This window comes from Erpetoichthys calabaricus, chromosome 13 (assembly GCF_900747795.2).
Source record: "Erpetoichthys calabaricus chromosome 13, fErpCal1.3, whole genome shotgun sequence".
Lineage (NCBI taxonomy): Eukaryota > Metazoa > Chordata > Cladistia > Polypteriformes > Polypteridae > Erpetoichthys > Erpetoichthys calabaricus.
The window spans coordinates 56011589-56083677 of NC_041406.2; the positions used below are offsets into that span (position 1 = coordinate 56011589).

The 72089-nt window shown below is 36.3% G+C and overlaps 1 protein-coding gene across 2 annotated transcripts; it reads right to left on the reverse strand.

Annotated features, from left to right (window-relative positions):
- Positions 1–1614: 1614 nt before the first annotated feature.
- abcb5 (ATP-binding cassette, sub-family B (MDR/TAP), member 5) lies at positions 1615–57868 on the reverse strand. Of its 2 annotated transcripts, none has more exons than XM_028818312.2 (29): positions 57711–57868; positions 54958–55015; positions 54668–54758; positions 52278–52329; positions 51520–51670; positions 49915–49990; positions 49316–49507; positions 45791–45962; positions 43801–43925; positions 42630–42807; positions 42303–42416; positions 38595–38705; positions 34137–34262; positions 33176–33379; positions 32562–32732; positions 28064–28225; positions 25843–26037; positions 25428–25577; positions 23742–23846; positions 20477–20554; positions 19430–19513; positions 19100–19303; positions 12826–12926; positions 12243–12383; positions 10380–10536; positions 9797–9994; positions 8749–8955; positions 7263–7409; positions 1615–3513 (listed from the first exon to the last, which is right to left on the reverse strand). In XM_028818312.2, exons 2-29 carry the CDS (start codon positions 54992–54994, stop codon positions 3316–3318), a joined length of 3927 nt encoding a protein of 1308 aa, XP_028674145.1. In that variant the 5' UTR covers positions 54995–55015; positions 57711–57868; the 3' UTR covers positions 1615–3315. The 2 variants fall into 2 exon arrangements, with proteins under 2 accessions (XP_028674145.1, XP_028674144.1); XM_028818311.2 differs by having other exon boundaries at positions 57781–57805.
- Between the last annotated feature and the right edge of the window lie 14221 nt (positions 57869–72089).

Here is a 72089-nt window from a genome sequence, read left to right on the forward strand (position 1 = left end):
CAATTAATTTAATTCGCTCCGAAGGTCATCCTTTTGAAGCGTTCCTTTATTTGTGCTCGCATTTATTCGGCGCTCAATTGAGGTCGTCCTTTTGAAGCTCGCCTTTATTTACGCGCGCCTTTATTCGGCGCTCAATTGAGGTTGCCCTTTTGAAGATTGCTTTTATTTATGTGCGCTTTTATTCTCCGCGCCCAATTGAGGTCGCCCTTCTGAAGGTCGCCTTTTTGTGCGCGCCCTTATTGAATAGAACCCTTTTGTAACATGATCATACTGTTCCCTTAATATTTCTCATCAGCTTCATCACATAAAATCTGTTTTAACCAAATGTTTTTATTTTTTACAGTGTTAATATTTAGTTGTAATATCTGACCACATGCAAAAGTCCACATACATACAATTTTTTACACTGTATTTATTTAAAGTAAGTCCTATTTCAGTTCATTTTTAAGAGAATATTTGGTGAATGATAAATCATTATTTAATAAAAAAGACAATTTCAGAACTTCAATTTGAAAAATGAAGCTTAACTTAAGATAACAGTATGCAGAAACTATGCATTACAATTACAACACAGTATCATACATATACATTTTTTATTAAATATATCTTAACATACAACTTAAATACAGTAAAGAATAAAAATATCACATACTGTGCAACACAGACATTTTTGTGCATTTTATGTAACGACCGAGGAATGGCTCATGCACATTTTTCAGGATCTTTGGCAAGAATATAGAACTGCTGAAAGTGAGCTGCTTTGGTTTCAGAGACCCAGGATACGCTGGAGGGATTTCTCGTATGTCTTTGCTGGCTTGGGAACATCTATGAATTCCCTATTAAGAGCTGGGAAGCTGGGAAAAGAAAGTCTAGGCTGCCTGCCTGACCTGTTATGTCACTGCAACCCTCGCAAGGAAAAATGTATGGGAAGATGTGATGAGTTTAGAGTTGGTGAATACATGGAGTGTAATGATAACTGGAGTGTATTATTTTTTTGTTAGGCTCAAGAATTTTCAGTTTCAATCCATTGAAGTAAGGAATAAATGGCTTGTAAACCATGGGGGTCATTTGATTAGTATGGTAAAAAAAAAAGCAACTTAAACACTGTTTTTTGGAAAATAATTGCTTCAAACATCCATAGAATATAAAAAATGTGTCTCTTTTGGCTGAAATTTAGCATGACTTTGTTTGTAGAGTGAAACTTGCTAGCCGCGATGTAACCAAATGAATTGTAGTGCCATCTCATAGAAATTTACCAAACTTATCAAACGACCTTCGTACACGAAACATTTGGACAGTACAACATGATTGATGGACCAGGTCTAAATATTTTAATGGTGAGCACAATCACATCTGAAAAAAAGGTTTCAGTATTTTGATTTAGAGGGGATATACATTCTAAATAGATATATCTTTCAGTTCGAACCAAAGTCAGCATAAGAAAGATATAAGGCAGTAAATCCGACTATCATATACTTGCATGCATAACTTCTTTATCACTAACAAAAGTCCCAAAAAAGGCTGGGGCTTTAGCATTAATTATCATTTGTTGATCATGTTCCCTACTGTATGTTGTGTACTACCATTTTTGTTACCTCCTTTCATTTATCAGTATGATTAAAATACTGTGGAATGCAGACTTCTGTGACACAGAATGTGACACACCCATGTGAATGTGCCCTTGGAAAGATCTGCATAGCCAGTCTTTTTCACTGGAATGTGCCAAATTTATTGGTGGTGCATTTTGTACCTGTTTGTTAAGATTTTTACCTTTGCACAGATTCTCGTTTGTATTGTTTCCTTAATCTTTCTCATCAGCTTCATCACATAAAATCTGTTTGAACAATTTTTGTATTTTTTTACCAAGTTAATATTTAATTGGCATATCTGACCATATGCAAAAGTCCACATACTTGCAACAATTTTTACATTGTATTTATTTAAAGTAAGTCCCATTTCAATTAATTTTTATGGAGGATATTTGGTGAATGATAAATTATTTAATAAAAAGACAATTTCAGAACTTCAATTTGAAAAAGAAAGCTTAACTTAAGATAACAGTATACAAACAACTATACATTTCAATTACAACACAGTATCATACATGTAACATTTATTAAATGTATCTTAACAAAAAACTTAAATACAGTAAAGAATAAAAACATCACATGTAACATAGGCTTATTAGTGCATTTGCATAAAGACCAAGGAATGGCTTATGCATATTTTTCAGGATCTTTGGCAAGAATATAGAACTGCTGCAAGTGAGCTGCTGTCGTTTCAGTTCTGTAAAGCAGAAGGTGACTGACATTTGAACATTTTCTGAATATCATATGGTGGTTCTTCACAAGTTCAATGCAGCAACTTTCAACAGGTTCATTATAGTAATACCATGGTGTTTCTTGAACTAATGGCTTGATTTAGGTAATTATGTATGATTCTGCTAACTTCTAGTCAATACTATTTGAGTGCAATTTACCGTGTATCTGACATTTCAATTCAAATAACAAGCATACTCGCTGCTTTTTTGAATCTTTGCAGTGATTTTGAAGAAACATTGTTTAAAAGGACTTGACCACTTCAAACAACATAGTAACACTGAGCTTTACTGTATCAGACTTTGAACTTTTTAGTGCTCTTGTGACTACTAGTTACACTGCCACCAGTAGAATGTTCTTTCAAATAACAGGTTTAGTTTGACCACTTACAGATCCATTTTTATCTTTAATAGAAATAAAAGAAAAATCAGTTATAGTTTCTTGTTTAAGAGGTTGCAGATGCATTTGATGCACAATTATATATAATCTTCCCCCAGCTTTCAAGATACAAAGTAGAAGTTATTACAGCAGTATGTTTGTTGAATTATAGTTCATTTAGAGCGAAATCTCCGAATGCTAAACCTTTTAGGCAAAAATAAATTGCATAGCATGCCAAAGTAAAATCACATTTTTTCTTGTGTAAAGAAATCTTAATGTGAGAATACAGCAGTGTAAAGAAACAGTGACTATGAAATATTAATTACAATCAGCAAAATCTATATTGAACTCTTATTTTTTACCTGAGATGGCTGACAGTAATCTATCTTGGCAACACATTGAGTGGTATGTTGCTTTTATAATACACATTTTTATACTGAAGATCTTTATCAAATTGACAAAGCAAACTGCTAATTTAACTTATGCAACAGTGTTTTCTTGATTCTGGGGAAAATTAAAAGTGCAGCCAGCAGAGCAAGAATGATATTTCATCTTGACTTGATCAAAAACATAATCTTTGCCAGAGTCTTTTAATAGCAGTCCACACTGTAGGCTGATACTAATGTCCACTTTGAGCATTAGCAAGTGCATAGTAAGCACCACCCTTAGCAATCAGTTCACTATGAGTTCCCTGCTCAACTACTTCTCCATTACTGATTACTGCAATGATGTCAGCATTTTGAATTGTAGATAAGCGATGTGCAATAATTATGCAAGTACGTCCTTGTCTGGCTTCGTCCAAGGCCTCCTGGACTATCTGTATTAAAAGGAAAGGAAAAAGCTCCAAGTTAAGCAGCTATTGAGTATTTTATTGATATGCTATTATTATTTCTCTCTTTAACTTTTGTTGCTTTGATCAGAGAATTTTTGCTTATCTTTAATGGTTACACCAATAAGCACATATACTGTGATGTGAAAAAGCACACCGTCTTTCTCTTCTGTAGTTTTATGTGTAACACATAATCACATATCCTCATAAAGTCCTACAATAAGATCTATCTAATCACATTAGACAAACAACACACAAAAACATTTAAATTGCCCTTTGTGTATTCAACAAAAATAATTAAAAAATGTAGGAGCTATGTCTTAAAAATGAGTTACATACCATGGCTTAATCGCTGATTAACGACCTCATCTCCCAGAAGGAAGTGGACATGTTTCTACTTACAGAAACTTGGCAACAACCTTGTGACTATTTACATTTAAACATGCTGACGACTCCTCCTGATTACAGCCACATATCTAAACCCAGGTTAACAAGAAAAGGAGGTGGTCTGGCTGTGATTTATAGATCTACCTTAACAATGAAGGAACCCTCCTTTTTTGAAGTCCCATCTTTTGAATATATTTCTGTGAAGCTGGTTTCCTCCCCTCCTGTGCTTCTGTTCTTAGATTATCGCCCTCCCAAATCTGTGGTGAATTTTCTGTCTGAATTTAATGAACTTCTCACTGTAATCTCATCACTTTGCCCTGCTGTAATTGTTCTTGGTAACTTTAATATTCATGTTGATATCAACTGCTCTCTCACAGCTGAGTTTCTCTCAACTTTGGAATGTTTTAACTTGATACAGCATGTTGATTTCTCCACTCATACTCATGGTTATATTCTTGATTTGTTTTATTCAAATGGCTTGAAAAATGTCTGTCTCAGGTTCACTCTGGTATTTCTGATCATAAGCTTATCGAATGTAACATTAACATTATTACCACTACTTCTGTTGAGTAAAAGTTGGTCTCCTATCGCAACATTAGGTCTGATAATTCAGATTTGTTTGCTGCTTCCCTTCTGTCTTCGTCTCTTTCTGGCCTGCGTAGTCTTTCCTCTCCTGACAGCATGGTTTCCCTTTATAACAACTGTGTTTCCCATCTGCTAGATAACTTTGCTCCTTTAAGAACTAGGCAGGTTCCAGTCACCCGCTCCTGTCTCTGGCACACTCATGAGCTCAGAGCTATGAAAGCCATTAGCTGGCATCTTGAGTGGTTTTATAAGATAACAGGCCTCATAATTCTTTCACAGCTTTACACTGAGCACATTCTTAAATATAGGGATGCCCTTAAGACTTCTCGCACCAACTATTATTCCTATCTCATAACTGATGCTAAATCTAGGCCTTGAACTCTTTTTAGGACTGTTAATAAATTCCTTCAACCTCCTCCTCTAGCATATCTCAATACAGCTGAACAGTGTCAGGCTTTCTTACATTTCTTTGATACCAAAATTGATCAAATCTATCACAGTTTCCCTCCACACCTCAATCACTCACTCATTCTAATCTGCCATCTCCATCATCAAGACTCACTTGTTTCTTGCTTGTTGACTCTCTTTCTCACCATCTCTGAACTTATTAATAAGTCTAATTCCCCCTCCTGTCTACTTGATCCTGCCCCTACTTCTTTGCTTAAGACATGCTCATCCATGATTAGTATTCCTGTTGCCTCATTGATAAATGCATGTTTTGTTTCAGGTTCTGTCCCTACTTCCCCCAAAATTGCTGCAGTTACCCCAATCCTTAAAAAAAACTGACTTGGATCCTTCTTCTCTCTCCAGTTACAGGCCTATCTCTTTTTTTGCTAAGGTGATGGAACACAATGCTACACAACTCCATGCCTTTCTTCTAGACAATAAAATCTATGAGCCTTTTCAGTCTGGTTTTTGTACACAGCACAGTACTGAGACAGCTCTTCTCCATGTAGTTAATGATCTTCTCTGGTCTGCAGACTGCAGTTCACTTAATATTCTCCTCCTTCTTGACTTAAGTGCAGCATTTGACACTGTTAATCATGAAATCCTCCTCTCACATCTCTCCACTGTAGGAGTCTCTGGTTTAGACAATCAATGATTCACATCATATCTTTCTAATAGGCAATAGTTTGTCACACTCGGCCGATATAAATCCTTCACCTCACTTGTGTGTGTGGGGTCCCTCAGGGTTCACTCCTTGGGCCATTACTCTTTCTACTTTATATCCTTCCATTGGGTCAGATTATTCGCAGACATGGGCTTAATTTCCACTGCTATGCAGGCGATATACAGTTATATCTTAGTATACACTCCCCTACAGACTCGCCTCCCAGCACTCACTGACTGCATCGCTGGTCTTAAGCTATGGATAGAAAATAACTTTCTCAAACTTAATGCTAATAAAACTGAAGTGTTACTGGTAGGCCCAGACTCCCTACTTTCTAAAGCATCTAACTTCTCGGTTTCTCTGGTACACTTGTCATACCTGCTCCTGTTGTCAGAAACCTTGGTGTTTTGTTTGAATCAACGCTTAATTTTGAGCTACACATTAGGTCTCTGTCCAAAATGTCATTCTATCATCTCCATAACATTGCTTGCCTCTGTCCATTTTTGTCCTTTAATGATGGTCAAACTCTGGTTCATCGATTCATAATGTCTCGCATTGATTAATGTAATTCCCTCTTCATTGGCTTCTCTGCAAAATCTATACAGAGGCTACAGTACACTCAGAACTCTGCAGCCAGAGTCCTTATCCGCAGAAAGCGTTCTGCTCACATCTCCCCTGTTCTTTATCGGTTCCATTAAGGATTAAATTCAAGATTCTGCTTCTCACCTTCAAATCCCTACATAACCTTGCCCCTGTCTACCTCACTCAACTCCTAGCTCCATACACCCCTTGTCGCTCTCTCAGGTCCTCATGCAGTCATCTCCTTACTGCTCCACGCACCAGAATCTCCAGCCTGGGAGGCAGGTCCTTTAGTGTTATGCCCCCTCAACTCTGGAACTCTCTTTCCCAGTCTCTGAGATTGTTCCTCTTTCTCCACCTTTAAATCTCAACTTAAAACTTTCGTTTTTGACAAACTTTTGTCTTCGGTGTGATCTTTTTTTTCCCTCCCCATCTATATGTAAAGCGACTTTGGGTTTGTGAAAGGCACTCTATAAATGCATATTATTATTATATGACAAACTTACTTCAGGTCATTGCTATTTGAGGAAATTTGTATACACACGGCTCTTTTAAAGTCCTTCCACAGCATCTGAAAGAAGTGGAGATCTAGACCTTGACCTGACCACTTTTAGAACCTCTACACTTTTCTGAGTTTTAATCCTTGTAAAGTTGCTGGTGTGCTTAAGATCAAGAAAAATATTGTTTTGCTCTACTTTTAATGCACTTGTACCACCTGCTGGGGGGCAGTAGTGTGAACAGTGAGTGGCCAGGATGGGAAGGATCTTTAATGATTTTCCTGGCTCGGCGGAGGCATTGGGCACTGGAGATATCTCCCAGGGAGGGCAGAAAGCAATCAATGATTTTCTCTGCCATGGATATTACCCTCTGCAGAGCTTTCCTGTTGCTATACAGCCAGCATACCATGTTGAAATACAGTGTGCTAAAACACTCTCAATGGTTCAGCGGTAGAAGGTCAACAGTATCTTGATTCATTCTTGATTCATGGGATGTCTTAACTCATCTCAACCATCTTATAGATATGGTAATGGACAACTCTTCATACATTCTCCAGTTTTTAATCACTTTTACTAACCTTCTCGCTTTCTGTGTCAAGTGCTGATGTGGCCTCATCCAAAAGCAGCACCTTTGGATTTCGAACCAAGGCACGTGCAATCGCAATTCTCTGCTTCTGTCCTCCTGAAAGTTGTGCTCCTTTGTCTCCCACTTTGGTACTGTATTTCTTTACAAATAATAATTTGAAAATCATTACCACATTGGTTTTCAGTTCATATTTATTTGTTATTCATAGTAGTGCTTCTTACATTTAAAATTTAATGCTTTAGAAAATTATTCATAGTATTGCAGTCAGTCTGTTCTTGCTAGGTACTTAATCAAACATTCAAGGCCCAAAAAGAATTTTAGCACATCTCCAAATATGAGTAAATTAAGTCTATTTTTAGCATATCTTATATAGCAAAAACTTGTTAGTCATGAATTAGATGTATTTTTATACATAATAATAATTTACAAATAAAACTGTCTGTCCTATATGATCATATCTAGAGAGGTAAGTCATCTTTGTTCAATAAATTAATGTACTATTAATAAAAAGGCAATGCAATCTCGTATTTCAGACCTTTTGGACAGCTTGTCAATGCCTCCTGAAAACATGTACATTTCAAATACTAGAACTAGAGTTTATTTATTCACAATGAATGTGCCATGCAAACATGGTGATTAACTGCCACAGACTGCAAAATATGGTGTTACTTTTGGTACAATTTCAAGTGTTCCTTTGTTTATTTAGTTGTCCTTAGATGGACTCAGTTTTTAATCATTGATAGTGCCAAATCAATAAAAAAAAAAACATGTAGTAATTTATTCTCTGGTGTAAAGTTTAACATACTGTAGCTTGTGTTTGAAATCATGCCGATACCTAAATTGCCTCTACACTCTAAAGTCAAATCCCTAGATAGAATCCCAAGATAGAAAGGGGCACTTAAACCACATTTTTGGGTTTATGGACAGCCAAGCATTCAAATCACATTTTGGGTCAGGGTTGTCTTTTAATACTTCAGAGACACTATCTTACCATGATATTTAGTGGATTTAATGGATCTACACCACTGAACTATGAACTACCTTTAAGTGGCAAGCCATACAAGGCAGCATCCATGTTGTCCGTTTAACATTCTTATCAGCATGATCCTGACTGTTCCAAGTAAAAATCTCTCTGCTTTCATCTTTAAAAACCTAAGGTGTTGAACTGGACTCTGGAGAGTCATTCAGAGTATCCGCCTTAAATTGGTGACCTTAGAAAATTCACATCCAAGGCAGTGATGGTTAATACTGAAGATATATTAGCCCACAATCTTATGTAGTTTTATGAAGAAGTTAATAGCTTTATTTATGAAACACAAAGTCCCATTTGACAATTTAAGTGTATTTGCTGAGTGACTGTGGTCAGTGAAGGTACCATCTATTCATTCCCTTAATTGAGCATTAGGTGTTGCTTAATGTTAGAATAATATTAACTGTTGTATAATTAAAACTCATCCTTAATGGAATTGTGGACTCACCTCTGGTAAATCTTCAATAAAACTGTGGATATTAGCTTTCTTTGCAGCTTCTTCAATTTCTTCTTGTGTCACGCTTCTACTGTTATCTCCATATCTAATATTTTCAGCAATAGATGTATCAAACAGAATGGGTTCTTGGGAAACTATGCCTATTTGTGATCGTAACCAGGCAAGGTTCAAAGATGTAATGTCATTTCCATCTACAAGCTAAAAAGATGAACATACAGTGTAAAATCAGTGCACTAAAGAAACCTAAAATTTAAAAATGTCATAATTTTAATAAAACAAAAAATGCCAACAACAGCACATGTAATATATCAAGAAAAAAAAGTTAGCAAAAGGGAAGATCACATGAAATAGGATTCTGTCACAAAAGTAATTTTAAATACTATACTTACATTGCATACATAATGAATTTACATACACCGTCTTATATTATTTTTTATTATAGATATGTGCCACGTTTGGTCTCTTGCATTCTTTTTGATATACAGATGCTACAATTACTAGTTCATATATTTTTCTTTAAGCAAAATTGAACATAGTATGCGGTTCACTGTACACACAAATCAAATAAATAAATAACTAAAAACTAAATTGGAAAAATTTACTCTCTTCCAATTGTCTGGCCACACCTCCTAATTACTGTCGTAGTGTCTTTGCTTTATTTCTACACCTTTATTAAAGGAACTCATTAATGAGGGAAGTGGCAATCATATGCTAAAATAATGAGTGGCCTTCCTATTGCTTCAGTCAATTCTACTGTTTTCGTTGGTCAACTTCAGCCATTGACTTGGCTTGAGGAGTGGGTCCAGGTACCCCTTTTCTTGGTGATGTTCTCTTATTTTTTGAGACAATAATAGGGATCTTAAACGGACTGTTCTTTTTTGACCTCCTGCATGTAGAAAAAATTTCCCTATCAGAAGTACAAATACCCAGATAACATATATCTAAAGATCATTTGGCCACATAAGCCTTCTAATCACTCCAAGGTTACAATCTTAGAAGAGGTAATCATTTTACCACTATTTCCAAATGATTGTCTTACCACATGTCCATTAATTGGATCATAAAATCTTTCAAGAAGCTGAACAGAAGTGCTTTTCCCACATCCACTACTTCCCACCAGTGCAAGTGTTTGTCCTTTGGAAACCTTCACATTAAGTCCTTGCAACACCTGCACATTCTTCCTAGTAGGGTAAGCAAAGTGGACATCTTGGAATTCAATGTTACCATCAAAATGATCCTACAGAAGGGAAAAGTAATAACATATATAATTCTCATGCATAAAACATTTTCAGAATATGTGACATGCCAGAATCTATTCTAGTAGCACTAGCCACAAAACAGGAATCAACAATGGATGGTATGCAAGTAATTTGTAGGGTATGCTAACTGTTAAATTACAGCTGACCAACATCTTAATATCCTGAAAAGGGTCACGGGGAAAATGGAGTGTCTCAAAAAGCAGTGGGCATAAGGCAGGAACAATCCCTGGACAGACACACATTAGAGACAATTTACCAATTCAAAGTGTTTGGACTGTGGAAAGAAACATCCTAATATACAGAATATAATTATACACATTATACATAGATGAAATGCTCATATTGTTTATTATAATCACCTACCAGTTTTTGACCTTCAGTACTAAATATGTCAATCTTTGGCTTCTTCTCTAGTAGAGCAAATATTCTCTGGGCTGATACTTTAGCTTTAGCCAAATCTGGTGCAAAAGATGATGTCTGTCCAACATGCATTGCCGCAAATACAATTACAGAGAAAACTCTAAGAGGAAAAAAAGAGCACATTATCACTGTACATACACCCTTGACAAAATTAATCAATTGGGATTGGCTCCAGCAGACCCCCGTGACCCTGTGTTCGGATTCAGCAGGTTGGAAAATGGATGGATGGATGGATGGCTATTTTAACACTGTTATCATAAATAAAATATTTTAAATGAATAAATTAAATAAGAGTGATATAAGAAAGGATGGGGTTTGCACACTAAAACAAATAACAATGGAAGATGTTTCTTATTTGGCATTTAACATTTGTATTAGCATTGTTTCATTGTTCTTATCTTTTGCAATACAACATTTTTAATAAGGAATAAAGGTCACAATTATATTCATTTTTGATTGTGATGGCCGCGGTCATTGTAAATGGATTCCCCCTGTTAATAAATTTTACTTCTGAATAAATAAATCTGACATAACATTGCATTCTCAAACATACTAAATAAAGTTCAGAAGTGCAGAGGGCCAGGGTCAATCTCAGTGGCCTTGGGCACAAGACAGGAAAAGGTTCTGGACATGACACCACTCATGCACATAGCTGCACTCAAGCCATTCTAGAGCTAAAAATAAACCTGAAGCACGTGTTCAGACTAGCATGGTGTAAAAAAAAAAAAAAAAAAAAAATTATGTATATATATATATATATATATATATATATATATATATATATATATATATATATATATATATATATATATATATATATAACAGATTCTTATTCTTCACACAGCTAGTTTTGTTCTTTATTATATTTATAAAAAACTAAATTTTAATAAAAATAACTTTTAGAGGTCACTGCATTTGTCAGTTTTTAGGCCATTTGATCTAAATAGCAGACAGCTATTCCAAACTTCTAGGTCTACAATATTAGCAGTCTTTGACGAATGCATGACAAACGTTTTTACAAAATTCATTGAAGATTAGTTCACCTGCTCACTGTTCTGGTGGTTTCTTAAGAAACAATTAAAATCTTTTTTTTGCCTTTTTCCATAAAGATATCAAAGAAGGACTTTGTTCTTTCTGTTACCAGATCCTCCAACTTTAGCTGTTCAATCATTATTCAGCTTAAGATATCGAGGAATGTCTGGTAACAGTGGCTGCTGCACACTTTCCATCATCATTTCTTTTGATTTTGCTGAGACCCTGTCATCAAAAAGGGCTAAAATTGAAAGTCCTACTTACTGCTAGAATGTTCTTAAAACTCTTACTTAATACTTGAATGTTCTAGAAATTCCACATTAGCATTAGAATATTCTTGGTTTAATTTTTAGATTTTTTTGTTTACTAATCACTTCGTCAGTTAAGATCCACACACAAGACTACATAGGTAGTAACAATGCAATAAAATGTTCAGAATAGAGCGACCTCTAAATGATTCACAATCAGGCCAAAATTTCACAAGTAAGTAAGGTATTCCTAATGGACAAAGATAAACCCTGTGAAGAAATGACTTTACAAACACCAACTCTTTGCTTTGGTTTGTGGACCACCCTAGTGCACATATGTTGGGTGATATGTGAGGAGAATTTGAGTTTGTGGAGAAAAAACCATGAGGACATGTGGAGAATATGGATGGGATTCAGACCCAGGATGCTGGAACTTTGAGGGAGCAGTAATAACCATGGTACTGTTATAATAATAATAATTCATTGATGTTAACGATTTATACAAGCTCTAAAAACAAATACTTACATATACACATTTTCAAATTGTGTTTGGCAATGTGCAATAAGCCATGATCCTAATCGGAAAACTGCAGCATTTACAAAAAAGTTAATTGACTGGCCAATAGCATAAGTTAGACCATATAGTGGCGATTTATACAGTTCTGCCCTGCAAAGAAAACAGACATAAACGTTTGTTTTTTTTATATGTAATAATCATCATCATCATCATTTTCACTATCTTTCATTTTCAAGCCTGTTCCTCCAGTTCAAGCTTTTGTGCTCGGTCTATCTCACCACACTTAGCACAAGGTAGGACCTAAACATTGAAAGGGTGCCAGTTCATCATTGGGCACACTTGTATATATCCCCACTCACAACAGATAAATTTAGATTTTCTAAAATTAACCTTACAAGCACATATCTAGGATTTGAGAGGTAAAACCAGAGTACTCAGAGAAAAAAACAGGCAGAAATGGGAAGAGTCTGCAAGGGCTATAGGACCACAATTCAATTTTTGGAAGCCCCTGCATCTATATTGTTTTTACATTTTAGTATAATTTGAATGTTATAGTAAATTATCAAGCAAAACAATTTAAAAAGTTACCTACCTGTATGGACCTCTTAGACTTTTGCAGTACATATTGAAAAATATTTCTTCACGTGTTAATGACACAACAGTTCTAATATTTTCAACAGTTTCTGTGGAAATCTAAATGTAGAAATAAAATTTTCTGAACAATTAAACAGACAAAAACTTTCCCATATATGCCATTATTTATTAAACTCATAATGAACCAGAATTTGAGAAGCATAATTTTTACAAATATTTCAAAATACAAAAAAATTACTGCTATTTGTATCACCTGGACATTTAATAAAAAACAGTGTTCTCCATTTCAAAGTAATGGGAACCAGAGCCTGTCCCAGAAACGTTGGGTGCTTAGCAAGGATCAGCCCTGGGCAGGACATTAGACCATTGCAAGTCTCACTCATACACACATCCACACTCACATGGGGCCAACTTGGAACCACCAGTTAGCATGACACATGTGTCATTTAGTGATGTTTTAGGAAAACCTTCACAGATACAGTATAAGGGAGAAATGTGCACATTGTACAAAGATAATGACTGGTAGTGTATTTTAATCTCAGAATGGTGGATCCACATAGCATCAGTGCTAACCACTGTGCCAAATATTTTAAATACAACAGGCTTGTGATATTATCTTTATTAGCCTGTTTTTTTAACAATGAAGTTATGTTAGAAGTTCTTCATTTAACAGAATAACAGTTCCTCTCATTCTTCATTACCATTGAGTTTCAGTGAAGCTTTTATACATTGAGAAAAATACTGATTTTAAGTATTACAGTATTGCATATTTTTCAAGGTGAATATTATCAGATCAATCAAACTATCAAACCGTAATGTTAACTGAAAAAAATAAATAAATAAGTGCCTCTTGTGATAGATTCATTGCCAATAATTACAATTAGATATTTCCCATATTTAATGTCAAAGTGACATTTGTGGGTTTCTGCAGTGGTTTAGCTTTGCATTTTAACTATGTCTTTCAAAAACTCTCCGTTTATTATTCTTCAACCTGCCTCAGGTAATAGACAACCAGAATTTTCTGGAATACTCTTGATACTGAGCAGAATTCAACATTTCTTCAGTGTTCACAGGTTATCCTGGTCTTGAAGTAACAAAAAAAAAAAAGCAAAGTCAGTGGGTAACTGATGTTTTATATTATTTGAAATTGGAAAAAATCAAATTCTCACTTAGAGAATCTGTGCAGAACTTTTTCAAAACCTGGCAGTATCTAATCAATAATATTTTAGAATAAGCTCTTAAAGCACTGAGGAAGTAGATTCTCTTCCCATTTCTTTTTCTTCTCCATTTATCTTTATCCGCCTATTAAACTCAATTTATTTTTACTAGCTTTAAGTTTTACTCTGTTGGCCATGCTCATTTTCTCAGGGGTGGGGACTGATTTGTTTTCAATCCTATTTTTTGTAAAAATTGACTATTTGTATGGAATGATAACAATAAAATCAACAAATTAAAAAAAAAAAAAAAAAAAGCAAAACTGTTAGTAGATGTTTTTATCATGGAATGCAGTCTTAGCTTTTCTCCAGATATAATCGGGGACCATGTTAGTTTAATAATTTAATTTTTGACCAGTCTGTTCATAGAGTATTCTTCTAGAGTGTGTGAGCTTCATACAAGTACATTTTATAAAAGTGAAGATGATAATTCACTAGCATCAAGTAGTTGTTTATAGTTTGCTAACCTGCTATGGATCATGTTTAAGCTTGGCAAGATAGAGTCATAAACACAGATCTTTGCTCAAGATCAACTTCATTTTGAGATAACAGACTTACAAATGCTGTTGTGTTTTTTTATAACTTCATTGAAAATTATATACATTGTTATTAGAAATATTTTAACAGAACATCAGCTTCTGTTAATACTGATATCTGTTCCAGACTCTATATATACTACCTGTGTTACCCGGCATCACATGGGAAAGTTTGTAAGATAATGTACCTCAGTTATATTGCCATCAGCTAACTTGATGTGTGAGAAGTACTATGTAATTAAGTACTTTTCTATAAATAATATGCTTATTATTTTTTACCAGGGGCTAATATTATTAGTTGACTGAAACTCTTTACTCTTGAACATGGTATACAGTATAAAATTGCACATGAGTAAAATGTTTCTGCTGTATATCAATTACTGGATGGCCTGCTGACTGACTTTAACTTTTCTTTTTAAACGAAACATGTAATTACTAGACATAATGTGAATTTTGAGTATATATTCTTCTTGTTAGATGTTTCTTGTTTTCTTTTTTATGTTATTTCTTCACTGAAGCATTTATTTTAGTGTTTTTCAGCAGTTATATGTTCAGACTTTAATCTTTTCCATGCCAACAGCCAGACAATAAAGTTCTAACACAGAATCATGTTTTATTTTAAATCATTACAAACAGCAATGTTGTTTACTGGCTGCATATTTAGGCAACCCATACAATGAATGGATTTATTTTAACTTTAGGGTGGTTTTATGTACTAGTTGAAGTGGAATATAATAATTGCTGGTAATATGCTTTGAGGGCAAAAATATGTAATTGTCAGTACTATGTTTGATAGTCTTCCTGTATATGTGTGGTAGTGACCTTTTTGTGGGTACAGAAAAGAAGAGGCATCAGTCTCAAATGTAGACAACCAAGGGAAGTTTGACTGAGTTTGACTAGTGTTTAAACTTTTGTTTCTAGTGAAGTAACACCTACAGTCACTGACAGCTGCAGCAGCTGGAACAAAGTTAAGAGTTATGCTTAACTTCTCTTTATCCATTTCATAGCTCATTTTCCACACTGTACATCACTCAGTCTCTTTTTACTGTGCACGCCACCTCGTCTTCTTCATTCATCGCCAGCCACTTTATCTCCCTGATTATAGCTGCAGGTTGTTCAGTGGTGCTCTTATGCTGACAGCGTTCATTTGCGTGAACTGTAAGCCTTATTTCTTCATCGAATCACTTTTCTGGCCTCAGCCAAAAAAAGGACATGTTGCTTTATTACAGATAAATACAGTGACAAATAAAAAAACATGAATCAGCTAATATTCAGTCTGTCTTCCATGCTGTCCTTTGCCCTTCCTTGATCAACCCAACAGTCACTTACCCACCAGACTTTAACCCAGACAGGAAGCTACTGTATATACTGTGTATATTATATATATATATACAGTATATTGCGGGCGGCACGGTGGCGCAGTGGGTAGCGCTGCTGCCTTGCAGTTGGGAGATCTGGGGACCTGGGTTCGCTTCCCGGGTCCTCCCTGCGTGGAGTTTGCATGTTCTCCCCGTGTCTGCGTGGGTTTCCTCCGGGCGCTCCGGTTTCCTCCCACAGTCCAAAGACATGCAGGTTAGGTGGATTGGCGATTCTAAATTGGCCCTAGTGTGTGCTTGGTGTGTGGGTGTGTTTGTGTGTGTCCTGTGGTGGGTTGGCTCCCTGCCCAGGATTGGTTCCCTGCCTTGTGCCCTGTGTTGGCTGGGATTGGCTCCAGCAGACCCCCGTGACCCTGTGTTCAGATTCAGTGGGTTGGAAAATGGATGGATGGATGGATGGACAGTATACTGTATTGCATAGTTTACTGTCAAATAATGCAAAGAGTACGTGACACGTGTTTCGCCCTAATTCATCAGGCGTACACACTCACTGCACCATCCCTCGGGGATCAAACCTCAAACGTCAGCGTCAGAGGCGAAGCCTCTTTATGTTGCGCCACGGCGTGTGGTTCGTTTATTTGACAGCATGTAGATCGGGGTAATTACATTCATGACATTCGTAGTCTGAATCACAATCTGATTGCAGTGAGTGTGTATGCCTGATGAGCCCAGAATATATTATATATATATATATTATATATATATATTATATATATATATATATATATATATATATATACAGTGGTGTGAAAAACTATTTGCCCCCTTCCTGATTTCTTATTCTTTTGCATGTTTGTCACACAAAATGTTTCTGATCATCAAACACATTTAACCATTAGTCAAATATAACACAAGTAAACACAAAATGCAGTTTTTAAATGATGGTGTTTATTATTTAGGGAGAAAAAAAATCCAAACCTACATGGCCCTGTGTGAAAAAGTAATTGCCCCCTTGTTAAAAAATAACCTAACTGTGGTGTATCACACCTGAGTTCAATTTCCGTAGCCACCCCCAGGCCTGATTACTGCCACACCTGTTTCAATCAAGAAATCACTTAAATAGGAGCTGCCTGACACAGAGAAGTAGACCAAAAGCACCTCAAAAGCTAGACATCATGCCAAGATCCAAAGAAATTCAGGAACAAATGAGAACAGAAGTAATTGAGATCTATCAGTCTGGTAAAGGTTATAAAGCCATTTGTAAAGCTTTGGGACTCCAGCGAACCACAGTGAGAGCCATTATCCACAAATGGCAAAAACATGGAACAGTGGTGAACCTTCCCAGGAGTGGCCGGCCAACCAAAATTACCCCAAGAGCGCAGAGACGACTCATCCGAGAGGTCACAAAAGACCCCAGGACAACGTCTAAAGAACTGCAGGCCTCACTTGCCTCAATTAAGGTCAGTGTTCACGACTCCACCATAAGAAAGAGACTGGGCAAAAACGGCCTGCATGGCAGATTTCCAAGACGCAAACCACTGTTAAGCAAAAAGAACATTAGGGCTTGTCTCAATTTTGCTAAGAAACATCTCAATGATTGCCAAGACTTTTGGGAAAATACCTTGTGGACTGATGAGTCAAAAGTTGAACTTTTTGGAAGGCAAATGTCCCGTTACATCTGGCATAAAAGGAACACAGCATTTCAGAAAAAGAACATCATACCAACAGTAAAATATGGTGGTGGTAGTGTGATGGTCTGGGGTTGTTTTGCTGCTTCAGGACCTGGAAGGCTTGCTGTGATAGATGGAACCATGAATTCTACTGTCTACCAAAAAATCCTGAAGGAGAATGTCCGGCCATCTGTTCGTCAACTCAAGCTGAAGCGATCTTGGGTCCTGCAACAGGACAATGACCCAAAACACACCAGCAAATCCACCTCTGAATGGCTGAAGAAAAACAAAATGAAGACTTTGGAGTGGCCTAGTCAAAGTCCTGACCTGAATCCAATTGAGATGCTATGGCATGACCTTAAAAAGGCGGTTCATGCTAGAAAACCCTCAAATAAAGCTGAATTACAACAATTTTGCAAAGATGAGTGGGCCAAAATTCCTCCAGAGTGCTGTAAAAGACTCATTGCAAGTTATCGCAAACGCTTGATTGCAGTTATTGCTGCTAAGGGTGGCCCAACCAGTTATTAGGTTCAGGGGGCAATTACTTTTTCACACAGGGCCATGTAGGTTTGGATTTTTTTTTCTCCCTAAATAATAAAAAACACCATTTACAAACTGCATTTTGTGTTTACTTGTGTTATATTTGACTAATGGTTAAATGTGTTTGATGATCAGAAACACTTTGTGTGACAAACATGCAAAAGAATAAGAAATCAGGAAGGGGGCAAAAAGTTTTTCACACCACTGTATATATATATATTACACACACACACACTTGTCCAACTTTTTTTTTAGTCAATACATACTTCTGTATGCAGTATAACAGGAGGCCTTGACTTTTGATGAAAAGTTGGGATGGAATTATGTAATCAATCACTCCTTACAATTCCTAGTCATATAGTTTGACACCCTAATTTTCAACGAGAACGAGAAAGCAGCAGCAGTTATTACATTTGACATGTTTTCCTACTAGAACTCACACTGTGCCATGTACTGTGATGTCCACTCTTTCTATACTAAAAGATACTGAAAATCTGTTTTCTGAAGGTTTTCACAAAATTTGTTTTGGTCACAGTATGTGCTTAGAGAAGCTGTGTTGTAATTTAATTAGAATGGTATGTGGCAGAGTTTTTTAGATTTAGGCAGTGCTTGCCTAAATTGATCTTGAATTATTAACTAAATTTAAAGTTGAGTTCATAAGGAATACTAATAACATTTGAATATCTGAAAATTACAAGTTTTGCTGTAATTATCTTTTATAAATATAAGCAAATCATTGCCTTTGTTTTCATTTTTCTCAGACCTTCGCCTGTATGTATAACTACAATGCTTCACAGTGAAAAACATGCAATATTGTAGTTTACACTCAAAACTGCACAAACCAGTACTAGGCACCCATTAAATCTGCTGACAATGGTACAGTAATACTTCCTAAATTGACACAACAGTACATTTTGCAATTTCTTTTTTTTAGAAGCGTGTTCACATATAGCACATAATTTGAATTTAAAATACATTGAACAAAAAAACAAATACCTTTCCAGAGGCTTCTAGAGCATTTTGATCCTTGGAAGCATGGCCAGCCACAGATTTCATTCGAACGAGGCTGGCTCCAACAAGAAATGGAATGCAGGCTAATATAAGGAGAGTTAACTGCCAGCTAAATACAAATGCAATGATTACAGCAAGTAAGAGAGTACAGATAGATTGAATACCTAGTGCAAGTCTTGAACCACCAGCCTAGATTTAAAGAAAAAGAAAGAAAAGCAACACCTTAATAACATAACACTATATTTTTCTTTTTATTTACTCAAGTTTTGTAGATTAATTTCTTCATAAGCATTATCCTCCACAAATGGTACTTACCCCTTTGACAAGAGAGGCATCAGTTGCAAGCCTTGTTATCAAAACGCCCACACTATTCTTATGATCATCAAAAAAACCGATCTCCTATTATAATATTAAATTAACATGTTAACATGTTTTGTAACTGCAACCTAAATTAAATACACTTACAAATAACTGTCACATATTTTAAGTTTTCAGGAATCAAGATATCTGACCACTTAAGGTGAAATTAACAAACTGCTTATATTTAGAGATTTTTGATACAATTTTACATTTTAAATTATTCCTTTGGACCTCATGTGAATAACAAACATTCAGAAAATGCAATTAAAGAATGAAAATTACTTTAGGTGTTACATACAATTGAGAATGTGTATAAATTTACAAATAGAAACAAAGCATTTCTAGCTTACCTGTTACTGTATTTCTGTCTAACCAAATGATTGTTTTTATGGTTCATGACACTCTGCTAATTTGCACATAGCATACATATTGCATTATTATGTACCGAAACAAACATTTATAACAAAAAAAAAAGTACATATTTAAACCTGCTCAATCCATTTTAGGGGCATTGGGCCAGATTCTGTTTGGTCCAAAGTTGGGACAATTCCCAGACAAGACACCAGGTCCACTTATGCACACACCCTCAATCATAGGACCAATCTGGAGCCACCAATTAACCTAATGTGGGAGAAACTCCCTTGCAGAAATGGAGAGAACATGCAAACTCCATACAGACTGATCAAGTATAGGACTCAAAGCCATGATGGTTGGGCTATGTAATAATAAAATAGTAAAAATAATTAACTCAGGACAAATTGTCAAACAAAAAAATTACACATCAATTAAAACACCTGTATAATGTATGATATACAGATTATACGAAACCATAAGCAGATATTCATTCAGGTATTTGCTCATCACTTACAAATATTTTATTATTTTACATTATCTTTTTGTTATATATTATTATTTTACATACAACATTTTGTATAGAAATATTACTAATCTGAAAGTGAATTTCATGAATTGTACATTATTCAGAAGAAAAAAAATACATACTTGTCTCAATATTGCTTTAAAAGAAAGTGATCTCAGTTTCAAAGTCAGGGTCTCACCAGACACTCCAAATGTGTATCCCTGGAAAAAAAAGTTGTGAATATTATTATTACTGTCTTCTTTATATTCAATTTTAAAATTTAAGAAATAATTACCCATTATGGAAATTTGTTAAAATTAACCTATTAGTGCATGGAGTGATATGTTACATATAAGTTGATAAATACTTTGTATGCCTTTATTTGTAGAATTAGCATTTTACTTGTAATACTTTTGAAAGAGCAAGGAAAAGGTACAAGCAGGCTGCCTGGGCCTGTGCAGATGATGAGCTGACCAGAATTGAATGCAGCTATAAGTTAGTGCACCACCTGAAATTATACATCTAAATTATACATTAGGTTATATGGTCTTGATATACAAAGCCAAATTCTATTGTCTTTTATGGCACTAGTTATAATAAAATGAATTACCTATAATACATAGTAAAAGCTGTAGCTCTTTCTCCTGTCTGTTCTTTTACTCTGTCCAATTGTCTATAGATAAAGTATTTGGGGGTTAACTGTTGAACTGAAGCAGTGTATCTGACCACAGAGTGGTAAGTATAATAGTATTATTATAGTATAATGAATTTTGGACATTGTGGTTAAACATACACAATATATAATATAAAGGGGAAAATAGGGTCACCATAAGACCCTACATAACAAAACATAATTTTTTAAGTACCTTCTTTTACTCAAAGAAATTTGAATGAAATAAGCTTGCATTCTATTACAAGAAAATTAACAAAAATATAACATTTTGCATCTAGATGACAAAGGCACCACAGAGAGGTATAAACTGAGCCTTTGCAAATACAGTATTAACATTTGATCTGTGAAGCAGGTGTGTACATTTCTTTACTGTCTTGTTACATGTCATTTCATATTGCAATTCTCAAATTACAGTGTAATTAGTACAAATTAGAGTGTATATTAATAACTATTGGATAGATAGATAGATAGATAGATAGATAGATAGATAGATAGATAGATAGATAGATAGATAGATAGATAGATAGATAGATAGATAGATAGATAATATGGTTAATTATTAGGGGATATTTAGCTTTTGTAAAGATGGAGATCTCACCCAAATAAAGAAATAACATAGCTATGACACTTGCCTAAAATGATAACGACAAAGCAATGGCTATAAAGATTCTGATTTGTTATGTTAAATTGTGATGAGTACATTGGAGTATCTTGGAAAACTGAATATAGTGTTGAAGTAATTATTGTAAGAAGAGTCTAAAAATTGTATAACTGAATTATTCTGCTAATTAGGGGAAGTTGAATCACATTTATGCCATGATTTCTTAGCTTTGAAGTCATATTAGCATTATTTTGACATTATCAAGAAAAAGATACTTTGTTGCCATTTTATACCAGTTTGTCCCTATATGATTCACATTTGGAATGACCTTTAAGTGCAATTTGCATGGTCTTCCTGTATTCATGATACTTTCCTCATAAGACTCTCACTTCATTAGTCAAAGACAGGTGGCACTCAACTGGCATAGTCTGAGTGGAAATGTGGGTGTGTGAATTTGTGCAAACCCTGTTTAGGGTTTGCTTTTGCTAGAAAATGTTTTGTTTCATTGTGACTGTGTATACACAAAACAGGGTCAGAAATTTAAAGGGCGATCAGCATTAAGCAGTGGTTAGTTCTTAAGAATTTGTATAAATTAACATTTATTCCAAGAGTGTTTTTATGTAGGCTATGGCAGTAGTATTTATTGAATGATGTACGTTAGGTTTATAAAAATCATCATAGTTTTTTAGAGAATCTGAGTATGGAAACACCAATATTCTTGTGTCAAGTGTTATTGCTCTCAAACTGTTATCATAGACAAAATGTAGAATAAATTTTAGAACTACACTAAACTGTTAACAGCACGTGACTATGCTTCTTTTGAACAGGAAAGATGGACGGATGAATACATTTTTTTAATTTTACAGCTAACTCCTCAGATCATGTGACTATGCAATATGAACAGCAGTGTAATTTACATTGAATCAAATGTTCTGAATAACTACCATAAAGTGCATTGTGAATTGCAAAATTAATAGAATTATTCAAACAACGGTTGAATACTATATATGGAGGAACTGATAAGTGCTTAATAACTTAAGACTTATGACTATGCACTGTTTGGCATCTTGAGGTAGGTGATCTGGAAATGTGTTATCCAGGGCCTGTTACGCGTTCAGTACAGTCTCTGAATTTGTGTATCCAAACTTGAGTTTACATTTCTGCCATTCACTTAAATCAATTTAATGTGAATGCAGAAATTTTCTAAGAATAAATTTTGTCTCCTCTCCTTTTTGGGTGTTTCATGCATGGAACAGCAAAGAGACACAAGATAGTTATAGTACATGACTGTTACTAGCAGGTGATATTGTTCTCTTGATTACATCTGTTTATGACAGAGTGTGAGCAAGATTTCAAATTTGATAATGGCTATTTTCTTAAAAAAAGACCAGTTTGCTCTCTTGAATGAATGAACAGCAGGCCAAAGTGTTTAAATAACTTGGGTACTATTAAGAACAGGGAGTTTAAGCAAACATGAGATTGACCAATGGTATAGCTAGTATAGCAGTGGCAATGTCAGAGAGTGTTTCCAAAGTAAGTGTAAAGTTCACAGATAAAACTCTTTATTTCCTAATCAATCTATGTCTTCAACCCTTGTCGCAAGTTTTATGTAATGACCCACCGAAATAAAACTGATTAAAACTGTTTTAAATGAGGTTTCTTCATTACACTTTCTCTTCTGACAGTCTAAGATGTTTAGCAAGACAGGAAGATCAGAAAATAGAACCTTTGCTCTTCAAGAGGAGATATTTGAGGTGGTTTGGAAATCTAAAGAAATGTGCTCTGTACAAATACGTTAGATGGTATTCCTGGCAACTTTCACTAACAAGAGATTCAGGGACAGATTGAGGAAGTACTGAAGGCATTATATTTCTGAAGTAGCCTGGGAACAGACAAACTTCAGGATAAATTCAAGATCATTTTAAGGAAAACTGATATATTTTCTACCTTACCTATCTGATGTCTTTAGTAAATTCAACAGGAGAATAAAGTAGGAACCGAGCAAATACTGGACATATATCATCATTCTTTATTCAAAGCCTGTAATATATTATGGTCTTAAAGTGATATACTGTATCTATACATGATCAAATCAAATATAGTTTACTAGTATTTTACTAGTAGATTTACTTACCTGCAAGGACATTACCACTAAGAAAATTGCACCAAGTAGCACAAATAGGAGCGAAAACATTGTTGTTTTTTGACTCCTTATCACAGGATCAGTCTCACCAAACACCTTAAAAGAATGTGGAAAATCTTGTTAAAGACAATTTGAGATATTTTACTACATTACTCAATATATTTTAATGGATCAACAAAGTTAAAAATAAAATACAGTACTGTGTGTTAAATGAACCTTTGAAGACATTATTAGGGAATTTAATTATTAAGACTGTGCACACATTATGCTATATAACTTCAACAATTTTTATAAAAGGCATGTGGCAGTGAGTAGAATTTTGAAATGTACTTAATAGTTTCTACTTTGACTCTTTGATAATTAAATATTCTCACCACTGTACTGAATAATGTAGTTTTCAGATGTGATTAGCAGCAAGCTGATATACACCATCCAGGGGTTTAGAGTCTCGTGTTTTATATTTGGAAATGGGGAAGGAGTATAAGGTATTTATATACAAGTATAAGTTGTGTATATACAAGTATAAGGTATGTATATACAACTGTGAATGGTTTATCAATACCCTGCAAAAGGACAATTTTTCTTTCATGATCAATCATATTAGACCAACTGACATAAAATATACATTTTTGGGGATTTAGGATAAAACAAGAGGGAAACAGAGAAGATAGTGGAACAGTAACGGTAAACATAGGCATAAGTATTCTGACTTACAGTGTCGACATTTTGAGAATCACATAGTTTACCATCTCCAGACGTGGTTGTCAGCTATGTGAACTGCACCATTGTGTCTGATATCAGGGTGCCAAAAGTACTTAACATGGCATGCACTACATACTCGTTTTGGCTTAACAATCTTAAAAAGAAGACTAAAGATGGCATTTTGTTTATCATCATTCAGAAGAAACATCAATAGTCATCTTAAGGCCTGTATTGCTTCCGTTGTTTAGGAATTCAGTTTTAGTTTTGTGCTTTGGGTCTTGGCATTTGGTATTCTGACTGCCATCCTGGCTTACTGATATTTTTACTTGACCCTAACTTCACTTCCAGCTTCTTCTTAAAAAGGTGTTCATATCTCAATATTGATTTTTGGTGAAAAATCTTCTGGCTCCTATTGCCATAGACTAAATGTTTACCCGTTAACTTCAGGAAATGTAAGAATTTTGGAGAAAACCTCTGTGAGGAAATAAAATATTTAATATGGCTTTTACAATTACAAATTAAGAAGCATTGTTAAAAAATTTAAACATTGTGCTGGTATTATTAATTTTTGAATGGTCTGATTATACTGTATATATTACTGCATCAACAAAAACTGGCAAATAATGACTTAGTATTAAAATCCATCCATCCATCCATTATCCATCCATCCATTTTCCAACCCGCTGAATCCGAACACAGGGTCACGGGGGTCTGCTGGAGCCAATCCCAGCCAACACAGGGCGTAAGACAGGAAACAAACCCCGAGCAGGGCGCCAGCCCACCGCACAGTATTAAAATACACTCTGCATGTAATCTGGTCTAATATATTTAAAAATAACTAAATTTCCTTCATTGTTCTGCAAAATTTTGACAATGTATTATAAATAACTTTCCACATTCTCTGCAGTTGTCTGGTAAGCAATAAAAATCTGCATATTACAATTGCATAATTTAACTGATTAGAAATATACTTACTCCAATAATCTTTGCAAATATTATCCCAAAACATGGATACACGCCTCCATCAATTACAGAAGCCAGCAGTCCAACAATTAAGTAGGGCCACTCTTTTTTATTTAGAGATAATATTCTAGAAAGTGATGCCTCAGGGAGATTTTCCTCTTCCTTTAAAAAAGTAAAAATATACTAAAATATTCTAAAAATATAAATTAAGCCTAAATGTTTAACAGATTTTTTTACATCTTAAATTATAATTAAATTAAAGGCAGCCTTGTGGTCTTCATATGTCATATATTTGAATTATGTCAAAAGCTAGTCAAGAATGTGTAATGTATGACTGGCTGATAAATCTCAAATATAACATAGTAATTAATTAATAGGACAGCTTAGACTCATATCAAATTTGAATGCTTTTAAAAAGCATTTGCACCTCTCCCTCCTTTTGTTTCTTCTTTAGTGACCTCCTGGAACCTCTAGCTGTAGATCGCCGTCGTATTGATCTCCTGCTGAGACTTCTTGTGCTTTTAATTTCAGCAATCTCATTTTCAAGGACTTCTAGTTCATCTTCTGTTTCATCCATCTCATCAGACTCATACTCGTTATCTTCATCTTCGTTTTTCATACTCTAAAAAATATGTTTTTAATAATTTTTTAACTGTATTCTTTCAGTAACAAATTTATATCTGTGACTAACTTGTCTTGTTGTGTAGTATAAACATTAATAAGATTAAAAAATCAACAATATCTGTTTTGTTCAGCGGTTAATAGTGCTGAGGTGTATAGAGAGCCAGCAGTAGCATATCCAGAGTAGAGGCTAAATTAAGTATAGCTGTGTTTTCATTTTAAGTTTCTAAAACTAATAAGATGTAAACATTCAAAATGGTCTTTGTTTTTTTGGCTTAAACTAAGACAAACTTTGCCAAATTATGCCAAAACTTATTTAAAGATTAATACAAGACAACTGCAAATATTAAATGAACTCTTTCACTCTGCATATAAAATTCATTTTACAATTATTTTAGAATAAGGAACCTCAAAATAATGTATTTTTGCATTTTTTTAAACAAGTGTTTTTAAAATGAGTGTTTTCATTTTACAACTAACATTACAGCTACATTCAGCATTAACAAATCAATTAACCAGTTATGTACAGTATATGGAATTAAAATATGGTTTGAGTGTTTTTACAGCAAGCTTACATCCTTTGAACTGTAAACTTTTGTACATTAAAAAATGTAAATGTTCAGATTATATAATATATATAATAATATCTGAATATTATATTATAATCAGCATCCACAATCACACAGAAGCAGGAGCACTCAGAGGAAATAAGATTACGGTAAATCTTTTGAAGTGTAAAAAGGAGTGGAGTTCCTTGGGAACCCTTTGCCGTATTTTGCCCTCAAAATAGTTGTTCCTGTATGCAAATCACCTCAATTAAGGTGAATACTGAATTCTCTGGCAAGAGAACTGCTAATTAAATACAGAAACAGTTCTGAAATCTTGCAACATACAAGGCAACGCATCCAAATATATTTTTTTCAGGTGGATGTTGCTCAAAAATAGTCAGCTTTCGGGGAAAGCCTGTTCATTTTAAACTTTTTGGGGCAATGCAGGAAGGAAGTGACAGGAAAAGGAAGGTGCAGAAAGAAAATTTGCTTTTAACTTCATAGACAAGTCATGAGTGAGAGAGGGCTGTAATTCACTTAAAGTGAGAAATTCTTGCTATGTTTAAGTAAGAAAGTGAGTATAGTCACATTTGAAGTGGGGTACTGCAAAGTACAAGTAATGGAACGAAGCACCTGGAGCATGTTTTGAAAACAATCTGGGGCTGTTCCTTAATTCTTAACAGAAAGTCAAATGTATCACTGCTCCATGAAAATTGGTGCATCAATAATTTACTTTGGAGTCACAGAGCATTCAAATGAATAAGTGGGATTAGCAGGGAAAATTATGTATTTATGTCTTTATTTCTTCAAAAGATTTCATTTTTCCTCACATTAAGAAAAGAGATTGTGGCAAATAAATCAAACTAGCAAAAATGGAGCACCAAGTATAATCCAAGAGGTAAAGATGAATAATAATTATTCTGTGGAAGTTATGCACACAGAAAATCCATATGCTTCTGCAATGGAAAACGTTTTTGGGAGCTTCACTTGATTTTCTTTTATTCCGTTTGTGGTTGCTTGACTCCTATACAACAGACAAACCAGCAGACAATTTTTGATTTATTGAAATATATGAGATCCTCTATATTTAATACAAACAGGTCACAAAACTATTCTGATGGGGTTATATCAAATCTCAGTTTAAGAGCAGGGAGGAAAATAGACAAAGGGGGCAACTTATTTAGCTTGCCTTTAAATTCTGACACAGAAGTTGTAGGAAATTATGAATTAGATACACATACAATTGAGATTGGGAAATGTCTTTGCTATTTAAGTAATTATAAAAGTATATCAATTCCATTCAATTGTACTGCTCTCATTTTTGCAGAGATGTCATGAAGAAAAACTCACCATCATATTACTTGTGATATTTATACTGTATCACTATCTTCAGACTGAGATGGCATCAGTGGCTACTCATTAATCCAGTAAAACAAAAAAATAAAAAAATAGGTGGAAATATTTCACTATGTCCCGTACCTGCTGCATGACAAGGGAGTAGTACAATCCTTTTATTTCCATTAGCTCACTGTGGGTTCCTTGCTCACAAACAACTCCATTTTGAAATCCAGCAATAATATCAGCTGTTCTGATTGTAGATAATCTATGAGCAATAACAATTGTAGTCCGACCAGCTCTTGCCTGAAATTTTTTTTAAAAGTAATAAATACACAACTACAAGAATGCATAACATATTAGGTTTACAGATGAGTACTTATGCAAAGTCAAACTGCAATGTTGTATAAGTTATTCTTTATTGCATTGATTTTTCAAAAAAATTCCTAATGAACAAAAAAAGAATGTTAGTGAACTGAAAGTAAATTTTGTAATTTTGCCTAAAATTGACATACTGTATGTATTAAATTAATAGAAAGCATGACCAAATAACTGAATTCCCCCCAAGTGACCTACTTTGAATTAAGCAGTGTAAGGAAGACCAGAAGGATGGCATAAATGGTGAGACAATACACATTTTGGCTAGGATGCCCTTGTAACGGCAACCCCTTACCCAGCCGGCAGCTACACTACCAAGACCTGTGGCCTGGATAAATTACTGAGGCTAACCTACATATACCAAGCCATACCTCTAACAAATAATATTTTCCCCTCAATCAACGGTGAATCACGAGCATACAAAAGCAGGTATGTCAAATAAGTAAATAAATATATTAAATGAAACACAATAACAAAACAATACTACACATTCCCCATGTAGAAAATATATATATAGATATGTATATCCCACCACCAAAGCAACAATGTGAAAACACCATATATACAATAACAAACCCTCCCTTGCCCCTGTAACGTATAACACACACAACAAAAATAACAATAATGGATGAATACGGAAATGACCATGATCGTGAACTTGAGTCCGGGTATATTACTAAGGTGACCATCCGTCCCCGTTTTCCAGGGACAGTCCCCTTTTTCGGACAACTGTCCTCACTCAGAAACATGTCCCCGTTTTGTCCCCGGTTGTTCGTGTACGCTAGCACGTCGTAATGAAACTGCATTTTCACAACCAGGCATGAATTCTTCTCGAGACGTACAGTATGTAGTCTACGCTCCACTAGCTCCTCCCATGTCTACGGATTGGCCCAAAAATAGCCCCTCCCCCCCCCCCCATGTCCCCAGATTGGCCCAAAAAATTCTTGTTACTGTCCTGAATACGGATGACTGGTCAACAAAGAATGGATGTGTTTGAATCTCCCGGAAAAATGGAACAATCTCACCGTGTTTCCTCAGCGTGTGGTGGATAATGAAGTCCAACCCCGGGGTCCCTGGTGATGATTGAACCAAAGTAGATCAGGCAGAATGAAAAACAAACTGGATACAAAGCGCAACGTGAAAAATAGCAGGTAATGGTGGTTCGTTGTTGTTAATTGAAATCTCCGTCTTTTTCCTTCCTCCTCTCTTTTCCTTCCTGATCGTTTAAATAGTAAAGAGCCGGATGTAAATTGATTGTGAACAGGTGCTTTCCATCTTGGGGCTGCGGTCTCTCTCCCTCATCTGTCCCCTCTGTATTTATGGGGACAACATTCACTGACGCACACATTATAAACAGCAAACGGGACGATGGAAACAAAACGCTCTCAGCACATACATTGAAAACACTAATACTATGTAGCCCCGCTACAACCTTACGTAGCTGACATGCTATGCCAATAGAGTCCTGCTTATAGGTGAGCTCTGTCGGTGCAATTGTTTCCCAGAACACTCTTTGGCTGCAGCAGTAATATTCTGCTAAAGAGTTAAGGGTCCCAAAGAGGCTCCTCTAAAATGTAGTACTTGTTGGAGTATCTGTGGGTATAGAAATGACCTGAGAGTGCTCCCTGGTAAGCTGGAGTATAACTACAGGTGTTTCTGGTAGTACCCTTATAAGAGCTTCCACTTCCCCAAGTCAGATAACCAAATCAGTTTTTGTATTATGTGAGTTAGTGCAAGAAAAAGGTCTGATATGTAGAAAGAGAAAGGTGGATGTGTGGCTGGAAAGGCTGAGACTTGGACAAACTAGTTTAAATTTGGTGTTAACACTCATGGGGATGCATGTTAATGATAGAATATGTTTGAATTACGTATGTTACGTGAAACAGTAGACCATGATTTGTTTGCATGGAGGAAGTAAGAATGATTAAGAAAAAAGTGGAATATACAAAGGGATTTGGAGTGACAGATATTTTAGAAGTAAAAAATGGTTCAAATAATGTATGGAGTGTGGTACAGTACTTCAATTTTAGTATAAACAAATCTGGTTGTGAGAATCTGAATTTGACACATCTACCTCACACTCCAATAGAGTAAGTGGTGGAAATGCACCCTCAGGTAGGATATGGACCAGCATAAACACAAAGAAGACGTAGAAGAAGTCAGATGATCTTAAAGTTGGGAGTGGAGTTGAAGCTAAGACTTGAAAGAAGAGGAGGCCACTGAGTTTTGGAAAAGGGGGCAGCACTCTGAGTCTATACAGTCATAGTTATATAGTTATATCAATTATGGAGAATCCACTGCATCCACTAAATAGTATCATCTCCAGACAGAAGAGCAGCTTCAGCGACAGACTGCTGTCACTGTCCTGCTCCACTGACAAAACTCCCCCAAACTATGTGACTCTTCAATTCCACCCGGGGGATAAACGTTAACATTTAACATTATACAAAGTTATTGTCTTTTTTTCACCTGCATTATTATCATTCTTTAATTTAATATTATTTATTGTATCAGTATGCTGCTGCTGGAAAATGTGAATTTCCCATTGGGATTAATAAAGTATCTATCTATCTATCTATCTAGTTAGTCAGATAAGTTAAGAAAAGGCCAGAAGGGCATTTACATTTATTATTCTGATATCCTGCGTTGTATTTGTATTCTCTTTCCCCTTTTCCTCCCATGTACAGTTTTGGTTTAATAAATTACCATTCATAACCCTAATCTGAGCTACATTGATGTGCCCCTGAACACAGAAGTCTGCTCCAGAGTGCCCTTGCTTTGTTACAGCAGGTATGAAAGTGTTGTTGTATTATATAAATCTATTTTCATTCCACTGCCTTAATGATTCTGTCCATTGCTCTTTGTCTCGCTTTTTTTCCACCATTTACTCGGCTGGAGTATTCTCATCCACTACTACATCCTACATCCACTACTTTCTTGGTTGTTCAACACTTCTAATGCCTTGTGGGTTAATATTTATTAGTTTCTTAAGGTTTGTATCACCCTCTAAATTGATACTATAATAAAATGTATTGGAACTGCTGTATCTAGTAGTTGCCATGGATCCGAGATGAAAACTGCTTCCATGGAACTATTCTAACCAAACTAAGCTTCCCCACATTGTAATAGGAAACAGATAGGAAAAAAATGAGCTTAGCATGCAACTCCATCTCAAGAAGGATGACTAAAATGAGTGCTAAAACATGAAGTTGAGAACAGAGTGAAAGGGAAAGGTGATGGAAGTTGTATCTAAGTGCTTTATTTCAGTAAAATAAATAATATTTTTTACTACTCATCACTGACAATATCTTTTATTTAATTTTTGTGTTTTAAACAAATACTAGAAGACAAACAACACATACATTTCTGCATGTTTTAATCATGTAGTACATAATCATGATATGAATGCTAAACATTTCAAGATATCATCTTTATCCCACTGGATGTTTCACTGTTGTGGTTCTTTGTCATCTATACGGTAAGACAAAATCTAATTGCTGAATTCCACACTGTTGTTCATTTTAATTTTCTTTCTTAACACCTACTAGGAGATGGCATTTTACTTAGACTCTTATACGGTATGACTTTTAATATTCTAATAAATGCCATAATGGGCGGCACGGTGGTGCAGTGGTGGTGCTGCTGCCTCGCAGTTAGGAGACCCGGGTTCGCTTCCCGGGTCCTCCCTGCGTGGAGTTTGCATGTTCTCCCCGTGTCTGTGTGGGTTTCCTCTGGGCGCTCTGGTTTCCTCCCACAGTCCAAAGACATGCAGGTTAGGTGGATTGGCGATTCTAAATTGGCTCTAGTGTGTGCTTGGTGTGTGGGTGTGTTTGTGTGTGTCCTGCGGTGGGTTGGCACCCTGCCCAGGATTGGTTCCTGCCTTGTGCCCTGTGTTGGCTGGGATTGGCTCCAGCAGACCCCCGTGACCCTGTAGTTAGGATTCAGCGGGTTGGAAAATGGATGGATGGATGCCATAATTAAAACAGGAAGCACAAGCAAGCAATAGTAAAAAAAATGATTGTGAATTCACAAATTGAGAAACCAATAAATAATAGTCACAGAGGACTTTCTTTTCTGACCCATTAAAATTAAGCAATTGAAACTTTCCACTGACTTCATTAATATCTGTATATAGCAGCTGCCCTCACCAAGTAGTGTGTTAAAATAAAGTCAAGTTATAGGCCAAAAAACATTTGTATCCCTTTAGCACAAACAACCCTAGTATAATCACTGGGGTAAGGAAATTGAATTTGTTTTTATTTACCTTATCTAAAGCTGTCTGGACAATAAATTCACTCTGATTATCGAGGGCGGAGGTTGCTTCATCCAAGAGAAGAATCTTTGGATTCTTGACAATAGCCCGAGCAATGGCAATCCTCTGCTTCTGTCCTCCACTTAGCTGTGCCCCTCTTTCCCCAACCATGGTATTTAAGCCCTTTAAATGTGACAAAGAGTGACATTTAAACTGTGTTAGAGCACTTATACATTTTTAAGTATAAATAGAGTGTTCTGGTATTTGCATTTATGAATATTTGGAGGCTTCTTAAATATTGTTGTTGTTTTAAATCTGTATCAAAGAATCCAAAAAAATCATAAAGCCATTTCTAGATTACTTTAAAACAGAAAAACAGAGATTTTTAAGTTCCTTTTGAAATAGGAGTTTTATATTTCAAAGTTAAACTATAACAGAAGAAGTGCACTGCATTCTCAAATGTAAAAAGTACAGAATCCACCGAGAAAAAAAAAACAAAACAAAAAAAAAACTAAGGAGCGACATGTCATTATCCAAACAGGACAAAACAAATTCAGGAATAAAACTTAAGATTATGAGTAAAAGTAAATACAAACGCATTTATGATGTTTACATAAGATACTTACATCAGGAAGCCTAGATATAAAATCATAGGCATTGGCCTCTTTAATTGCTTGCTCAATTTCTGCATCTGTTGCATCTTCTCTGCCATATCGTATATTTTCTGCAATGGTTGTGGCAAAAAGTACTGGTTCTTGACTTACTATGCCAATATTCTCCCTTAGCCATTTGACATTAAGGGTACGGATGTTTTGTCCATCAAGAGTAATCTATGTTGAGATGAAACAAATCAAAAATGTAACGTTGACTTAGTGACTTAAGGTAACCAAATTAGACTAGAATTTAGAGATCTGCAAATAAAAATAATTTCTGTTGTATTTAACTTTAACTTTTTCAAATTATCTACACTGGATCCTGCAACAAGAGAGTGTAGGAAGTTCAACTCACAAGGTAAACTGGGGGAAAAATGGGGGGGATAGTTACTAACCTGTCTTCCTCTTCCAACAGAGATGGAGACCTCTGTCTACCCTGGAAGCCCTTATTCTACTTGTCACTTGGCTATAAAAGAAATGTCACGACCAGCAGTCAGTGTTCATTACATAGACCGTGACTGTTAGAGCCAACCTGACCACTGAAGCAACCCAACCTCAGAAACTGAAGCTCAGTAAACATTTACACTGTAGCATCACTGCCATTTAATGGAGACCTTCCTGGACAACAGTACTTTATCTTCTTTTTCTCTTTTGTCCTTACAGTGGCAAATCCAACTAAACTTTCAGTGTCATGCTTATGAGACTACTAAGACAGCCAGTAAAGAGCTTTTAATGAAATATCAAATGTTCATTGTTGGTGATTAAAAAGGAAACATATGTGAATAATAAATACACTTTTTAAATGTATGAATATTACAGATAGCATACGTAAAGTACTGTATTTCATGGAGGAACACAAAGAAAGCCACAATTAATGATTGAAGCACAAATGTAACTTGAAACAGAATATAAACTGTAGAAGCAGTTTCCATACTTCTCCACCTAGAGGGTCATAGAATCGTTGTAAAAGTTGAATTGTTGTACTTTTTCCACAGCCACTGGATCCCACCAAAGCAATTGTTGTTCCACTTTGCACTTTCAGATTCAATCCCTGCAAAATCTAAAAGAACAAATAAAGACATTTACAGTATCACAGATACAGCATTCACTCTGTTGAAATGCTTTTTGAGAATTTTTGATTTATGGAATAATGGATTGGCATTTCATCTAAGGCTTGTTCTTGTCTAAAACCTGATGAAGCCTGGATATGCACTGGCTAACCACCATTCTGAAGTGGCTTTACAAATGGATACATAGGTGACTAGAACAATGTCAACTCTGAACACAATAAGGGTATTTTTGTTGCTTGACAATATAATATAGCACCAATACTAGGGTGTGATAAAGCCTAAACTATGAATAACCAATGGGTATGCAACACAGGAGCATGTAGTCCTTGAAATCCATTTCCAAAAAAATATTAGAAGCTTCTAGTAAATTACTTAAAATGTGTTAAGTTAAACTACATTATTGACATGTGTGATTGGTATAAATCTAGTTTTTAGATTCAGAACTCTTAGCAGTTTCAATGGTTTGTAAATTTGTTTTTGTTTTTGTATTCTTTGATCTTTTGACCTTTTATTCCTACTCAATGTGTTTTTACTATAATATATATAGCATATATACATACATACATACAGTACATACAAACATACATACATATATATTGTCACACATGCATCAGTAGGAGGCAGCCAACAAACCATAAGGTGAGTGAATACTCGCAAGATAAGGGGTTTACGAAGGAGTACTAACGTCTCTCTCTCTCTTCAGAAGCAAAGATAGAAAATAAAAACACCCCACCCCATTCCAGGAATCATCATGGCCGGCTCACACCGTCACTTCCATCTCCCTCCCGACAACATCACTAACAGTCCCGCTATGATGACATCACTACCTCTTGTGTCATTTCCTGTAGCCATTTTGCTTGTTTTGCTTTCCCTATAAATACACTACTGTTTCAGATGTCTGTGTCGAATATCTATTATTGAACCTGTTGTTCATTTTCATTTTGACCTGTCCATTGGACATTATACGGGGAAATTCCCCTTCTTTTGCAAATAACTGGAGGTTGAGTTATTTTCTATTTACAATACAGTGTATTTTAACAGGAGGCTGGGCCACGTCTCCTGGACCACGAGGGGGCAACTGCCCTGGATGTTGAGGGGACCACGGGAAGCAGCAAGGAGGCTCAATCCCAATGGGGCTCGTGGCCACCGCCAGGGGGCGCCTGGAGCATCGTGGAGCCCGGGAAACATGCATTTCCACCACACCTGGGAAGGTGGAGGAAGATCCTTCCAGTGACACCCGGAGTGCTTCTGGGTGCAGGGGCAGCACTTCTGCCACACCAGGAAGTGTTGCTGGAAGGACGTCATCAGGCACCTGGAGAACATCCGGGTGGAAATAAGAGGGGCCGCCTCCATACAATCAGTGAGTTAGAGTCAGGAGTGGGAGCAGGACGAAGCTCCCGGGAGGAGAGGAAAGGCAGCCCATGGACATTTGGAAGAGAGACCCATGGAGAGGGTGATTGGTGCTGGGGCTTTTTTTTTGTTTGGGACTTTTCTTATGTTCAATAAATATGTTTGGACAAAGTGCTGGTGCTAGCCTGATGGGGATCGGACCCGAGCTCACAATATATATACACACACATACATAAAAATACATACATACATACTATATATATATACAGTACATACATATATATATACACATACATACATACATACACATATTTTATATATATATATATATATATATATATATATATATATATATATATATATATATATATATATATATATATATATATAATAATAATAATAATAATTCATTACATTTATATATATATATATATATATATATATGCACTAGGGGGCTTAAGATTTTTTTTTCTTTGAATTGTTGCTACTTCATTAGTTTCACTTTATTTTAGAGCTTATGTAAAAACAATATTTGGAATCTTTCGAGTCCAAATATGCTGAATCTTTTAAATGAGGTCAGTGAGACATGTGTTTAATGACTTTGTCAGGTTAGAGATAATGAAAACTGGAATTCAAAAGACCCCCAAAAAATGTAGGCTTGAAACACATGCAGAGCAAGATATAGAATATGAAAGCAGCAAAAAAACGAAAGTGTCAAAAAAAAAAACTAAACTTCGCATTAGCGCAAAAAAAGAGAAATTATTACTCGGAGAAATAACGAAAAGGCGAACAGAGATCGAATATATGGACATAGGTGATATGTCAGAAGTATGTAAATATTAGGCTTTGAAGTTTAAGTCAGAGAATTTCAAAAACGTGTTTTACCTCACATGCATTTTATTGGTTACTTTACAAAAAAAATTATTAACTGATGATGATGTAGATCGCTTTATCTGTGCTGAAATTCCAAACAGAGAAACCTATCCTGAATTATCTCTAACCTGCTCTGCTGGTGTTTGGCCCTTTTGTTTTGTAACCTTTTTATGACTTTTCACTTTGTTTTCTACTCTGTCTTTTATCTCTGACCTCACTTTGTCCTGCTTTTTTTTTCAATGACACCTGGTCCGTGCTGATTAATTTTCCCTTTTTCGAGTATTAATTTCCGTTTGTTTGCGCAACTGCGACCTTTACTTTCTTTTTTTTTATACTTTCTAATTTTCCTACTTTCATATTCATTAACTTTCCAATGCTTTTGTGTCTCTTTTCTCCACGCTGATTTCTTCTTTGCTTATTCATCGACGTTTCATTTATAACGTATGTCCTTGTACGCTTTATAGGCGCTGAGACCCTGGATCTGTATGTGCTCAAATCCTTCACAAGACTGAATGTTTTGCTACCCTGTTGTCCTATTTGATAGATTGTAAGTAGGGCGTGTCTTGCAAGAATCTCACGTTCTACATCATCGCGAGACGGTCCTGGGTCAATCTCTTGGCATAATGTCTCATGTTTACGGTCCCCGCGAGATGCACTGTGGCAAGTCTCTTTGGTCTCGTGGGTCTTTTAAATGTCTTCCGAGAAGATCACGTATCGTAGCCTTGCTTTTGCTTTCCAGGACAGGATTTCTTTTTATAATATATATATATATATATATATATATATATATATATATATATATATATATATATATATATATATATACACACACACACACACACACACACACACACACACACACACACACACACACACACACACACACACATATACATATACTGTATAATAAATATATATATATATCTCAAATTACTTAAATCCATGTATGTATAAAATGCCAAATTGGCCAGCATCTGTGCCCAGGCATAATGTTGTTCACAAAAGTCCAATGAGCAGAGGCAACAAGAAGCACAAAGGAAGAGGGATATTAGGACTGGAATGTCCAATGAACAAAGGTGACAGAAATCACAAGGAGAGGTGGATGTAAGGGTTAAAATGTTATAATAAACAAGGGCAACACTGCGATTTTGCTAAACATTGATGGGTTTAATTCCACTTTGTCATGCAGCTCATTGGACAGTAGTAAAAACATTGTTTCTCTGGCTTAATAGCACCTGGATTAACTCGTTTTCTTAAGTTTTTTGTGACTGTTTCCTGTGTAAGAGTCACAGGTATACAAGACAACAGATGTAGTGTAAGCACAGTTTGCAGTTAGAGCTGACAACCACTGTCAGCATGACTTGGAAATTGCATTCTTTAACAGGAATGTATAAAGGCAATAAAGAACCTAGAAATAAAAAGCATTGTCTGCAGTGTGGACCACTATCAATAAATGCTGTTGTGCTTATATAGAATAATAGAGTTAGTGCTCATGTAGAACCTCCATTAGATTTTGTCTTGCAATAGCAGAGCATTTAGAACAATTTCATCATCCTGATTATAAATCCATGTTGTTGTGGGTGTAGGTTAATAAGAGGTAGTGTAAATTTAAGGAGATTTAAGGAGATAGTAATCATGTGATTATGTAGGCTTGTACTGTGAAGATATACTTCTAATCATTTAAATTAGATGTAAACACAGCTACAATTTATGGGATAAGAATATATTCACTGCTGCAGTACATCTCAGACTGGAAAGTATTGGATTTTTAGTGACATGAACACACTAATGAAGCAGGAGCACATATCCTTTTTGGGTAACTAATAAAAGAAAGAGAGAGGGAGAGAGATAGAGAAAGGAAAGAAAGAAAGTGAAGGGAGAGTCCAATGCTAAACCAAAAATGGAATTATCGTAGGTAAGCACCTACAGAGAAAATCATGCTTTACCAATGAGGTTTCATTTTTGTAGCTATTCAACATCTTAGACTAAACAGATTACTTTTTATAGCATATTTAACAATGCCAGTCATGCATTAAAAATATTTCGTTTTCTTTTACATTTACTGTATTTACTGTTTACATACATCAGTTATGTCCTACCTTTACATCAGGCCTTGTTGGATAGCTAAAATGAATATTCTTGAATTCAATGTCACCTTTTATTTGATCTGGTTTGTATCCTTCTTTAGAACTGCTGTCAATTGGCCGTGGCTGAAAGTAACATATACAGATTATAACAACTGTTTTTTAAGTTCATAGAAAAACATTTAGCAATTACTTTTGCATTAGTAGTACTAGCTATATTATTACTCATACAGAGTACAATGAAATTGTTACTTGGAAATGTAAATCAACAGGTAACACATTGTGACCCTCCAGTTAATTTCAGCTATAAAAATGTTTACAAATTATAACAACTTTTAAATTTTCAAAACAGAAATAAATTAAATAAATAATAACAGGAAATGCATTCAATGGCTGTAATCAATGAATAATTACTACCATTCAAAAATATACCCACCCGTTTTTTGGACTATGGGACTGAGAACAAATTCTAGTGTCACCCAGACAAAGGCAGTAACCAGTTATGGATGAGATTTCAGTTCATCACTTTCCTTGAGAAGAATACCTACTACCCAGGATAATTGTTAGCAACTAGAAACCACACTTGTATAAAAAAACAGAAGCTCTATTAATTAATTTTGTGTTATCTTTACGTTAGGCATAAAGCATGGATTTGTTACAAAAAACTGAAAATAAGACATCTACTGCATGAGTTATTCTAGCAAACAAGTACCATGAAAAACACCACAACTGAAACATATTACTATATTCATGGAATAAAGTAATATTCCATGAGTATATCTAGGACTTTAAATATACTAATAGGGGACCTTTCATTTGAAATTAGCAAATGCCAAAATTTATTATGTAAACAGTGAAGTTGGTTCAGCCTACATAATGATATACTGTTTTTAGGATCAAGAGTAACATATGAGCACACTAAAACTTTTATATCAGGTGTTCGGGTAGTGTAACAATCTTTTGGTTGTTAGTAGCTGCATAGCTGTTCAGTGAGCCCGAGGTGCAGTGTCATTATGGGGAACCCTCATCACTGTGTTTACTCATTTGGGTCTTCATCCAAGTGGGTCAACATCTTTTTTCGATCAGAAGGTTCTCCTGTTGTAGTGTTACTGTGATTACACAAATATTTCCAGTTTTATGGGGTAAGTTAAGTGATGTAGAAATGTGGAGTGATTATATGGATTCAAAGAATCCCATGAAAAATGTGCGCAAAGACATAAATGGGCAGTAAGTCAGGAAAGTAATCACCATCCACAAAGACTCAGCAAGTCACTTTAATATAAAAATATATATATTTATTTATTTAAAGAGCTTCTGTAATAAGCCAAATTTCCCCCTGCCGATGAATAACATTCCATCTATCTATCTGTCATGAAAGGTATATAGACTATCATGGAAAAAATATTAAGATATGCTCAAAGTTATATTAAAATGAAGTAAAATCCAACACTTTAAAATACTGCTACAGGACCCACAGTCAAAATCAGAATACATAATCTGCAGTCTTAAAAGTAAAGATGTTAAAGTGGCTCTTCAGGGAGATGCCATAGGGGAACCATTTTTGGTTTCCAAAAGACCCATGCAGAAGAAGGATCCAGAAAGAACATTTATTGATGTAGATATGTAGCAGGCTCCAAACAGTAAATAACCATGTATAGAAGGTAATAGATTTGTGAAATACCAATAAGTCATGATTTTAAAATGACTCACTGCATACCTACAGTAACACATGGTACATCCAGATTTTCTTAATGTGTTAGTGTCCTGCTAGTGTACCTACAGTAACAAAGGCCAAGTCCAGGTTTTTGTAATCTGTGAGACTAGGTAGTCTACCATACATTAAAAATTTTGGGCTTTATTTAAATATTACAAACTTTTTAAAACAAAAGCAACCAACTTCATTTATAAAGAACCTTTCCCAGATTGAAATTGTTCTTTGTAAAGCAACGGTTCTATAAAGGAACCACACAAAAAAATCTGTAGAGAAATTAAAGAACAGTTATTGTTACCTGTCAAAATCTGAAGTGAAAAATCTCAATCTCTGAATATACACAAACATTGAAATTTTTCATTTTATTAAAGTACGGTATTACTATTGTTACAGCTTTTACAAATTAGGATTTTTTTTTTTAGAATATTAGAACTTTTACAAGAACAGGCCATTCACCCTAACAAAGCTCTCCAATCTTGTCTACTTCATCCATTAGAACATTTTTTGACAAGTACAGGCCATTAAGCCCACTAAAGATCTAACAGAGTTTTTTACTGATTTTTATTAATTATTGCTGACTTGTGATTTACTGCTACTTAAACCAGCATCATATTACATGACTTCCAGTTGGAGAGGATGTTAAATATGATGATTGCAATTACTGATTACACAACTTGAAATTGCAATTACACAACTATAAATCACAGGGGATGATAAATTAGACTTTCCATTACAGTTTCACAATTCCAAAATATCACTTTTTTTCTGACAGCCAATACGTGCTGCCCGACAGAGCAGGTGCCTTATGAATGCTTTACAGGTATGGTGAGTTCAGTTGCAATCTGAGGTATTTTTTTCCCTTTCTGTTGTGATATGTAAAGCACAAGACATCAGACAGACAAATCTATCTTCTGTTTTTGAGGTCCAAATCTCACAAGCTCATTATCTCCTTGTAGCTGCATTGTATTCATTTTACTTATGGGTGAGCACTTATTTTATGTCAGGTGTTCAATACAACAAGCCTGTCCCTAGAAACTTAAGATAAAACCAAAACTGTTTTGATTTTGTTGGGATGAGTAATAGACTGGTTGCTGGAGATATCTGACTACATGATTGGAAATCATAAGATTGTGTTGTGACTGTTTCCGACTCTCTAAGATTATGGAAATGAAGTCTGTAACTGAAAATGTCCAGAAAAATTGTGATAGGGACTTTAGTTTGTTCAGATCTCTTTGTATATCTGGTCTTCTGTTGTGTCACTTGGTGTCATTAGCATTAGTAAGTCATCCTTCCTTAGCTTTAAAGAGTGAAATGTAAAATAGTTCATAAAAGCCTTTCATGCAAAATTACTTTTGCATATTTATCTTTTATGATTGCATTAATAACATAATATAAAAGTAGTAATACACATACATAATTAACACTAATGGAGGTATACAGTAAGTACACTGTTTAGCTTGTTATGTTAGCAAGCATTTAAATGCATTACAGTGTAATTAGCTATTTTTACCAGATATGAAATTATCAATTAAAGTATACAGCATCTAGCTATACTGTAGTTATGAATATAATTACAGTCTATTTTATTAAACCTCAGCCATTAAAGTCTAATACTTAATGCAGATATAAATACAAAGCAGGTACACATATACTGTTACTGATTGCAGAGTATCTGGAACACACTGTTAATGTGCTAATTGCCTTGTTCTCTGATTACAGCATATTCTAGGTAAATTCTCACATAATGAAAAGTTTAAAAACATGTTTTATTAAATGTTTAACTAAAGAATATTATACTTTTATTAAAAGGTATACATTAAATTACTTTAATTTCTTAATCATATACTTTTTTTTATAGGTAGAACCATTAATGGTTCATATACTTCAGTTTTTTCATTCACTTTTTCAGCATTTTAAAGAATGATTTATGGCTGGTGATAAAAATATACGAAAGAAAAGTTGGATCATAAACATACAACAGCTTCTGAAAAATAATTTAGCAGCAGTTTTACCTCATCGATTGTTTTGTACACTTCATATGCAGCTCCACGAGCATTTGCTATGCTTTCTAAATTGGGTGCAGCCTGACCCAGTGAAAACGTCCCAATGAGCACAGAAAAGAACACCTTGTAGAGAGGCAAATAAAACAATAACAAAAAAATAGAATCATTTTAATTTAAACATTTAAAATGCAAGCAGAAGTAACACATTAATATAGTTCTAGTAAAATGATAGCATGACAGGTTAAACTCCTAATAATTAAGAAACACATTCACTGCTGTACATGTAATCAATTCTGTCCTGAAGGATGTATCTTCATGGTGAAGTATCCAACTTACAATAAGTACTTTCCCAATAGAATAATTGTCAGGTTCTTCAATGGCAAGCTTTGTCCCATACCAAAATGCCAGAGCATAAGCACAAAATATAAAAAACTGTGACAATCCAAGTGATAAATTTGTTGTGATGGACTTTTTCACTCCAAGCTGTTTAGCTTCTACTAAATTTGCTTCATATCTACAAGAAAATTGGAAAAAATATTTATTTGTTGCAATTATAATCAATATAAGCCTGTTACATTCACTATATGAATAAAATATTAATTTGTTAATTTAAATGCTTTTCAGTGACACTGTTTTTAACTTTGTCTCCAATATCATAATCAAGAAAACTCAAAGTAAATGAATGGGTGTTTTGGTGGTACACTGGTTAGCCTTTCTGTCTTACTGATCCAGACTCCTGGGTCCATCAGGTTTTCGTGTTCTCACTGTATCTGTGTGGATTTTTCCCTAAACATTTTGTTTTTTCTTTCCCATTGCAAAGATGTTCTTTAGATTTATTGGCAGCTCTTCATTGGACCACTGGGGGTATGTGCATGTACACCCTGTCCAGTTGTTTATGAATGAGACACATTTTGAAAACTTGTATCTTTTCCTGAGAGGTGCTTAAACAAAGAAAAGAGGGACTTTCAGTAAAATATGGTAGGATAAAAAACCATCAGGGACCAGATTTTAATGTATTAGTGGAGGAAAGCTAAAGAGTCATTAGAGAACAGAAGCATTATAATTCTCAGTGACAATAGTTTTACTACACCCAATCAGAGTACAAGATGCAAATTCATAAATGGCTCTGGTTATAAGAAAGTACTGCATAACTGGAGAGCCAAAAACTAGGGGTACTAGAATTTCCAACACCAAGGTGTGGACTACTGCAGAAATGCTATGGTTGTGGCCTGCTAAACACAACGCTGGGGTTTTCAGGCTATTTCAAAGTTTAGCAAGAATATTTAGAAACTGGAATAACTTAACCTGAAAAACAAAACATCTATAAATTATACAGCTGAAAAAATTTATATAGACTACGTGCTTTCATACAAATTACTTCTCTCGTGGCTTCATATTGGTTTTTTCAACTTGGTGTTTCACAACCAGGCTGTCCTTTTTATTTAAAATATAACTTTGTATACTCAATTCATATGTGCTACCCATATCTGTATTTTAATAAACATACTTTTCTGAAGCTTTTTGTTGTCCATTGAAAGCAACAACAGTTCGTATTGCAACCAGAACTTCTTCAGCGACTGCACCCGCCTTTGCATAGGATGTTAGTTCTTTTGAAGTCAAAGTGGCCAGAATCTGTAAAACAAGAACTTGTGAATCAACCACAAAATGCCATTAATGGAAAAAGTTTTTGACATATTACATCTGATTAAAGTAAGACAAATGTCATGGAATAATAAAAGTTCTTATGCCAAATACATTCCATATGTTTTATATGATGTACTTTTTAAAGGACTGAGGAAATAGGATTGTCTTGTAAGAATGAAGCTTATAGTAACATCTCATTCTTAAAGTGTCTCCTGCTCTGGTTCCATATTTAAAATAAAAACATAAGAAGTTTGACAAATGATGAGATAATTTAATTCATCAGGCTTGTTTGGTTAGCTAATATAATTTTTGATAAATGATCCATTTCTATTTATTTCATGGTAATTATTTGTAACTGATGCACAATGGATTCATAAAGGAATATTTTGCATAGAAATTCCTTTTTATGGCTAACCAAGCCATTATAAATTTATACTTTTTCTGATGCCTTTCATAATTTCATAATATACATACAGGCAGCACAGTAAAAGAATGAGAAGTTAGGTAGTGTCATATGATCTCTGTTTTAGATATCAGAAGAATTCACTTTATGTATCTGTAGAATTTTTGTGATCCAAATGAGCAAACCTACAATTTCATAAATAAAGCGTTATTAATATATACTGGAATGTATATATAAAGATATAGATAACTTGGAAACATATTTGTTTTAACAATTTTATTCCTCACAGCTAATGTAAGATATAGACATGACCAGCTGAATAAATCTTAAAATGGTTGTGTAATTATGATTCCCAAGTAAGTGGACTGTTGTGAGATCATATTTTATGCAGGAAATAATTTACTCATGTCTGAATCTTTTTGGTAGTAATGAATGAAACAATTTAAACAAAATTGAATTAGTAGAGAAAAAGATTCTCATTTTGCAAACAAAAGAAATGAAGTTTCCTCAGAAGTGAGATTTGCTCCATTAGTACATATGTTTCCATCTCAGCTGCTAAGCTTTGTCTCTGTGGCTAAAAGCATGGCAAAATGTATTCTTGCTCAGAGTATGGAAAGAGGGAGAGTGTCTAGAGACCACTTAACTGAAACATTTCTAAGGTGTTTTACCAATGATAAAAGCCACCAGTGAGCCTCACTGGGGATTCCGGTTTGGACTGTCTTAAACAGTTGAGGAAGAGATTCCAAATGAGCGGTGAAAGGCAGAACTGGAGGCATGAATGTGCAAGAAGGCAATGCATGAGGAAGGTGAGAGCGTGTGGAGCTGAAATTATTCCTACATTATGTATATTTCAAGTGTTTTTTGGTTTTGTACAGTGCAGATTATGCTTTGAAGCTTTTCTTATTGTTTCCATTTGTTTTGGGAAACTTTTATTTGTATTTTACCAGCATCTTACAATCGTCATTTGATCTTCATCATCACATCAACTATGTCACAGGATATGACAATATGGTAAATATGGTGGTACTTTATCTATCATTTTGGATAAATTAAGTCCGATTATCATTTTCTCCTTGCATTTTGTCTCCCTGATCATTTTGCCTCTTTGTTACTGATGTGGTATCTTCCATAGGCAACTTCTAAGTTCATGTAATTACCTCTCTATTATTTTCTTCACTCACAATAAACCTTGGACACGGTGTCATACAGTATATTGCACATGAAAGGAGCCATGGAAGATTGGGGTGGCATTGGAGAGTGGCCAAGGAAGGAGTCAGAAGTTTCAGATGCAGAATAACCCTTAGGAAACAATATTCTTTGCTTTCCACCCACTCAAAAAAAACATTGTTTTATTTTTTTTGTGTATTTATCAGTTCAGACATTGCATGCAATACAACATTTAGGGGAATTTCTTGAAAACGGTAACTGTAAAACAATAAAACTTTGTTACCTTTGTCCACACAGCTGCTGAAACTCCAATGAGAGGGCTGACTGACAAAATAACCAATGTAAGCTTCCAGCCATGGACAAATCCTATGATAATCCCTGCTATGAAGGTACAGAAGAACTGAAGAAAGATGCAGATTTTGTCTCCAATGCCTTCTTTTATTTTATTAACATCACTACAGAAACAACAGCACAAAAAGATCAAAATCATGACTTCCGTGGATTTATCAAAGCCTCTTCTAATTGTCTGAAAACCACAATACATGACTGGCACTGTCCAGTCTGGAAGGATGACAGATATATTTTTTCCCATTTTGATTGAAAATACAAAATACAGGTATAACTACACAAACAAAACGTGTAATATCCACCAAAAGTTACAATTTAATATTTAATCATTTGTTGCACTGCCCCCATATATGTAATGTTTTATTTTGTAGGATTAATACTTTCTACTTTGCTTCTTTCCTTGAACTTAGAATGTAGTCATGAATGAAGTGCTTTTCATTATAATTTTGTGAAATTTAATGATCAGTTACAGTGAATATGTAATTATCTTTTAAATGATATATATTTTATCTCTATAAGTGCAGCCACAACTTCTAAGGATCACTTTGTTATGGATCATTGCCACACATTCAAATGAGTTAAATTTATTTCAGTTTATTTTTATATTATTTTCTGCCTGTTGACAAGAATAATGCACATTTACAGTACAGCTTAAAATAAAACATAAAACAGTCAATAAAGCACAAAAACAATTCAACAGATACAATGCAATAAACATAGTGTGTGCATGCATACATTTTGAATGGACATACTTTGTCCCTCTCCAATGCTGTTTCAAATGGCAATCTATGTCAAGGACAAGAGGCAGCTATAGAGAAAGAGAATGGTGTGTACCACTTCTAAATTCACTGGTCAACACCTCAACACTATTCAGTTTCTCTGATGGTCATATATAACCATTAAGATCTTTTCTGAACCTACTTACCCTGTACATTTTCTGTTCACTCTTCTATCTGGCGGATAGCTCATGTCTAGCATGACAAAGGCTATAAGATTTCCAAACAATATTATAGCACAAGCTGTGATATGCATAAACTTAACATATTTAAGAGTTTTCTCTCATTTGATGATTTGGCATTAAAATCGATTGTTCATGGGCTACTTGATCATCATGATGATCAGTTATCCTGATGTTATACGTTTGCGTGAAGACATTGTAGAGATAAAATTGCAATCCATATAGTAATCCTAGAAAAAAAAATTGGAGCTACTACCATTAAATGAAGTAAATACATATTAAAAGGTTATCTAAAGTAGGCCAAGGGCTGCCTGGCCCGTCCAAATAGCTGTCTTTTGTCTGAAATATTATCATAATGAATAAAACAAGCAATATTTCAAGTTTGCTACTTAGCTTCAAGAACCCAGTAAATGTGCATTTAAATATACGTATCCTATAAAATTTTTAATACAGGAAGTCTTATCCCAGTAAAGCACAATATATTTAATAGCAGAAGGAGATATTTTTGGAATGTAGATTTGCAAAATACACATACAGATAAGAGAAAAAGTTAGAATTTATTTTCTACAAATTACAGAAGCATTAACCTTGGGTCATGTACAGCACTATGGAACATGCCTTGAATGCTGTATGTGAACACGATCACACATATAAGGGTCAATCACTCCAGGCATACTTGCTTTTATTTAGAAGGTAGTGGAGAGGTCTTTTACTCTTCCTTACCCTTCAGGGCAACATATATGTTAAGTTAAATATGGAAAGTTTTTGGGCAACCATGTTCCTTGTCCATAAAATAATTCTGATGAGGTTATCACAGATGCATGGGGGATATATTTCAGGTAGCAGCCCTTAGCCTGAAAGTCTTGTCAAATGGAACAAGAGTGCAGGGTATTCAGGGAAAACTGAAAGGCAAAGCAGGATTTAGAGTATTTTAGTTAGTTAGGAAGTGGAACATTTGATTCATAATGGAAAATGACCTTGACTTTGTAATAATGATTCAATAACATTTTCTGTGTATTTTGAGAAAACTGTAAGCTTTGCTAATAAAGATGAAAACAAGTAAGCGAGGTCTTTTTGTGTTTGAGAAGGGAGGGCTACATTTTATTGGACTTTTTCAAAGAAAGTCCTTTAATTCAGATGCTGCTGTTCTGACACTTTTGTAAAGAGCTCGGCTCAGTTGCAGAAATGGACATCTACAAAGAGCATTTCTCTGTTTCTCTGTTTTGCAAAAACTGAAACAGACACTTTCATGGAGCTCTCTCTTAGCAGTTGGGCACTGAGAAAAGAGGATTAAAGGTATATATTTCCACCTAAAGAAAATATGTGTCTGGAAATTGTCATCTAGGACTGAATAAAGACTGCACAGATTGTGTTGCTTATATTTGTTGATATTGGTTTTGACGCAAAATCATTTTTAAGAAAAGCTTAAATCAGTGTTTATATATGTTTCCTATTAACTAGCATTGCCAGGAAGCTGGAATGCACATATCTTGTCTAGCTACAGTCCAATAATAGTATAACAGAACACTCTTCTGAAGCCCTGTTTTGCTGGTGAACTGGTTTGAAGTAAAAGTTCCAGTCAGCAAAGCAGCCTGCAATTAGAGGGCCTTATGATATGGACAGTGAGACAAGTAAGAGATTACAGGTAACCGTTATATACCTGGTTTTGAAATTTGTTCCAAACCCAATTAAGCAAAGAACCTACAGCCATGTGAGAAGGTAAACAGACTCCGTGCTTGATAATAGTTTTTGTTACTACAAAAGAACATTTTTCATTCAAAGAAGTAATTCAGTTTTTTAAAGCGATTTGAGTTTTGACAGTAAATACTTCCTCCACCTGAGAATAGTTATAATTTGCATTTCAGCCCAAAGTGTTGTACAATGAGTAGCCATAGGGGATTAATTTATATAAAATCCTGGAGCTGTTTTGTAAAATTAATCTACTTGCTTACTGTCTTTGGAGTGCTGAGTCTTGCCTTCCAAAACTACTGAAATAAAGCACTATTTAACTGCTGTAATCTCTAGTAAAAAAGATTTTTTTTTGTTTCAGAACTCTGAAAACTGAACTGTTGTAAGCAACACAGAACCCACAACTGCCCACTATTTTAATGTTTATATAAAAATACTGATAATACATTTTATTTATATAGCACCTTTCCCATAAATATATATTTTAGGTCCACAAACCAATGCAAAAGAGATGATGTTTGTAGACTCATTTCTCCACAAGGTTTTTTTTTTTGTCACAGCTCCAGCATTCGGGGTTTGAATTCCATGTTCGAAAATTGTCTGTGTGTAATTTGCACATTATCCCCATGTCCTCATGTTTTTTTCTCCAAGAACTCCAATTTTCCTCACATAATCAACAAACATTTGTGCACTGGGGTGGTCCACAAACCATTAAAAAGAGTAATGTTTGTAAAATGGTTTCTTCACAAGGCTTATTTTGTCCATTAGTGAGATTGCATAAAGCTCTTAATACAGTATAAAAATGTCACTTACTCAGTCAGTCTTGTGTTTAATGTTCCTAATTCATGTGCATCAAACCAGCCCATGTGTTGATGAAGAACTGCGTAAAAGAATTTTTCACGGATCCTTTGTGTCTGTCTTGAAGAGCTCAGCAGAAATGTTGCTACCTGAATTGTAGCAAGAGCCAAAACAGAAAATCCAATGGCGATGAAATAATATGCATATCTGACAAAAAGAGAAAATAATTTTAGTTCAGCTTTTTTCTTTACCAGTTACATTTTCATACACTTTTCATTGTAAAGACCTTCTTCCTTTCTTTACAGTAAATGTATCTAGATCGCATTCCATTTATGAAGCTTTGTGCAAGTCAGCCTTCAGATCATCATAATAAAGAATTAGTGTCTCATTAAAATAGTAACTTTAATATAAAAAATACATAAAATATTATAATCCACTGTTTTTTCAATCAGTGAAATTAATTAACATTTAATTTTTATGTAGGACAAATACTCCAGAAACTTAACATTACCGTAGGTCTTTTCAATCGGAATATATAGAATCTGAGCATTTTTTATAATTTTCCAATATATTCTATTAGGGACTCATAAAATGATGTAAGAAAGAAAATATACCTTGTCATAGCTGCTTGAATATCCACCCCAGTCAATTGAGGGCAGTTTGAACTACTTGCATTCAGTGTGAAGTTTACTGTTTAAACAAATCAAACTTCAAGTAAGGGAAAAAAGTTTAAAATCACATTGACAACATAGACATAATGCAATTTTAAAGTAGTTATGAGTAAATTAAATAAATCAGTTGCTTGAGAAATTATACTTTTTTGGTGTTGAACATCTTTTAATAATGCACAGCATACACATTACACTATATACTGCAAGAAAAAATGTCCAATATTTTCAAAAAGGCAGAATTCTGAAATCAGGCATGTGTTATATCTTTGCTTGTAATTTAAATCCATTGAATAACTGGTAAATGTATTACTTTAGAGGACCTATGATTGGAGTCTACTGTACAGATAAACAATGAAGATTAAAACATATCAAGCTATACTTAAAACTTTGTAATTTGATCTTGGGTTACATGGTTATACAGTGGTTAGTGCTGCTGCTTCACAAATCTGCCATCCTGGGTTTGAAATTTTGTGGCTCATCATTATCCATGCAAAGTTAGCACATTGTCAGTATTCTATTACGTGTGTTTCTTTTTCTCTCTGAGTATTCTAGTTTTTCTCCTAAATCCATAAAAATGTTAATATTAGGTTAATTGGGGATTCTAAAGTAGTCCCATGGAGGTGTGAGTATGTGTATAGGTGGGCCTTGTGATGGTTCAGGGATGGTTTCTGCTTTGTTCCTGAAAGGTAAGAATAGACTGGACCCTTTACTACCCTGAACTGGATTAAGTCAAGTCGTAAATGTTACATTAAATTCATGCTAAAGGCTATAGGTTGATAGAAGTTAATTGGTTAGATAGCTATTTAAATTGAAAATACATAAATAAAACATGCATACTTTAATTTGGCATAAATTAAATAGCATGTACATATACTGTATAATACAGTATACAATTTCAAGTGTTCTGTATATTTTAAACTTGCTGTATGCAGTACTGGGTGGAATAGCACCATTGTGGTTGGGATTCTTGCCTCACAGGTAGCTCCAGAGTCATGGGTTCACATCTCATTTTAAGTACATTACTCCCAATTTTCCACCCACATTCCAAAGACATGCATGTTAATCTAACTGGCAACACTAATTTGGACCAGTATGAGTGAGAATGTTTTGTATGTGTGTGAATGCTGTGCAATAGAGTGATGCCCCAACTAGGGTTTGGTCCAGCCTTGTGCATAATACTACCAGAACAGACACCAGCACCCTATCATACCATAGTATTTGGCATTAGTAACAAAATCTACATGCATTATATTGTGTTTTCTGGCAAAACCTTAAACAGCAGGTTATTATTTTTGTTTGTTTATGAATGTAACTATAAAATAACAGAGCAACAGATTATATATAAATATTAGATACCTCATAAATCTGTCAAAAAGTACATAAAAACAGCCATTATCAAGCAAGTGCTTGTAACAAATAATAAAAAAAGGTTAAAGAAACCTAAAGAATCGACAATTTCATTAGTGCTGCAACAGATATCAACAACCATCAATAATACTAAAACTACTCTTTAAAAATTGCATGACAAGAGAATGAGGCAGGTCTTACCTGTGATATTTACTTGCATGCCACTGCCCACAAAGCTATCAGTCATTTGTCCAAACACAATGATCATTATCGGTAGTGCAACGCCATGTGCTGCAGAGCAGACTAAACCTATTATCATCAATATGATATCCCAAGCATCAGCATAGTGGAACTGTGTATTTAAAAACAAAACGACACATAAGAATGATTATCATAAAGATGTCAAATTTTAATTCAGAATTATTTTAAGAAGTACATGAAGATACTGGATTGATGTTTTTGACCCTATATTTTTTCTGACAAGTACCTGAAAGCTATAATAAATTATTTTATAGTAATTTAGTAACCCTTACTGCGGTGGGTTGGCACCCTGCCCGGGATTGGTTCCTGCCTTGTGCTCTGTGTTGGCTGGGATTGGCACCAGCAGACCCCCGTGACCCTGTGTTCGGATTCAGCAGGTTGGAAAACGGATGGATGGATGGATAGTAACCCTTAATAAAGGTTTATATTTTACATTTATGCCTGCTGCTTTTCTGTAAAAAGTATGGGGAATATGAATATGATTTAATAAACTAAATATCTTTTGTATTCAATGTATTGCAGCGTAATTTATCATGTTAACCCAGAAAAGAGCAAAATATGTACATTTATTAAAATTAACCAACTACAAACCCAGAGTGTAGGGTCCAGTAAAAAAGATCACTAAATATAAACAGAAACATAAATCAGTAATCAAAATGAAGAGGTAATAATTCATTGAATAAATGGCTTATACTAACCAGCTGGAATATTCCCACTAACTTTTTACTTTCTTCTTTTTTATTTTTCTTCCTGAAATTAAAAAAAAATGTACAGTATAATACAGAAGCAGCTATAAAACATTACTCAGATAAGTCTTTTGGACTATTAAGTACAATTCTCTACAATATTATAGTGGCATGGTGGAACTATTCAGATAAGTCTTAGAGTGTCCTTATTTGGTCACTGTGTAAAATCAGCCAATGTTCTCTGCATATTTTCTGGCACTTCAGTTTTCTTCTAACATCACTTGTTTGATGACTCTAAGATAACTCTATACAAATGAATATACATGTATGTTGTGCGTCTTCTGCACCTTAACCAAAATTCGATCCTCTCCTATTATTGAGAATTTAGAAATGTGGGCACAGTATGTACAAGCATATTTAACATTTGAAGAAAAAAAGAAGAAGAAGAAGCAGCATTATCTAAAATTTATCACTCCATATTCAGCCTTAAAGCAGCTTTAGTGCATTCCCAGATAGAAAAAAATTCCATATATTTTTTCAAACACTTAGGTATTCATTTTTTTCTGTAGTATTTGAAACTTGATAGTTTTTTGTGACTTAATATCAACTGTGAAATTACAAATGTTGTCAAAAGAAATATTGTTGTGGAGAAATATTGTATATGTTACTAATAAAGGAGAAATGAATAAAAATGTATACAAAATTTAGTGAAATGAGGTGCATTTCAACTGGTGTAGTCATTGAGATAATTAGAAATTAACATTTTAGGATTATTAAGACCATACATAAAAATGCATTGCAGAGATGTTGCTTCAAGTGACATTGGCATATAATTTAGGCGGTAGGACCTCTTTGGTTAGGGCCAACTCCAGACAGAAGTTCAAATTCCCTGACCGTATGTCTGTGTATTGATTTGAGATGTTAGAAACAAATAGCCCCAGGACTATAGATTACTGAGGTGCAAGACTAAATACAGTGTAAACCAGAAGGAGTGGGTTTCATTATTTATGAGTAACCCTTTAAGAATTTCACATAACATCTGTGGAAGAACAAGTACAAACATATTAAATATCAAAAGAAATCTTTAGGCCCAAAAGCTTCTTTTCTAAAGCGAAAAATCTTGTGGTACTATCCCAGGGTAAGGTGCATTTCCTTGGTATAGTTTAGGTTCTCCGATTCCTTGTCAGTATCAGCTTAAGGTGATGTCACATGACACAACTTTTCCAGAGATTTTCAGTTGTAGCCTTCATTTACATAATCTTAGTGAGTTAGATGAAGTTGGAGGCACACTCCCATGATCCTGGTCAACTAATGTAAAATACCCAGTGACTCACTGCCATGAAATCTAACAGGTGGGAGTAGGCTCTGTGTGCATGACAGCTGACAACCAATGAATATGCATCTGAAAGTACAATGCATAGAAGGCAGCAACAAGAAAAAAAGCTTGCAGGAGCTTTGGACCTCACAAACAGAACAGAAGTTCAGCTGTCTGATGTCTTGTGATTTATGTACCATCATCGAATGGAAATAAATAAATAAATAAAAGGATCAAGATTGTTGCTTTACTCGCCACAGCTATTAACCCTTCATACAGTGCTGGTGTCATCAGGCAGCATGCTTCTGGCTGTAAGAAAAAGGGGAGAGCACAGCTGTGCTGGAAGATGGGCACTCAATCAGTAAATGTAATGTGGGCAACAATTTCAGTCATAATTGACATGGTCTGGCAACAAGATCAGCGACAGCAGCTCAGCATATCGGACATTCCCCACAATTAGAAGTTGAGTAATATGATATCGGCTTTACTTATACAGATTGGAAAAAACTGCAAATTGTTAATTGAGAAGGAAAAAAAAAAAAAAAACTAATTATACTTTGTCTTATAGACCATGCTGGTCACTGCAAAGTTCTTAAATTAGAAGAACAACTTAAGAGAAATTTTAATGAAAATTGAAGTATTATTTATAACATCTATATTTATAATAGCTATAATGTTTTTATAGTACATAAAAAAGAATTAATAGAAAACATTCATAGGTAACATTGTTAAGGTAGATCACTCATTATTAGCATCTTCATTATTGCTAAATTTTATTATTCAAGTGATTTTTAATCAATGTAAAACAAATTAGTTATGGAAACTTTAGAATTTTTGTTTTAGCAGGTTTTGGAATGCATTAAAATTTATTAGAAGTTAAACACAAGGAAAATGAAAAATTGAATTAGTCAGTTAAAGAAAAGCTTTTTAGGAGTTCATTATATAGAAGTTTTTGTTTCAGCCCATACAGTACAGGACTTTTATCCAACCTTTATCAAAGGCCTCATGTTACAAAGCGGCAATATCACATGCACTTTTTTGGCAAGGGTGATAGATCAGTAAACACATAAAAGTAGAAGCTATTTACTTTTTCTTTTTGCTGACATTTTCTGAAAATTCCACTTCATTTTCTTCTTCTTTTTGGAATGATGGATTGTCATACACATGGACAATAGAATCTATAAAAGTTCAAATTATTAATCAATTTAGTGGGATAGAACTGCTGTTATAATAAATAAGTATTTTAAATAGCATTACATCCAAAGAAACTTCAAAAACACTTATCAGGCGAAGAGTGCACAATAAAATACCAAAACAGCAAAAACTGAAAACTTTCAACAAATATCAAGCTCATTGGATCAAGAAATAAAAACGTACCCTCGTTTTCAGTGTTTCGTTTACCTTCTTCAGACATTTCTGTTTCACGGTAGATATTCTGCACAATCATTAAACAACAGTATTAAGAATGTTTCATAGTGTTACCCTTTACACAACAGTTAATGTTTTATCAACTTAGATAAAATACAGTATATACCATATGCAAGATATATATTTTATATGGCAAAACCTTTATAGCCACTAGTAAAAACCCTACATAAATTCTAACAACTTCTTTAATCCATGTACCAAACACTGTCCTATATAGAAATTCACATAAATTAGCTTCTAAAAAGTATGCAATATATTTTTCATCTTGTGCATGGCATAAATGTTTTTAATTCAAAACGCAAACAATGAAACAGAATAAAGGAAATAGTACTTCTGAAACCTTAATAATTGTGTTGCCTATAAAAAATTGCCATACATCTGAAAGTTTACATTTTAGCAAAATGCTTACATATTGGATCCCATGAGATAACCTTACAAAATGTCATAAACAATGAAATTCTACTAGAAACTATGAGACAGTTTGAATTTTGTATATACTAGTCAAAGGACTTTTACAATAAAAAGAAAAAATATTTGTGGAAAAAATATGTTAGAAAGAGTGTATACTAAAGATGTGTATACTAAAAATCATAAAATTTTCTTTCACAAAAAATGCAGAAATAATAACAAGTTAAGCCAAAAACTGAAGACCTGGACAATCAAGTAGATGATGGAGCCACACACTGGAGTTTTAAAAGGAGTGTTACAAATAAAAGATTCCAAAAGGTGGAGAAAAACTTTACAAAGAGGTGAACAGTGGACAGAAGAAGAGATGGAATCAATTTTCTGCTTGCTTAGCCATAACAACCAAACAAGAGGTAATGATGATCTTTGACAGCATAAAAACCCAATTAGTGAAAATACAGAATAAAAGTCATTAACATAAACAAAAAAAAGGGGAGGACTGATCAGGTACTAAAAATGAACATTGTTGTAATTTTCACCAGCTACTAACAAGAGAACTGAAATGTCATTTAATCTGCTCAGGGGCTGATAAGGCGATCTTGATTACAGTTCTTACGTAAACCGTCAAGGGTGGTGATTCAGATCACACCACAGAATGTTAACTAAAATATTCAGCTATGCGGAAAGTACTTGCGGAACAGGATAGTTCTCATGGCAGGAATTACAGTTTATTAAGTCTATATTGATGCCAATGGCTTGAAATCATACCTTTCACTTAATGTGTCGGAGTTAAAATAAAACGATTTTCTGTTCTGGGCGGCACGGTGGCGCAGTGGGTAGCGCTGCTGCCTCGCAGTTGGGAGACCTGGGGACCCGGGTTCGCTTCACAGGTCCTCCCTGCGTGGAGTTTGCATGTTCTCCCCGTGTCTGCGTGGGTTTCCTCCGGGCGCTCCGGTTTCCTCCCACAGTCCAAAGACATGCAGGTTAGGTGGATTGGCGATTCTAAATTGGCCCTAGTGTGTGCTTGGTGTGTGGGTGTGTTTGTGTGTGTCCTGCGGTAGGTTGGCACCCTGCCCGGGATTGGTTCCTGCCTTGTGCCCTGTGTTGGCTGGGATTGGCTCCAGCAGACCCCCGTGACCCTGTGTTCGGATTCAGCGGGTTGGAAAATGGATGGATGGATTTTCTGTTCTACCAGTAACTATTTTTTACTTGTAAAATAAAACGATTTCCTTCAGGAAAAAAAAGAAGCCCCACTAAATGACTAATGGCTTTTCTGTTAATTTCTAATGGTTTGTGCTTGAAATTTGGTGGGGGTGGGTTGTGGTCTGTTTGGTAGCCACGTGTTTATTTCAGCAACTTCTTAATCACTTTAAACAGGTTCAGCTAGAAAGTCGTCTATATTTAGAAATAAAGTCAAGGTATTACACAATTTTCAAAGTCGCTGCTCGCACAATATACGAAAATAGATGTAATGAAATTGGTCTTGGTAGAAGACGAATAGTCTTTGATTGCTGTGATTTTCATTTTAATCGATAGTTATAATTACTATAGTTTAATTTACAGTATTTTTTATTATTTTCATAGCCCTTAAAATACTTAAACTTTTCATTATTGCCTGTGAGAGAATATGTTGCATGAATAAACCAATATTATGTAAGTTGCTTTTTTTTACGCATTTGAATAGACTGCCAGACCCAGCAATGCCATTTAACTGTCACAACTATTTCACCAACAGAAAGTGAGACCTTAGAAGAAAGCTGTACAAATCTTGTATTTTAAGGACTTGCGCCTGGCGCAGCTGCTGCAGATTGCTGCTTAAAATGGTGCTTAATTGGAAGAAATCCGCTCGGAAAATGAATGAATCGATGGTTTTATCGATTAATTAATCAATCAGTGACATCAACTGAAACAGCTCAACAAATGGGCAACTGTTTCCTGTTACAAATAATCCATCCATCAATTTTCGGCGCCCGCTTATTAATAATAAATTAAATAATTAGATACGCTAAGGAGATAAGTAAAACAGTGCCCATGAAAATCTTATAAAACATTTAACTTAACTTGTACAATATTAGCTGCCTTTCAGTTCAAATGCTAATTAAGGACAATAAAGCGTTGACTCATTCTTGCTTTAATTTTTAGCTGCTGTCATTTAATAATTTGCAACTTCAATCTTTGCATTGGATTTATCACTTCACAGTGGTAGCACGTGTATTAATATACTATCTTCTTGTTTCTGCAGGCTCGCGCTGTTTCTTGGATTCCATATAACCATTCCCTGCGAATATATTGGTTACCTGTTGGCTTGCTGCTTAACGTGAGCGATTACTTAAATGCCGGCTGTTTCTTCTGATGATTGTTTCTCACCTCATTCATTTGTTGTGGAGATGCTCCTCTCGTATTAAGGCGGCAGGAATGGTGTTATATACACCTAGAGTAAGGGATCCAATTTCACGTGTTACTTACGTATCTTACATTTCACCTACTGTGCTCACCTAGATTAACAAGTTCAGCAGAGTTTAAAGTGGCACCTTTGCCTTTTCTGAACATCTCCGTCAGTTAATATACTCGTGAGGTACACGACAGTCATGTATACAAAAAAACACCTGGGAGCGGTAGAGACTCTGACATCACCATAATAAATATGCAGCTTAAATTCACTTTTTATAACAATTAGAACAGACAATAATCTTTATAAAATTAACACATGTACTTATAATATTATGGGATTAAAAATGTTTCTTGGTAAACAGTTCAGACTGTAAAAATTAAAATACAAATAATTACAGTAATTAAGGACAGAACTCGGACATCAGAAAATTATCTCACGTGAAATATTTTCAGATTTCAGTTATTACAGCTTCTAAATTAATGATTTAGTACATTTGGAAACTAATATACTGCTGATCTCATTCCATTCTGATTAATTTTACTTTCTTTCTTATATGCAGTGAAGAAAGTATACATTAATTCATGCATGCCCAAGCATTATTTTGCCCATTACTTCGCACCAGTAGGTGTTACATTTCATGATTGCTGCCTCATTGACTTCCACCTGTAAAAACGAATGGCAGTGACTTGGCTATTACATCTGATATCTTTCAATTGTAGGCTTGTACGGAATGATCAGCTTACAATTTACATGAATGCTTTTGAGGCAAAGGTATATCGACAGTTTGAAGTTAACGGAAACCTTGCTCTTTTCAGATCAGGGATTAAGTAAAGGCATATATTTAGCATATTTACATTTATCATATTTACTCTTTCATTAGTCTTTTTAGGGTGGCATACTGGCGCAGTGGTGGTGCTACTGTCTCGCAGTAAGAAGACCAGCGTTCACATCCCCCCGCATGTAGTTTGTATGTTCAACCAGTATCCACACAGGTGTCCTCCAGATGCTCTGGCTTCCACCCAAAGATATACATATTAGATGAACTTGTGACATTAAATTTGCTCTAGTGAGTGTGTAATGAAGTGTGATGGACTGGTGCCATGTCCATGGATTGTTCTTGCCTTGCAGCTTATGCTTGATAGGATAGGCTCCAGCTCCCTGCGATCCAGCTCAGGATTTAACAGGTTTAGAAGAATAAATTATAGTACTCTTTTTGAATTTTTTTAAAGTCAAAGTGGTATATAAAAAAATGCTACTACCCAAATACTACTCAGGGGTCTCTAAATCTGATTTCAGATTCTACAAAGATAATTTAAGATAATATTGATCAGTTTATCTTTTTTCTGACTCCATTATGCTAGTTTAAAGACATGATTCTAGAGTCTATTTTAACACTCACAGACAAAAGGGATGAAACACACCTGTTGAGCAGCACCAGTCTATTGCAAACTCATTTGCTCACACACCCATACACACTCATACTGGGCCACTTAACCGGTCACCAAACAACCTCACTCGAACATCTTCAGGATATGGGTGAAGACTGGAATTACTGGAAAACGAAGATCAGGCAGACACATTCTTTAGGGAAAGGAGAGGAAACAATGTTCTTAGGTAATGTGCAAATGCAAATTTCTTAAATTGTGCTGATTTACTGATAGCAAAATTCCTATGTGCCCTTTCAAGTGTTAATTTAACAGCGGCAGTTTTGTTGTCTACACAATAATTTTTTCACTGCACCTTTGTTTCTTCAGTTATCTGCCACAAATGTCACATTCAAATATGAAAACACGCCGCATCTAAATTTCATATTTTGCTACCATTTACATAATTTCAGATAGACGCATGGCAGTCACAGCTTGAAATTATAATGGTACGAAAGAGGCAGAGTGGATATATGAAGAAAAGAGTGAAAAAGTTAAAATGCAAACTTTTTGCAAAAAATATACAAAATGAAATCAAATTCATGAAAAACTGTAATCAAGCAATTTCCAATGCTGCACCCCATTTGAGTTTATTATTGCATTATTTTTCACATTTAACTGCAATGTAATCTCTCTCTATATAAACTACGGCGTCTGTCGGTTTGTATGTCTGTCCGCTTTTCACGCGAGAACTACTTAACGGATTTTGATCTGTTTTTTTCTATAATTTGCTTGAACATTCCGGTTGATTTTGTGACTTCTCTCATAGCGCTAAGAATCATAGTTCGCTTACAGGAGCGAGATATTCACGCTAGGCCGAGATAGAGGCTGTGGGCGGAGGGGAGGGGTAAGTGTGACGTCAGGAGTAGGGAGCTGGGCTGGGCACTCCTCACTGTCCTGTTTCACTACTACGAAGTGGAAGCTAGTATTAAATAAAAGGAAAAGGGTGAACAAATAATTCAAAAATTTGATTCTTTAATAAATAAAATAAATGCCAGTTGTGTAATACCTCTTATCCCATGTGAAAAACTAGTTGCCCCTTTGCAATCAGGTAATCTCTAATTGTACAATTTTCACAATGATGTGGAGAATTTTTGGTTAAACCCAGTGATTTTTGGGTTTCTTTTTTCAGTCCCTGTGATAGAACCTCAAAAAATGTATATCTGGAATTCAAAAACTCTATACATTTCTTATTTTCCAGCCATTCTGAAGTAGACTTCCTTAATTGGGGCGGCATGGTGGCTCAGTGGGTAGCGCTGCTGCCTCGCAGTTAGGAGACCTGGGTTCACTTCCCGGGTCCTCCCTGTGTGGAGTTTGCATGTTCTCCCCGTGTCTGCGTGGGTTTCCTCTGGTTTCCTCCCACAGTCCAAAGACATGCAGGTTAGGTGAATTGGAGATCCTAAATTGGCCCTAGTGTGTGCTTGGTGTGTCTTCAAAGTACTCCCCCCACCGACCCACAATGTCCCGAGTCGAGGTCAGCAGCGCACCATCCTCACCATATACAGTGTTGACACTGCACTGCTTCCCCCTCCTGAGACGCCGGACGGTGGACCAGACTCTCCTCGAAGCTGTTCGAAAGTTGTTCTCCATGGCCTCCCCAAACTCCTCCCATGCCCGAGTTTTTGCCTCAGCAACCACCGAAGCCGCATTCCGCTTGGCCTGCCTGTACCTATTATCTGCCTCCAGAGTCCCACAGGACAAAAGGGTCCGGTAGGACTCCTTCTTCAGCTTGACAGCATCCCTCACCGCCGGTGTCCACCAACAGGTTTGGGGATTGCTGCCATGACAGGCACCGACCACCTTCCAGCCACAGCTCCGGTCAGCCGCCTCAACAATAGAGGCACGGAACATGGCCCATTCGGACTCAATGTTCCCCACCTCCCTCGGGATGTGGTCGAAGTTCTGTGGGAGGTGGGAGTTGAAGCTACTTCTGACAGGGGGCTCTGCCATACGTTCCCAGCAGACCCTCACAACACGTTTGGGCCTACCAGCTTCAACTCACCACCAGGTGGTGATCAGTTGACAGCTCCGCCCCTCTCTTCACCCGAGTGTCCAAGACATGTGGCCGCAAGTCCAACGACACTACCACAAAGTCGATCATCGAACTGAGGCCTAGGGTGTCCTGGTGCCAAGTGCACATATGAACACCCCTATGCTTGAACATGGTGTTCGTTATGGACAATCCGTGACGAGCACAGAAGTCCAATAACAAAACACCACTTGGGTTCAGATCGGGGGGGGGGCATTCCTCCCAATCACGCCCTTCCAGGTCTCACTGTCATTGCCCACGTGAGCATTGAAGTCTCCCAGCAGTACGAGGGAGTCCCCAGAAGGTATGCTCTCTAGCACCCCCTCCAGGGACTCCAAAAAGGGTGGGTACTCCGAACTGCTGTTCGGTGCACAGGCACAAACAACAGTTAGGACCCGTCCCCCCACCCAAAGGCGGAGGGAGGCTACCCTCTCGTCCACTGGGGTAAACCCCAATGTACAGGCTCCAAGTCAGGGGGCAATAAGTATGCCCACATCCACTTGGCGCCTCTCACCGGGGGCAACTCCAGAGTGGTACAGAGTCCAGCCCCTCTCAAGGAGATTGGTTCCAGAGTCGAAGCTGTGCGTCGAGGTGAGCCCGACTATATCTAGCCAGAACCTCTCAACCTTACGCACAAGCTCAGGCTCCTTCCCCTTCAGAGAGGTGACATTCCACGTCCCAAGAGCCAGCTTCTGTAGCCGAGGATCGGACCGCCAAGGTCCCCGCCTTCGGCCACCACTCAACTCACACTGCACCCGACCTCCTTGGCCCCTCCCATAGGTGGTGAGCCCATGGGAAGGGAGACCCACGTTGCCTCTTCGGGCTGTGCCCGGCCGAGCCCCATGGGTGCAAGCCCAGCCACCAGGCACTCGCCATCAAGCCCCACCTCCAGGCCTGGCTCCAGAGGGGGGCCCCGGTGACCCGCGTCCGGGCAAGGGAAAACGCCGTCCAAATTTTTCATTCATCATAGGAGGTTGTGTTGAACCACACTTTGTCTCATCCCTCACCTAGGACCAGTTTGCCTTGGGTGGCCCTACCAGGGGCATAAAGCCCCGGACAACAGAGCTCCTAGGATCATTGGGACACGCAAACCCCTCCACCATGATAAGGTTAAGGTTATACACACATTTTTGAATAATTTGATGAATAGTGCGTTATATGTAAGAGATAGTTTTCTGCTAGTTATTAAAAATAACATTGTGATTATATATCATAACAATAAAGAATAAAACTTCCAGACATGAAAATGATACTTTACCTCTGAATGGAATGACTGACTCACTCAGTGTGCCTGAGATGGTATAGGCCAGGCAGCTGCTCCGCCCATTTGTCCCAAATATCTATGATTGCTACCAGTTTGTCTGTGACACATCATGCAGGTCTCAGATCTCAGTTATTAAATCTGATGATTCAGAAGACAGCAAGGAACATATTCTCAGACACTGTGGTATGAAAAATTAGCTTTCCAGTTTCAACATCCCAACGAATGGAAATTGCCTCTCTTTGTAGGCCCATATAAGCATACAAGTGAATGTAATCCAGTCTCTTCCCGTCTACTCCATACATGTGTACACTTTCAATGTTGGTAATTTCAGGATGATTTTTTCAATGGCTGACATGAAAAGAGTTAGAAAGCTAAGGCAACGTCATGTGCTTTGGAAATTGATAATGTAGTAGGCCCAAGAGTGTTGTAACATTTAAGCAAACCAGATAGTTTTTTAGTATGGCAAAATTTGGTTGTTGTGGTAGTGGGGGAGGGGGGTTAAACAATATAGACCGTGACTTACAAATGCTCAGATTCAATACAACTGACTGATTACCATTAATCATATTATATTTAACTAGTCATTTAGCCCGGTACAATAACGGGCGCTAGAACAGTAGTGCATAAACATTAGTAGGAACAGTCTATATTAAATGGCAAGGGACTTTGACCTCATTCTTTTTGTTGGTCGTATTTTTCTTTCTTTCAGCCTTTCTTTTGTTGATGTTTACTTGCTGAGCTGACCGTTCTTCGTGGGCTGTCGCCATGTATTGTGTGTCTTTAATTTTCTGTGACAGTAATACTGTCTTGTATGGCTCTATTCAATAAGGGCGCGCGCAAAAAGGCGAGCTTCAAAAGGGCGACCTCAATTGAGCGCGGCGAATAAAGGCGTTCGTAGATCATTTAGTTCAAATGGCTCTGGAATATGTGAAGAGCAACAAAGATGCAGATCTTTATTTACGCGCGCCTTTATTCGCTGCGCCCAATTGAGGTCGCCCTTTTGAGGCTCGCCTTTTTGTGCGCGCCCTTATTGGAGGATACCGTCTTGTATGTCCGCTGGCTTGTACATCCGTAATATACCTTTAATTTTCTCTGGCGGTAATACAGGCGTGCACGTCGGTAATATGCCTTTAATCTCCTCTGATAGTAATACTGGCTTGTATGTGGCTGTAATATGCATCACTGTATTGTGTACCTTTAATTTCCTCTCGCAGTAATACTGGTTTGTATTTCCGTAAAATGCCTCTAACTTTCTCTGACAGTAATATCGCGCATCGCACCGTGCCCCGCGCATGCGCACTTCATTAGAAGACACCCACACACGGACACCTGGACACACATAGGGATTTTATATATATAGATTATATTATTTTTGCACTAGGGGGCTCCGCCCCCTGCTCGCTTCGCTTGCCAACCCCTGCTCTTGGGTAACCCGAAATAGCGGGCTCGTGTTTGTATATCTGTCAGTCGAGGTCGTTCGTTTTGAACCCGTGCCTGCTTTGCTTCCGCAGTTTCAGACGCGCGTTGTAGGCGCCTGCGTTCATTGATCTTATTCAGGTGGGCTCGTGTTTGTATCGTTGAGCTGTATTGTGTTTGAATTTGGTGTAAAGCGTTCAGCGGTTTGTACAATCCCAAGCAGCACATTATTCCTAACTTCACTCCACAGTAGTGCCACTCACAATATGGCAGTGACGCCTGCGCCTTCACTCCGCAGTAGTGCCACTCACATTATGGCGGTGACGCCTGCGCCTTCCGTACCATCTTTGTGGATCTGTAGGGCCTCCGTAGCCTCTCACGTTTGACTCTGGGGTGCAGCGCAGAATCCTCTTTTGTGTGTGGCTGTGTCGTTAGTCGTTAGCTATGGGCGCGTTGTTGCTTCATTTCTCATTCACGTTAGTTGAGCTCTTTCGTTCTTGGGCCGTGACTCCTTCGTTCGTGGTGGATAAGACTTCGCTTGCGGTTTATGAGACACGCGCCTGCGCAGTATGTCTCATGGTCCCATCGCCGTGTCCCTGCGTCCATATCCGGGTTTGTTCTCGGTTAGTAATATGGATACTTGTGACGTTTGCTCTTACCGTCTACCACACAAGCCCTTTACTGGTGGTCTTCCAAATCTCAGGACAGACTACACTCCACTTCACAGAGGATCTCTTAATACTGAATGTCCTTGTTTGTTTTCTTCAAGTTCATAATTTCAATAATAATAATAATTCTGGGCGGCACGGTGGCGCAGTGGGTAGCGCTGCTGCCTCGCAGTTGGGAGACCTGGGTTCGCTTCCCAGGTCCTCCCTGCGTGGAGTTTGCATGTTTTCCCCGTGTCTGCGTGGGTTTCCTCCGGGCGCTCCGGTTTCCTCCCACAGTCCAAAGACATGCAGGTTAGGTGGATTGGCGATTCTAAATTGACCCTAGTGTGTGCTTGGTGTGTGGGTGTGTTTGTGTGTGTCCTGCGGTGGGTTGGCACCCTGCCCGGGATTGGTTCCTGCCTTGTGCCCTGTGTTGGCTGGGATTGGCTCCAGCAGACCCCCGTGACCCTGTGTTCGGATTCAGCGGGTTGGAAAATGGATGGATGGATAATAATTCTTTACATTTATATAGCGCTTTTCTCACTACTCAAAGTGCTCTCCACACAGGGAGGACCCAGGAAGCGAACCCACAATCTCCTTACTGCAAAGCAGCAGCACTACCACTGTGCCACCTACGTGGATAAAAAAAAAAAAAGAGGAGCGCTTTCATGATTTTGCGTGTCTTACCTGCATTGTTATCAATCTTTAATATTGTTTTTTATATCAGTATGCTGCTGCTGGAGTATGTGAGTTTCCCCTTGGGATTAATAAAGTATCTATCTATCTATCTATCTATCTATCTATCTATAGGGCGGAGTGGTGGCTCTGAGGCTAGAGATCTGCACTGGCAATCGGAAGGTTGCCGGTTCGAATCCCGTCAATGCCAATAGGGACTCTGCTCTGTTGGGCCCTTAAGCAAGGCCCTTAACCTGCAATTGCTGAGCGCTTTGAGTAGTGAGAAAAAGCGCTATATAAATGCAAAAAATTAAAAAAAAAAAAAAAACAATTATCTATCTATCTATCTATCTATCTATCTATCTATCTATCTAATTCAATGAACTGGTCAACATCCCCTTTACAACTTTGGAATTTCCTGAATTGTATTTTAAAATACTATATATGTATTATCCATCCATCCATTATCCAACCTGCTATATCCTAACTGCAGGGTCACTGGGTCCGCTGGAGCCAATCCCAGCCAACACAGGGTGCAAGGCAGGAAACAAACCCCGGGCAAGCTACCAGCCTACCGCAGTATATATGTATTATGCATGTTTTATATTACTATAACAACATTTATTATTCTATGTAACTATTAATGTGAATAATTTGTGAAATTAGTTTCCCCAAACCACAGGTGGGCAGCACCTTTCTCTGGCTGCTGTGGTGTTGCCTAGAAATTGTAGTTTAGGCAGACAGCCCTGTCAGGTACCTCCTGGGGGGAGATCTGGGGATGCAGAATCACTCTTTCGGAGGCTTTTGTCTTCCTCTAGGTTTCATACCTTAGCTGAGTGTGTTCATATGTGGAAGGTTACCAACGACAAGACTACCCCTTGTAAGAGGAGAAGAACAAGAGAGAGAGTGGGGTGTTAGCTTTTGAACTAAACAACCTGTGTTTTAAGGTAATTTTGGAAAATAATTGTTTTCCAAACCAAAGACTTACTTGTGGAATATATGTCTTCTGAATTTGGGGTGTGAGGAGTCTTCTATCATAGACATGAACATATAAAGAATACCAGTGGTTTTCAATTCTGAAAGAAACACCTTGTGTTTTTTTTTAAAAAAAATAGATATATAAATAATGAAATTGATTTTCCAGTATTCCGGGGCATTGGGAACAACAGCATACCTTAACAGTGTGAAATGCTAGGGAGGAACCAACTCTAACGAGAACCCCATTCTAACATATGTCATGCATACAGCCATCAAACCAAATAAGTAATTCACGCCTTTAAGAGACACACACACTCACACAAATGTGAGTGCACAATTCACACCTACTGTGGCTTCATTTTTATTCAAGATCAGTCTCCCAGAGCAGGGGATCTCATGTTCAGTTTTGGGAGCCCTTGTGTCTAAGGTGTCTGTAAATGTTTACCAACCAGCTTCACAATAAGTGGGTCATTTTCCCTCTAATTGATCTCTTTGTATAATTGTTTCTTTTTCCTCTCTTATTCTGCATTTAGAAAAGCACAGTAATGTGAGATTTACATTTCTGGTAAGCTTAAAAATGCTTGTATTTTGGCAAGGCTTAATTTGCTAATATCATTTTCTCATCATTCCCCAGAAGCTTAATAAGGACAATGGATGACAAGTGGGGTTTTTGAAAGGGAAATGGCTCAATCCATTTCCATGACATATCTGTTTTACATAAGAAGTACTGTACACAATGAAAACCAGGATGATGATTACTATAAAAAACCTTAAAAAATGATATTTAAAAAAAACAAAACGCTTCTACCTCACCAGGAGAACTGGTTTCAGATGATGAGAATTTTCTGGATTGTTACGAGAACGTACAAACAGGGAAATGACACTCTGCTTACGTAAGGTAGGAATGCAGGTACAAAATGGGCTGAGAAGAAAACCTGCTGCCAAGTGGGCCTCCAGGACTGAACTTGAAAACATGCAGTTCTTAAGCCCCGAGCTATACACTGCGCCAGTGCTGTACATTACTCCGTAAACCAATTAACAGTTAGTTGCAGACCTAGCCTAGAATAACAATGCTGTAACAACATCCGCGTCGGGTTCGAAAAGAATAAAAAAAAAACAGACGGACGAAGTAGGGATCACAGAACAATTTACTTGAATAGTAAAGAAAGAAAAAAAACACAGGGTTGTAACAGCAAAAAAAAAAAATGAACGTCTTTGACTTAGAACTATTTACAATCTCCTATAGTTCACTCATATTTGTGGTCTTGATAGACGCCGTTAAAGAAAAGCAAAACAAAAAAAGAAAAACCCCACAACACCTACCTTCTCCCTCCAGCTCCATCCCTCCTCCTGTCCCTCCGTCCCGGGTCTTCTACATCTTAGGAATTTTTTCAAAGCACAAAGAATTAACTTCATATGCCAGTAATCAGTATATTTAAGAGTTACTGGCTACTGATTTGCAGTGCTAACATAAAAATTCAGGACATGGTTGTAATTCAACAGCAGCACATTGCTACATTCCATTAATTTTGTGGTCCAGTTTACTGTTAAGTCACTTTGCAGTGTTGTGTGTTTAGGTGTTCTTAAAAATGACCATACTGGCATTGCTTCAAACTATACACTTAACACAAATACATTTACTTGACGTTAGCTTAATTCCTCATGTAGTTTTATATATAATATACCTATTGCACAAGAGGCTATAGTAAAATGACTTAGTTATGATTATTTCAACCATTAATTTAGGAAATTTCATTTTTGTTTGCAAATTACAATTCATTCCATTCAAAAAAACAAAGAGATGAACTATAAATATTATTTAAATCTAGAACAGAACCCCCCAAAACCCTCGATCAATGCTTTATTTTAAAATGCAGAGTTTGAGTGCAGCAAGAAGTGAAATGTAGCAGAGAACTCAGTGAGAACAAGAATGGGAAGAGCACTGCAGGGGCTGCAGGTCTTTTGATTTAATCATTCTATGGTTTCAAAAATCATCAGTAGCATGAGCTCTGTGAAATTCAGAAGGATGCTTGTGTTTATTATTATTATTGGTATTATTGTTACAGCCTTATTTTCAAAATGTATAGTGTGCTTGTATAATTCTTGCTTCATGTTTGAACATGCTTTTGTAACTATTTTATATTCTTATTTTCCCTAATGGTCAGTAAATTGACAAGTTTCAAATATATAGCCAACAGCAACAAAGTAGCTCTTATGAGTCTTTCTCATAACATAGTCATATTAATAAAATTTAATAAAAAGTGAAATGAGATATTGCTATTGATCAGCTGTGGCTTACAAAACATTTCAGACTTTCTTAAAAAAATAAATCATGAATCCAAAAGAATTTCTGACATAGGATACAATCAGTTAATTACATGAACCACCTCATTAACAAGATCTTTTTTCAAATTAAAAATAATTGAGATGAAAGATTGCACTTCAGAACACAAAAGTAGCCTACCCTTAAATTAAATGTACATGCCAGAATTGAGTACCTTGTTGTAATGGTTTCCAATCCCAGCACTGGCTGTACAGGATTTGTTTCAACCAGTTTTACAATCAGTAAGTTGTTTTAACTGTAATTGATCTCATTGTTGAGTTAGGTGATGTTTTTGAACTCTTCTTCTGAGATTTAGAAAAGGCAAGTAGCTTGAAATCTACATGCATACAAAATTCAGAAATATTGGTATACAAATGTGTATATCTGTTATTTGATACCTTAATTGTATTGTAATTATGACAATTAATGAGTGGAGTAAAAAGCAAATCACTCTGAATGCTTAAAAGCTATTTAAGTGACAGACTCACGAGTGTGACTGATAGGAAATAATGGCTAAGCAGAACACCTGGGGCCTCATGTATAACACCGTGCATAGAACTCACACTATAACATGGCGTAAGCACAAAAGCAGGAATGTGCATACGCACAGAAAAATCCAGATGCAGGAATCTGTGCGTACGCAAACTTCCACATTCTTCCGCTACATAAATCCCGATCAGCGTGAAAAGTAACGCACGTGCACGCGCCTTCTGTCCCGCCCCAACTCCTCCCAGAATTATGCCTCTTTGAATATGCAAATCAATATAAATAGCCCTTAAGCTCAGCCTTCTGTGAAAAGACAATGGGAAAAGTATGGGGGAAAATATAAGAATTTCAGCGAATATCAAGTGGAGGCAAAGGAAAAACATACTATTTGTTGATTTAAACAGTGGTATAATCAATAAAAGGAAGTTGATCAAGAGACATAGTGTTAGAAAAACTCGAAAGCTCAAGTTCCCAAAGTCGCACAGTACCCGAAATAAAAAAGAAGTTGTCACATATCAAAGTCGCCGTGACAAGGTGAGTCGTAGTCCACTGTCTGAATGTCACACGAAAGCTTATTAGGGTACAGAGAAAAAAAATAGGCACACAGTGGGAAAAAAGCATGAAATGTCAACTTTAATCTCAAAATTTCCACTTTAATCACATAGTTTATTTTGTCATTAAAGTAGAACATCATAAACTTCATCTTAAAATCGTTTAATTTACTAGTTTCTCAAATCCCATTGTAACTAAAGTAGCACATTAAATGCTTTGTTCTGTGTTTGATCTTCTATGTGTGTGAATCTCTACATACTTCAGTTCTTCTGCGGTGGGTTGGCACCCTGCCCGGGATTGGTTCCTGCCTTGTGCCCTGTGTTGGCTGGGATTGGCTCCAGCAGACCCCCTTGACCCTGTGTTCGGATTCAGCGGGTTGGAAAATGGATGGATGGACTTCCGTTCTTTCTCTTTCTCCAACAGGACACAGAATCCATTACATTCGTGATATTACAGCTCTCTGAATAATTAAAATACTGAGATTTATACGTAAATATCTTTTTCATGATGATAGGAATGAAAGCATGTTATTAAACATGGGAACACGGTGGCGCAGTGAATGTTCATATCTCATGCAAGAGGCTTGCTGCGCCATGCGTGACCTACGATGAAATAATTTATTACAGAAGTACTGTCTCTTTCAAACATACTAATCTCCAATTCCTGCCCTTACTTTTCTTTCTCCAAATACCCAATCGCCACACAATCAGCTCTGTAATAGACGTTAAGCCATTTGTAAGCTTAGAACGCCAATTCTTCAGAACTTTTAAGGAACATTGAAATATCTTCGTAGTACATGTTTAATTATTCTATCCGTCTATCCTTCCAGTGTCGCGTCAGCACCAGCAAGAATACAGCGCAAGGCAGGAGCAATCCGTGAACTAGCTAGCGCTGCGGCACCGTGTCCTCACATGTTTAATTATTAACAACGCAGATTATTTAAATAAAGTTAAAGTTTTATCTGTATACTATAATCAACATATTTTGCTGCATTTCATCTTAAAAATGATATCGTCATCATACGCGCTTTATAAAGTGGCGCAGGTTGTGCAATATTATAACTGTAGTGCAAGTTTACAGTGGGGTAATTGTACTTATAAGTACAAACAGTTCTACAAGGAGCACTTGACTGAGTGTGTTTATAGTTCTTGGGATGAAACTGTGTAGTGGGGCTACATTGTTTATAGTGTTGTCAAATGTTAGTACTGAGTGTGTCTTGTTTCAATTGTGCCGTTTGCTGTTTATGTATGTATCAGTGAATGCCATCCCTGTAAAGGGGGACTGATGATGGAAGGAGACCACAAACCCAAACCTGGAAAACACCTGTTCACTATTAATCAATTATAGCCGTCACAGGACTATTTAAGCAATTTAAGCAAAGTCAATTTTTTCAACCACGAATTCAACTTACCTGCTGTTTTTTCACATCGCGCCTTCACACCAGTTTGTTTTTCATTTTTCCGGACTGTCTTCCATCCCTCATCTGCAGAGGTCCCAGGGTTGGAACGTCATCCACCACACGGCGAGGAATCACGGTGAGGTTGCTCCAATTGCCAGGAAAATCAAACAACTCATTTACCTCTAGTTCAGTCATCCGTATTCAGGACAGTTTTTATAACCGGACTCAAATTCACGATCATTCATTCCATATATCATTGTTGTTGTTCGTTGTTTGTTATATGTTACAGGGGCAAGGGAGGGTTTGTTGTATTTATATATGGAGGTGTCATGTTATTGCTGAGGTGGAGGAATATTTATATATTTTTTTTCTATTTATTTTGCATATTTCATTTAATACAATCAATCAGTTTAATTTTATATATTACACCGTCGATTGTGGGGGAGAAGTTTAATTTGTTAGAGGTACAGCTTGATAGTTAGATTTAACCTCAGTAAATTATCCAGGCCACAGGTCTTGGAGGTGTAGCTGCCGGCTGGGTAAGGGGTTGGCCGTTACATAAGTGGTTCCCTCTCTGAGGAATCTTAATAAATACTATCGCTGTCTGCCTTTAAACATTTCCCCCATTAAAAACATGTCTGTACTGCGTGCCGAGCTGGACGACACCATTGCTTCGCCACGGTGTGAGGAAGGAGTAGCCGGGGCACGGCATGTCATGGTCAGAGCGTGTTCAGCGGTGCAGGAGGTGGTGGATTCATTGCAGTCGCTGTACCTCGAAGATCACCATGGACCTGAAGAGGAATGTCTGGAGGATGTTTCGCCTCCATGGGAAGATCTGGCGCAACAACTAACCTGGCTGGATGAGAAAGTCCGCGAGGTTGCTAAAAGTGCGCTGGAGTGCGAAGATGCCTTGCGGGCTTGCATCAGCAGCTCCCAGGAGGAAATAAAAGAATATATCCACGATCAAGTTAAACTCCTGGGGCGGGAAATTGTGTTGTGCCTCCAGAGGCGAGATCAGCACTGGCAAGAAACTCTTCAGGGGGAGGTCCGAAGGAGTCTCCAGAAGTTACGTCAGTCACCCTGTCATTCTA

Bases quoted from the DNA above. Each gene is read 5' to 3' on its own strand.
- abcb5 (XM_028818311.2), bottom strand. The intron at 43,926-45,790 runs GTAACAAAGTTT...CTTGTTTTACAG, and splicing joins CAGCAGCTGTGTGGACAAAG to ATTCTGGCCACTTTGACTTC. The intron at 25,578-25,842 runs GTGCAAATGCTT...ACTTTTTTAAAG, and splicing joins AGAAACAAAAGGAGGGAGAG to GAAGAGGAAAATCTCCCTGA.